At 35.1% G+C, this 64,960-nt stretch overlaps 2 protein-coding genes across 2 annotated transcripts; both read left to right on the top strand.

Moving 5' to 3' along the window:
* Window positions 1–26,057: 26,057 nt before the first annotated feature.
* On the top strand, window positions 26,058–29,230 carry LOC119247017 (natural killer cells antigen CD94-like). Its single transcript, XM_054696817.1, has 5 exons — window positions 26,058–26,136; window positions 26,276–26,338; window positions 26,967–27,118; window positions 27,959–28,062; window positions 29,110–29,230. Exons 1-5 carry the CDS (start codon window positions 26,091–26,093, stop codon window positions 29,228–29,230), a joined length of 486 nt encoding a protein of 161 aa, XP_054552792.1. The 5' UTR covers window positions 26,058–26,090.
* A 25,535-nt stretch (window positions 29,231–54,765) lies between these two features.
* Window positions 54,766–58,813, top strand: LOC119247016 (natural killer cells antigen CD94-like). The gene is made up of 5 exons (XM_037513242.2): window positions 54,766–54,811; window positions 54,947–55,009; window positions 56,581–56,732; window positions 57,520–57,623; window positions 58,693–58,813. Exons 1-5 carry the CDS (start codon window positions 54,781–54,783, stop codon window positions 58,811–58,813), a joined length of 471 nt encoding a protein of 156 aa, XP_037369139.2. The 5' UTR covers window positions 54,766–54,780.
* The last annotated feature ends 6,147 nt before the right edge of the window (window positions 58,814–64,960 follow it).

Raw genomic sequence — 64,960 nt, 5'->3', positions numbered from 1 at the left:
AAATGCCTTGTTCAAAACGGTTGCTTTTATATCATCTTTCAAAATATGTAAAGTAAATGCTTTTTGCCCGGGTGTGTCACATAATAGTTTTGAGAACATTTGATCATCCCCAGTCCAGAGAGTCCTGTCTTCTTCCCCACAGGACCTCCCAGAGTTATGAGCAGCCTGACAGCACTTCATCACATAAACACTGAGATTAGGAGAAGTGCACAGTCCCCAGAAATATGATTTACACAATGATAAAGATATTACATGACAGACTCCAGGAGACAAATTTATTTCATTTCTGAGTTGTTACTAGTATTGATGCCTTGAATAAATAACATTATGAATGAATTCTAGCTTTCTCAACTGCCTAATAAGATAATATCACTTGTGACTTTTGTTGAGAAAATAAAAGTAAATATTGGCTATGAGACCAAAACATAACTCTGTGTCTGGTCATTTCTACTCTATAATCTCTAAGTTTCTATGCGGACAAATAAATAATTGGTAAATCACATTAATGGCATGCGTTTGGCAAAAAGAAAGAGTGTGGATAATCTCACAAAAGAACAGATTTTTGTTTTCAGTATTCTATGGATTGTCTTCATATTTTTAGTGTTTCATTGGGAAGATGATGGGGTTTCCAAACCAAAACCTTTTTTTCAATTCGCTTGTGCTAGTGTCTGTGTTTGAAATCTTTGGCTCCTATGTCTTCCTTGAAGTCATTACCCTACTTCTCTTTCTTTACAGGTTTTTGCACCACTCCATGGAGGTGGATTTCTGGGATCTTAGCAGTATTGTGTCTTTTGTTGATGGCTATTTTGGGAATTGTGTTGAAAAACTGTAAGTTTTCCTGGTCAAGTTTATAAAAAGTTCAGGGCACTGATGAAATCTTTTAATAAAGCTTTCATTTACTAATGTGGAATATTTTATTGTTTCACAAACTTGTATCTAATACTTAATTTCTTATCATTTCTGATAGATTTTCATAAACCAGATATTCAACCAACACTGTCTCCAGGAACTACCCTCAAATCCCAGGACGGTAAGTTCCATACTTTGTTGGGTATTGATAGAGGATAAAATATGCAGTTTCCTGTTTTTCTCACACAGAATCATGATGGAATATTGTGATCTGGTTATGCAAGTTGATATACTAATTGAAGGATAGTCTCATTTCATTGTCTTCCATTGTAAGAATTATTAAATTACTTTGAATATGCATCATTTGTATATTTAAATAAGGAAATACTAATGTGAAATAACCTAGTTTTTTCTACATGAGTACTCATATTCAAGTAATAAATAATAAGTTCTATTATATATCCCAGCTAATTCTAATTACCTATGTTTGCTCATAACCCATGAATTTATATCTTTACCTGTGTTTTTGCATCTCCCATGACTCAGAATGTAGTACACAGATTTCAGCAGTTCAATGCACAATTTTTAATGTATTTTACCTAGTGAGTTTTCAAAGTTGCCTCAATATCTTCTGTGATTATTTCTCGCTATTTTATTCTTTTTTTCCTTCAATTTGTTTCTAGCTTTGGGATATAATTGACAAAGAATATTGTGTACATTGGAGACTCATTAGAAAAAACTTTTTAATTACCTCTTGACCATCCAAGTTTATATTCAGATAGATGTTCAAGGAATTTCTTCGTTTTTTTAGCAACAATTTATTTAGGTATTTCTAGGGGCAGAAGGGGGCAATGAGGGTCCCCCTTAAATAAGGTATTGCAATTATGTATTTGTAGAATCTGTAAAATATTTCTAATTGTGTCAGATCATGTGATTTTCATATATTTGTAGTGTTTAAAATTCATGAATTTGTGCACCTACACTTGACAGTTTAAAGCATCAAGATAAATATTATAGTGGATGTTCAACAATGAATTTAGTTTTTTTAGAAAATTTTAGGAAAAAAAACCCAATAACTTTTATAGAAGTAAAGGGTATTAAAAAATCAGAATCTCCAATATTGAGTCATGCTTTATTTTTTTTCTTAGACTCTGACTGCTGTCCTTGTCAGGAATGGTGGATCGGGTACAGCTGCAACTGTTACTTCATTTCCAGTAAAAAAAAAACTTGGAAAGAAAGTAGGGATTTCTGTGTTTCTCAGAACTCCACACTTCTTCAGAGGCACAAGAGAGATGAATTGGCATGTATTTAATTCTGGTTTCCTATGTATTTTTTGACCTAGTAATATGTATTATTTAAGTAAGCTGAATTAGATTCAGGTTTTTAATCAGATAATGAAGAATATTTTTTGAACTAATGACTTACTAATAGCCTTTAACTTAATCATTACAAAACCTGTAAAATTTCATCAAGGAATTTGATAAATTCAGATTTTGTTGGGAAAAAAAGCTCATGAGAAATGTCATATAAAGTAGAAGAGACGTTTTAGAGAGAATTCAAAGAGGATCTAATATATGAGTATTTTTCTAAAAAAACTAATAACTGAATCTTAGTGCTTTCATTAATTTTATAATTTATTTTGTAATTCTATATATTTTATCATCATTATAGGATATGCAATGAAAATGAAATGTGTGATCATAAAAATTACCCAGTTCTTAAGAAAAAGTGAAATATTTCTCTAGTCATATGCAGAATCTGTACTGAATATAGATTGAGAAGATTTTACCCACAAAATTTATGCCCTGAGACTCTGCTGTAGAGTCAAATTTGTATGTCAGACTCCTGAGAAGTAAAATTCTAACTCCCTTTATAATATGCTATATAATATATAGTAATATATATATGATAAAGTCTTCATTCTGTGAAGACCTGAGATTTTTATGTTATTTTTCCCCATAAGTAGATATGGTTGATATTTGAGGAAAAAATAGACTTGTGACCACCTCCTAAACCAAGCATTGAAAATGCTTTTAGGTGTGTATGATTGAAAGGCTGAATCTGAAGTTGGAGACTTTTTTTTTTAAGATTTATTTATTTTATGCATACAAAAACTAGGGCACAGGCCAGAGATACAGGGTCAGGTGTGCTGGGCGAGAGGATTCACCAGAGGCAGAGTGGGGAACAGAACAGGTAGATTGATTGAAATACACTGCTGAGGGGAGCATAGGGCTGAACGGGAGAGAGCCCATGAGACATTGGGCAGAAATTGGCTGGGGATCGAACTTATGCTACAGAAGCTGCAGACAGCTTCATGGTGTTGTGCTTAACACTTGTGCCACCAGGGAGAACCACTAACTTTTTAAAAGAATATTATTTCAGAGTAAATTTAAATTATGTTGATTTTTTCTTTCTCTAAGCAGGACTTTATGAAATTCAGTAAAAAATTTTACTGGCTTGGAGTCACCTACAGTGAAGAACAAGACTGGGTGTTGTCGAATGGCGCTGCTCTCTCTCAAGATCTGTAAGTTTCTACCAGTCCAGAGTTTTTCAGTTCTTTATGAACTTATTTCTATCTCTCCATAGACTGTAGCTAAAATAGTTTTCCTAAAGTATGAGGATACAAAAAAATTGCTTCACCATAATATTTTTTAAAGATTTATTTATTTATTTATCGCTCATTTATTTATTTATTTATACAAGCACTGGGTGCAATCAGAAGCGCGGGGAGGATGAGAGAATTCACCAGAGCCAGAGTGGAGAGCAGAACAGGCGGAAGGATCAAAGTACACCGCTGAGGATAGCAGCAGGCAGCAGGAGAGGTCTGCGTGCCATGTGATACCCTCCCTGGTGGCCGGGGATCGAACCGGCGCTGCAGAGGCTGCGGGCAGCTTCGCAACCCAGCGCTCAATTGCTGCGCCACCGGGGAGGCCCAACATAATATTTTTGGTGCATCTGGAACACCCAGTTAAATTAATATGAAATTTGTGTACTTGTGACCATGAAAGAACTTGTGAGATAAGTGAGCTAAGGCTTTCTCACACTGACGAGTGTGTTATGGATGCACAGATGTTACCTTCATAGGAACTATCCAGAGAAAACAGTGTCCATAATAGTTTTTATTTTGTCGGAGGCCAATAGTTTCAGCTTACACCCCCTTCTTTTAAAAATTTCTAGAGTAATTTTCTCTGTGTTCATAGTTTTTGAATCTCATTTTCATCAATAAACACAGGATTTTTCAGTATCATACAAATTGTAGCACTTACCTTGTTGACCTAGACCAGTTTAGTCAATACATATTGAAGCAAAATTGAAGCAGAATATATCATATATCAAATCCATTCAAACAAATGCAAAAAAAAAATCACTGAACTCTGTGCTGTTGTTAACTGAGGCAATAGCCTAGTTCTGTAATATTATTCTCTGTAAATGTCAAAACTGTGGCTATTAAATAAAAACATACTGGGTCAATGTGAGTCAGTAATCAGTCAATCAGTGCTTTGAAAAGATGTATTATTTAATAATAGCTTATCAATGAGCATTCTCATTTTCTTTTCCCATATGTTAATATTTAATATTTTATTTTTCATTACAGATTGTCATCCCATAAAACTGCAAGTTCAAAGAACTGCATAGCATACAGCCCAAAACTTGGTGTTCAGTATCAACCTTGCATGTCAGCAAACTTATATATTTGTAAGCAAGACATTATGTAGGTGTTTCTTGGGGCAGAAGTGGACAATGAAGGTCCATCTTAGAATGGTATCCCAATTATGTACTTCTAGAATCTATAAAATGTTTCTAATTGTGTCTGATTGTATGTATGATTTTGACATAATTGAAGTGTTTTAAAATTGATGAATTTGTGCTTCTACATTTGAAATTATAAAGCATCAAGATAAATATTGTAATGGATATTTCGATAAATGCATGTTCAACATTGAATTAAGTATACTTTATACATATAATTTTATACAATCTTTCTGTAGAAATTTAAATAAAACAAAGATTCACATCAAATGTGATGCCACTTCAGTCTTTCGTTGCATACTAAATTTGGAAGAGACATTTTGTTTCATATATCTTGAAATTAGTTCTTTCTGGATATCTGTATATTAATGCTTGATAATTGACAATTTTCTATTATGTATCTTGGTGTATGACTTTCTGCATTTAAATTGTTAGGTATTCTATTGCTTTAATGAAATTGTGTGTTAGTTCTTTCTCAGTTGTTATATGAATGGTAGGAGGCAACTGGCAGAGCATAAAACACATAAAACAAGGGCAAAATACACATGAAAACTTGGAAAAATATTTTCAACATACGTTATAGATAAGATGAAAGAATGATTAAAACCTGAGGAAAAAAAATCAGAATCCTTTTTGAAAATGGTCAAATCCCTGTGGAAAGTTAATTTGAAAAATAAAATTGCAAAGAAATTCCATTTCCCTTCTCTCAGTTAAGCAAACATGTATAAAGCTGATGAAGTTTGAGAGAAACACATTTTAATCCGTTGCAGGAGACAGGCACACAGTCATGGAAGGAATTTTCTTCCATTTCCTTCCTTTCCCTGCCCTCCGATGCCTACTGCTCCCCTGACTCTTATCATTTCTTCTCTTCTACTAGATTCCTTTTGCCTGTCCTCCCTGATGGTGCAAGGGTTAAGGACACAGTGCTATCAAGCTATGGCCAGCCACTGCAGCTGGTGTTCATTTGATCCAGGCCAGGTTGCTGGCCCACATGGTGCAGCAGACCTCTCCTGTCTTGCCTGCTGCTCCCCTCAGCAGTGTATTTCAGTAGATCTCCCTCTTCTGCTCCCCATTCTGTCTCTGGTGACTTCTCTCACTCTGCACCCCCCCAAACCTCTGGCCTTTACCCCAGTTCTTGTATGCATACAGCAATAAAGCTTTAAAAAAAAGATTCATCGTCTTGATTTATGCCAAGAGGCGACTCTTGAAAAAGGCGGAAAGTCTTGAAAAAGGACAGCTCCTGATATAATTGCAATTTACATCTGTATTTAAGGGAAATCCTTATGAATAATGGTGCTTACATTTTTGTCCATTTAAGGGAAATCCTTTATGAATAATAGTGCTGACATTTTTGTCCATTTAGATATCATTTCCTGTGCAATAGCTGTTAACTCTGTATGATTTTTTAAATATAGTGACAATACATATGTATACATACATATGCTCTCTCTCTCTCTCTCTATATATATATATATACACACATACATAGATGGACTGCATCCATATATATAATCAAAAGCTGGATCTTTGAACTGTCAAATAAAAAGAACTACTAAGGCATTCGATGAAGGCACTAAAATTTAGCCTATAGGGCTAAAGTTTTCATAAGTCAAAAATGTATCACTATTTTGGGTATATGTGGTGGTAAATAGGAAAAATTGAATGGTAAGAAGTCATTAGCTAGCAACATATCATCTATTTTAAAGAGATCATTAAAAAGGGTCCAGAGTAAGGAGTATGAATTGAAGCAAAAATATATTTAAATAAAATCAAATCATATCATTAGGAATTCAGAAAGTATCTTTAAATGAATATTTAGAATAAGCAAGCATTTAATTTACAATAACCAAATGCTAGAAGCAACCTAGTGCACTGACACACAACTAGATACAAAATATGTGATAGATACATAAAAACTGAAATCAAGACAATTGTATGACAAAAAGAATTTGTTATGTAGCTATAATAATCCCGATGCTATGAATGCAATAGCAATGTTCAAAATTCATGAAATAATATTTGATACAGTGAAAAAGGAACTAGACAGACACATGTATAATTGGTGATGGAGATATTAAAACACACTTTTCTTAGAAAAATTTTAAGTATTGAAATAAAATTGAAAATCTATTGTACCCTTTCCAACTACTTGTTGGAATTGACATTTATACATTTTACCAAACAACAAAAGTCTGTACACTAACTTTGATGAAATAGGCCACAGTCAGTTCCATAAAACAAACCTTAGTAACATAAAAAGTCAAATCTTAACATATTTTTCTTCAATCATGTTGAAATTAACTAGAAATAAGAAGCAATGAGTGTGTGTATGTATTTATGTGCATGTGTGTGCTTTTGTTGCAAAGAACATTGAAAATATGTAAGAAAAGCGATTATCTATCCATGAGAGCATATATGAGTTTTGAATGTGGGCAACTAATTTCTCATTATAATTTTTGTCACCACTGTTTTCACTAAATTAACAAGCAAAACTCTTCATAAATACTTTCATACTTTTGACTCATTGATCAGGTTTTTCATGACTTCATCATTTCATAATGAGATAATGATTCATTTAAAATTTTTTTCGCATTCTATGACGTGATATTTCTGATTTCTTTATTGAGTTACAAAATCTCCTTCAGTGAAAAACTTTGAATAAAGATTTACTTTTTCAGGCTTACATTTTATTTTAATTGATTTCCAATAATAGAATTCTGTAAAAGAGAATAACACTAGGTATAATTTTCAAATATAGATCTAATATACTTGATCTTAGCCAAAAGGCCGAGAAGCGATCACATATAGATCTAATAGCATTCAACAATTCAACAGCACAGGTTATTCCCATCCAAACAATTTCTGCAAATATGATTAACAGTATAATTACATCTTAGAGCTTACTTTCTTGGTTTTTTAATCAAGGTAACATTGATTACAGCACTATGTGGTTTACAGGAGTATTTTTCTGTTTCTTTTTTCTTAAAGAGATAGTGACTTTGCTATGAATTGTTTAAGTCTGCAAATTTTGGCTTTCTGTCTTCTGGTATATAACAGTGTTTATAATTGTTTATATTTATTAATTATATATATTTACTAGCAGTTTGTTTTTATTAATAATCTTGAAAATTTAGTAGCAGGTTAAATACTTGATGCTAAAATGCTTCTTCATTTGAAATTTATTTTACCATATTTATTTATAAAGTTCCCCCAATTTTTTAGATGTGATATGTTAGCATACTTACCTTTCTACCTAAACCTATTATGCAATTTTATAAGGGTTATGGCTACTTTAATTCACAGTACTATTGTGAATGCAGTTTCTATTTACTTAGTAGCTTCAAATATGTATATTTTCTAACAGATGATGAAGAAATGGCCCATATTTATTAGTTAAAAATCTTTGAAAATGTTAAATGAAAGGATACAACAAATACAAATTTAAAGTAACCTAAGCTAAAGCAGTGTAGAATTTCAAAACCTTTAAATATTTTCTATCATTCAAAGCATAACATTGTACAAATTGCATTTGATATGGATGTGAATAACTCAGTGATTAGTATTACTGGCTTACTCTGTGACATGACTAACAGAAATAATTCTTGGGAATTGGTGGGCAGTCCACTAACCAGAAATGTGGAGGGTTCAGACACAGGTCAGGTATGCACCATCTAGAGATAAAATACAGCACCTCCTCTAGAACTGAAATGATCAGCAAGAGACATCACAAAGTGCCTGAAGGATTTACAAGGATTCTGACTGAATTTAGAATATTATACTATACATAAAAATTAATAGGAATATATGAAATTGCTTTCTTAATGGTGAATGATATTCATGCAGATCTGTAATAATACAAAGACCATGTGAAAGGGTGTGCTTAATTATGCAAATATGTTGGGTATCTTCTGCAATGTAAGGGAAAATGAAGAAAGATCATATCTAGAGATGATACAGAGTTAAGCTGAGCATCAGTAGAAGAGTTTCTTGTGTGGTTGCATCCAGAGCTCTCTCATTCTTGAACTCTGCTCACCTATCAGATTCTCTCATAGGAGAGACAAAGGCATCATTAGCCTATGCTTTTCTTTCTTTTCTTATCTTTTGTTTTGGGCTCTAGACGTGTATCATGGACTCTCAAAAATTTTAAATTCCAACTTCTATAATAAGAGTTAACATCCAGGGCCTCCCTTGGTGGTGCAGCGGTTGAGCGCTGGGCTACGAAGCTGCCCTCAGCCTCTGCAGTGCCTGTTCAATCCCAGGCCACTGGCGAGGGTCCCACATGGCGCGCAGACCTCTCCTGCCATGCCCACTGCTCCCCTCAGCAGTGTACTTCAGTCCTTCTGCCTGTTCTGCTCCCCGCTCTGGCTCTGGTAAATTCTCTCACCCTCCCGCACTACTGACTGTACCCAGTGCTTGCATAAATAAATAAATAAATAAATAAATAAATAAATAAATCTTTAATTAAAAAAAAGGAAATAATTCAAAAAAAAAAAGCATTAACATCCGCCTCTTTCCAGGATATTATATACACACTCTTCAAAAGATCAGACATTTTCTTCTGAATTTCAGGAAATTATAATTTCCCAGATATTTATTCTATTTCTCAACAGTTTTTTTTTTTTTAGAATTTTGAAGGAAATTCAATGAAAGGAAACTAAGACATATACATTTGAAGACAGAAGATTTATTAAATGTGTGGTACATGTATTCATATATGTATAGATACAAATAATACATTTGTATATTGAATTTTCAAGATCTATACCTATAATTTATGTCTTTCCTTGTGTCACTTGGAAGAAAATAGAATTAATATATTCCTTACAGATAGGGAAAGAAGATATAGAGAAAATTACAAAGGAAAAGAATTTAAAACTGGAGATGATAGGAGGGAAATTAAGTGTGAATGAGCTTAATGAAGCTATTTTAGATATTTCTCAAAATTAATTTTATCACTATTTTACTGTTATTACTTGCTGTGATATTTTATGTCACTTTAGAATTGTTAGTTTATATGAAATACGGTCTAAGCAAAGCAAACAAGCCACAGAACATGACTTTTGATGGTAAGTACTTGGGTCTATAATGTTCCAGTGAAACAAAATTTTCTTCCAGTGAAAGAAAATTTCATGTAAACTAGGCTTTGTTTAGTATAGCTTCGAAGGTAAGGTTTAACTATTTTCCTAGTGCATGAAGAACTCAAACAAGCAATTATGGCAAAACAAAGAATAGTGAAATATAGTAATGATTTCATAATTAAATGGGGTGATTTTAGTGACATCAAGATAATAAATGATAATCCACAAAATGATTACAAATAAAGTATAATAAGAAAAATTGGAAGAAATGTTTTATTGAAGTATTTTTTTTAATTTAAGATCTGTGAGTTTTGTTAATGGTGGAATTTGATTCATACATAGCATATAAAGTAAAATAAATTAGTAAATAATAATGAGCAAAAATAAGAGGACAGCAAAATTGAGACAGATGAATTTGAAAAATGTATTCAGGATGGGGAAATATTGGTTATATTGGAATATTGGAGGAAGGTAGAATAAAGGGGAGACTGAAGAGGAGAAAGGAGCAGGTTAAGGCAAGGAGGCACTTGAACTCAAATGCCCAAAAATAGATGACTGGATCAGGAAGATATGGTGCATATACACATGGAATATTATTCAGCAATCAAAAAAGATAAACTCATGCTGTTCACAGCAATGTGGATGGAACTAGAAGGGATTATGCTCAGTGAAATAAGCCAGAAGGAAAAAGTAAAATATCGGATGGTTTCAGTTATAGTAGGAATATCTGGGAACCAAATAAGACATCAGTGTAAAACAATAATAACAGTACAAAACACAACAAAGCAAAAACAGAGAATTATAAATCAGAGATATCCTGCAGAGGAGAAGAAGGTAGAGGGATCAGAGGGAGTGAGGGAGGGAGGAGCACAGGGGACTGAGGTGATGGTGCCCGGGTGCATTGGTGAAGGACACTCTATGGGGGCTACACCTGAGGGGGTGGGGGGAAGCAAATATTGTTTAAGAGTGAACAGTGATGTAAAAAAAATTATATATAAAAAAAGAAAAAAAATAACATCCAAAAAAAAAAAGAAATGAATATATGAATCTTTGTGTCTCTGGGCTGCAGGGTTGGGATTTGTTTTATTTTATTGACTCTCTTTCAACCAGGGCTTTGTAAACTTCCTACCAACTTTTGACTGGGTCAGATCCACTCAGCACCTGGTGATGGAGGTGCTGTTTTCCTTTCTATAATGTGTTAAGTGTCTGAGAGTTTTTGTGGGTGGTTTTTCTTTGAGTTTAACCTTAGCTATGACGTCAGTCATTCACATTTCATGGTGAAGTCAAGCTCCGGATGTGAAATGTGAGAGAAGGAAAGAAAGAAAACAGAATAATAATTATTCTTCTCCATCTAGTTTACCCAAGTTGGCCCAAGGGATGAAAGTGTCTGTGTGTCCACACAGATTTCAGACTTGTATATATTTGTAAACAGATATGTGATGCATGCACGTACGTACACACACACACACACACACACATCCTTTTTTTTTACATTATCATCATCAGTCTCTACTGTGTAGGCAAAGGAGAAAGGTGTAAAGTGAAAGCCATTATATTTATAAGAAACATCCCACTTCACAATTTTCTTAGGGAGAATTTAAGTCTCTTCTGACAAAAAAGGATCCACTTACATTTTAACAACTCAGGATCATTTTCTCACCTCCCTAACACAGTGAATTTTATCGATTTGTATTTTGTCTTTTTTGTAATAGGTATATAAATTTTAAACCAAATATATTATTTTTTATATAATTCAAGTTTCTGCTTGAAGCATAAATGTAAAAAAATATAAAACACCTGATTTTAATGTATTTTATAAAATACTTTGAGCCTCTCACTTTGAAGTCATGGATCACAGTGATTGCTTCCAGATTTTGCCAGAAGAATACTTAAGATGTGGGGACTGCACCTGAGGGGAGAAAGCAAGTACCATACAAAAAGGAAGAATGATGTAATATATACTACTATTACTACTAAAATTATAAAAATGAAGTAATTTCATTTATGTTAATAGAAATAAAGCAAAAGTATCATGGGCCTCCCCAGTGGCGCAGCTGGTTGAGCACCGCGCTGTGAAGCTGTAAAGCTGTCTGCAGCCTCTGCAGTGTGGGCTGGATCCCGGCCGGTGAGAATCCCACATGGTGCAGGAGACCTCTCCTGTTGCAGTTGTTGCTCCCCTCAGCAGTGTATTTTAGTCAATCTGCCTGTTCTGTTCCCCATTCTGTCTCTGGTGAATCCTCACTCTCCGGTGCCTCTGGCCTGTATCCCAGCTCTTGTGTAAAAATAAAAATAAATCTTTTAAAAAAACTATATATATATATATATATATTTTAAAAAAGTATCATTAAAAATAAAATGATGTGGGGACTAGACTCAGCACATTTTTTGCTTAGATGTTCTTGCTCCTCACTACAGAAAGCTTGTGTTCTTTCTTCACTGAACAACCCAGAGAGAACACTTTTCCTAAACGTCATGTGTCATATATTATAAAGCTCTTATGATAATGTCACTAATATTTGTTAGTAAACTTGGGTGGGTAATATTATTGTGATACTAATTGTATGCTACTAGCACTAAGAATACAGATAAGCTGCAAATTAAAGTTTCACATTTTCACCAAACAACGTGCTCATGTGAAGTAAAGAAAACTTCATTTCAAACTAAAACAATTTATTTTGTAATAAGGTGAGAATTAGGAGTAATGATATTATGTATATGATGACAGATGCTGTAGTGCCATGAAGGGCACTGAGCAGGATATCTATGATCTGAGCAGACGGGTAAAGGAGAGTCCTGGAACCCTCGATGGGTTTCTCAGGCTTTTATTGAGCTTTTAAATGTTGTGAAGCAATCAGGAACACAGCAGACAGGGGTGCCAGGGGGCCAGGAGGCCGGCAGGCCTGCAGGCCTCTAGGCCCTGGCAAGTCTTCACTCTGACCTCCTCTGGCTTCTTTCTCCCCTTCTCTCTCCTGCCTCTTCTGCTTCTTCTGCTTCTGCTTCTCAATACTCCTCCCATGGCCCACAGAAGTAAACAAGACAGCTTACAACAATGTAACAACTGCAGGTGCCCATAAAGCAGGGTAATCCTAATGGTGGGAGGGCAGAAAAGCCTGAAAAACATTTACCCTACAGATGCATTTACAAAATACCATCATTCAAATTATTTAAGTGTGTTATATGAATTATTCTTTTGGGGGAATTTATGCTTTTTTGGTCAAAAGTCTATTTTATTTCCAAAGCTAAACTTGCATACTCATTAAAAATTCACAGTATTAAAGAGGTTGGCAGTAAAATCAATAGTTCTTCTGTTTGTTCTTTGCTACTTCTCTAAGGAGCTGCTGATACTATTTCTGCTTTCTATATATTTACTTTTTTTTCTGTAAATAGAGGTGTTATTATTTCTCCAGCCCAGGATGACTCTTGGAAGTCCTTTGTCTCAAGAATTCAAGGCTCAGAAATCTTTTCTACCTCATTATTAGGGTTCCATCAAATTATTTAATTAGTTTATAAATGTTATTATTGATCTGTTTGCCTGTATCGGCTATTGTCACTTTTAAAGCCCTGAAGGGAAGGGAACACTGGGGAGGCAAGTGTTGAAGGAAGGTTTGACGGTTAACATGAGTGTGACACTGAGTGTGGGCTCAAGCCACCTGAGACTGTGCTAGAGCACGTATATGTGTGTGTGTGTGTGTGGGAGTGTGTGTGTGCATGGAACAATAGCCGGAGGTCACTGTGCTTCTAAATTTTTTTATCCCTGATTTCCCTAGCTGAGTTACGGAGGCAGGGATCACAGTGCAGAATAAGACATGGAAATGCCAACCACTCTGTACTAAGAAAATGAAAATTCACAAAATACACAAATGTGGAGAAAAGGATTGATTTAAAATTAACTGCATGAGTTCATGGAAATACACTACCAAGTTTCAAATGTAAGTCTTGACAATTTTCTTAGTTTTTTCATGCCTTTGGTTTTTCACCAAATAAGAGTTTATTTATATATCTTTATTATTAAGTCACTTTCAGTAATAAATCTGCTAAGCTATGCTAAGCGCTTTAATCAATGTGTAGCAACATGTAAATAATGAATGTTGGGGCCTCCCTGGTGGCGCAGCGGTTGAGCGCTGGATTGCGAAGCTGCCCGCAGCCTCTGCAGCGCTGGTTCAATTCCCGGTTGCTCCCCAGCCACCAGAGGAGGGTCCCACATGGTGCGTAGACCTCTTCTGCTGCCTGCTGCTCCCCTCAGCGGTGTACTTCGGTCATTCTGCCTGTTCTGCTCCCCGCTCTGCCTCTGGTGAATTCTCTCACCCTCCTGTGCTTCTGACTGTACCCAGTGCTTGCATAAATAAATAAATAAATCTAAAAAGAAAAAAACTTTAAAAAAATAATGAATGTTTCTTACTAAAAAATGAAATTTTTATTATGTGGAAATTTATTGCACTAATTACATATTTAAATTTCCCATGTCCTCCTATTTCCCAAATACATTTTTTAAGATTTATTTATGCATACAAGAACAGGGGTACAGCACAGAGGTGCAGGGGGTGAGAGGATTCACCAGAGACAGAGTGGGAGCAGAAAGGAAAACTGACTGCAATATGCTGAAGAGGTGAGAAACAGCCGAGACAGGAGAGGTCTGCTGTGCCATGTTGGTAGCTCCTTGGCTGGCAGGGGAAGTAACTTGTGCAGCAGAGATACTGATAGCTTCACAGTGCATTTCGTAACCCCTTGTGCCACAAGGGAGACCACCAAATATTTTTTTAAAAATTATTTTGATCTTTAGTCATTAAAAAAAAACTGATGCTGACCTTTAACCATAAACAAAGGGAGGCGTTGCGTTGGCAGTTACAGTGACAACTTCCTGTATTGTGGTCCCAGAACATTCAGAAGCTCATGATTTTGCTGCTTCTGGTTCAGACTGTCCATCCATTCTCACCAGCACATAGTTATATAAGAGCCTTGTTTGAATGCACAATTTCTCTTTTTCTTTTACATTTTTCCTACCCGAACTCAAGATTGCTCAGCCTCTAGCTCAGTCCATGACGTGACTGGATCTTCTGAAAAAAGCACATGCGAGTCTTCCCTGCATGGACTGGGACATCTCTCCTCATGGCAGGTATGTACAATCCAAACCAAACAGTTAAAAAAATAAAAGCAACCAGACGGTGCATGTCATGGATTTGCTGACTTCAGGACAGGACTGGAAAAGTGAGATTTTTTGGTTTTTCATATATCAGTATTTTCCATTTAATTTTTTTTTCATGATTCTTCATTCTGCCATATAAATTATTTTGTGAAAGTTTTTTCAACAGTTAAAAGGTTGGCTTCTGGCAGGGATAGCACTAAATGCTTATGGGACTGATTTACCAGGTCAAAGTATGAGCAACACAGTTTGAGCATAAAAAATATATATAGGGGAGGCCAAATATTAATGACAATGCTTACAAATTTATATAAGTTGACCATTTATGTTTTGACATCCAAGGTCATTCTGATTAGTAGTCTGACACAGTAGACTGTTAATGACAACATTCTTAGAGATTGTGCTGAATCTTCTAATGGTCAATTGCTTGAGGGGAAATTTCTATAGGAAACTAACTCTTGGAATGAGAAAACGTCTTGTTCAAATCATCTTTCAAAATATGTAAAATAAATGCTGGCCACTGGAGTGTGTCACATAATTGTGACACATTGTCTTTTCTTCCCCACAGGACCTCCCAGAGTTAAGAGGAACCTGACAGCACTTCATCAGGGAATACTTTGAGATTAGGAGAAGTGCATAGTCCCCAGAAGTGTGATTTACACAGTGATAAATAAATTATATCAAAGACTCCGGGGGACAAATTAATTTCATTTCTGAGTTGTTACTAGTGTTGATAACTTGAATAAATAACATTATTAATGAATTCTAGTTTTCTCAACTGCTTAATAAGAATCACATCACTTGTGACTTTTGTTGAGAAAATAAAAGTAAATGTTGGCTGTGAAGACCAAAGCATAACTCTGTATCTGGTCACTTCTACTCTATAGTCTCTCATATACCATATAGTCTTTCTATTCCAACAAATAAATAATTTGTAAATCACATTAATGACAAACATTTGGTAAAAAGAAAAAGTGTGGATAATCTCACAGAAGAATAGAATTTTGTTTTCAGTTTTCATATTTCTAGTGTTTCATTAGGAAGATGATGGGGTTTCCAAACCAAAACCTTTTTTTTCGATTCTCTTGTGCTAGTTTCTGTCTTGAGATCTTTGGCTTCTATGTCTTTCTTTGAAGTCATTACCCTACCTCTCTTTCTTTATAGGTTTTTGCACCACTCCATGGAGGTGGATTTCTGGGATCTTAGCAGTATTGTGTCTTTTGTTGATGGCTATTTTGGGAATTGTGTTGAAAAACTGTAAGTTATTCTGGTCAAGTTTATATAAAGTTCAGAGCACTGATGCATTTAATAAAGCTTTCATTTACTAATGTGGAGTATTTTATTGTTTCACAAACTTGTATCTAATTGTTAATTTCTTATCATTTCTGATAGCATTTCCTAAACCAGATATTCAACCAACGCTGTCTCCAGGAAACTACCTCAAATCCCAGGAAGGTAGGTTCCATATCTTGTAAACCTTGGGTGTTGATATAGGATAAAATATGCAGTTTTCTATTTTTGTCACACAGAATCATGATGGAATATTGTGATCTAGTTATTAAAGTTGATATACTAATTGCAGGGTAGTCTCATATCATTGTCTTCCATTGTAAGAATTATTAAATTACTTTGAATATGCATCATTTGTATATATAAATAAGGAAAATATTAACCTGAAATAACCTAGTTTTTTTCTACATGGGCATTCATATTTAATTAATAAAAAATAAATTCTATTATATATCCCAGCTAATTCTAATTACCTAACTGTGTTTGCTCATAACCCATGAATTTATATCTTTGCCTTTGCTTCTGCGTCTCCTGTGACTCAGAATGTAGTACATAGATTTCAGCAGTTGAATGCACAATTTTTGATGTATTTTACCTAGTGAGCTTTCAAAGTTGTCTCAATATCTTCTGTGATTATTTCTCACTTTATTTTATTCTTTTGTCCTTCAGTTTGTTTCTAGCTTTGGGATATAATTGACACAGAACATTGTGTACATTTAAGACTCGACAGAAAAATCTTTTTGACTGCCTCTTGACCATCCAAGTTTATATTTAGATAGATGTTCAAAGAATTTGTTTTTTTAGCAACAGGGTATTTAATGGGGCAGAAGTTGGCAATGAAGGCCCACTTTAAGAATGGTATTGCAATTATGTATTCTAGAATCTGTAATAAGTTTTTAATTGTGTCAGATCATATGATTTTCATGTATTTGAAATGTTTAGCATTGATGAATTTGTTCACCTACACCTGACAGTATAAAACATCAAGATAATATGATAATGGATGTTCAACATTGAATTTAGTTTTTTAGAAGATTTTAGGAAAAAAACAAATAATTTTTATAGAAGTAAATAGTATTAAAAAATCAGAATATCCAGTATCAAGAGATATGCTTTATTTATTTTTTCTTAGACTCTGACAGCTCTTTTTGCCAGAAAAGGTGGATCCTGTACAGCTGCAACTGTTACTTCATTTCCAGTGAAAAAAAAACTTGGAACGAAAGTCACAATTTCTGTGTTTCTCAGAACTCCACACTTCTTCAGAGGCACATCAGAGATGAATTGGCATGTATTTAATTCTGGTTTCTATGTATTTTTTTTTAATAGAGGCATGTTTTATTTATTTGTTTGTTTGTTTGTTTGTTTATGCATGCACTGGGTACAGTCAGAAGCGCGGGAGGGTGAGAGAATTCACCAGAGCCAGAGCGGGGCGCAGAGCAGGCAGAAGGACCGAAGTACACTGCTGAGGGGTGCAGCGGGCGGCAGGAGAGGTCTGGCACCATGTGGGACCCTCCTCAGGTGGCCGGGGAGCAGCCGGGGATTGAACCGGTGCCGCAGAGGCCGCGGGCAGCTTCGCAACCCAGTGCTCAACCGCTGCGCCACCGGGGAGGCCCATCTATGTATTTTTTAACCTAGAAATATGTACTATTTAAGTAAGCCGAATTGGATTCAGGTCTTTAATCAGATAATGAAGAGTATTTTTCAACTAATGACTACTAATAGCCTTTAAGTTAATCATTATAAAAACCTATAAAATTTTATCAAGGAATTTGATAAATTCAGATTTTTATTGGGAAAAAATGTTCAAGAGATATGTCAGATAAAGTACAGGAGATATTTTAGAGAAAATTCAAAGAGTATTTTTCCAAAAAAACTAAATAACTGAATCTTAGTGCTTTTATTAATTTTATAATTTCTTTTGTAATTCTGTATATTTTGTCATCATTATTTGATATGCAATGAAAATGAAATGCGTGATCATAAAAATTACCCAGTTCTTAAGAAAAAGTGAAATGTTTCTCTAATTGTATGCAGAATCTGTACTGAATATAGGTTGAGAAGATTTTACCCACAAAATTTATTCCCTGACTCTTAAGTAGAGTCAAATTTGGATGTTGGACTCCTGTGAAGTAAAATTCTAACTCTCTTTATAATATAATATATAATACATAATAATATATATGATAAAGTCTTCATTCTGTGAAGACCTACAATTTTTATATTATTTGCCACTAAAGTAGATATGCTTGAAATTGAGAAAAAATAGCTTGTGACCACCTCCTAAATCAAGCATTAAAAATACTTTTATGTGTGTATGATTAAAAGGCTGAATCTGATGTTGGACACTAACTTTTTAAAAGAATATTATTCCAGAGTGGATTTAAATTATGTTAATTGTTTGTTTCTGTCTCTAAGCAGTACTTTATGAAATTTAGTAAAGAATTTTACTGGATTGGAGTCATCTACAGTGAAGCGCAACAAACCTGGGTGTGGCTGAATGGCTCTGCTCTCTCTCAAGATCTGTACGTTTCTACCAGTTCAGAGTGTTTCTGTTCTTTATGAACTTATTTCTATCTCTTTAAAGACTATAGCTAAGATAGTTTTCCTAAAGCATGAGAATACAGATAAAATTGATTCAACAGAACAATAACTTTGGTGCATCTGGAAAACCCAAGTCAATTAACATGAAATTTGTGTACTTGTGTCCATGAAAGAACTTGTGAGTTAAGGCTTTTTCACTTTGATGGGTGTGGGTGGAGGCACAGATGTTACATTCACAGGAACTATCCAGAGAAAACAGTGTCCATGATAGTTTTTATTTTGCTGGAGGCTAATAGCCTCAGCTTACTCCCCGTCTTGTCAAAATTTCTAGACTATTTTTCTGAGTGTTGTAGTTTTGAATCTCATTTTCATCAATAAACACAGGATTTTTCAGTATCAAACACATTGTATCACTTACATTGTTTACCTAGGTTAGTTTAGTTAATACTTATTTAAGCAAAATTGAAGCAGAGTATATCATATATCAAATCCATTAAAACAAATACAAAAAAAAAATGACTGAACTCTGCTATTGTTTACTGAGTCAATAGCCTAGATTTGTAATATCGTTCTCTGTAATTGTCAAAACTGTGGCTAGTGCATAAAAAACATAGTGGTTCAATATCGGTCAATAATGGGTCAATCAAATGCTTTGAAAAGTTTTATTATTTAATAAAAACCCATCAATGAACATTCTCATTTTCTTTTCCCATTTGTTAATATTTAATATTTTATTTTTCATTACAGATTGTCATCCTATAAAACTGCAAGAACAAAGGACTGCATAGTATACAGCCCAATACTTGGTGTTCAGGATCAACCTTGCATGTGGACAAACTTATATATCTGTAAGCAAGAACTTGTAGGTGTTTCTGGGGCAGAAATGGACAATGAAGTTCCATCTAAAGAATAGTATTTCAATTATGTACTTCTAAAATCTGTAAAATTTTTCTAATTGTGTCTGATTGTATATATGATTTTGACATATTTGAAATGTTTTAAAATTGATAAATTTGTGCTCCTATACTTGAAATTATAAAGCATCAAGATTAATATTGTAATGGATATTTTGATAAATGCATGTTCAACATTGTATTGCATATGCTTTATGCATATAATTTTATACAATCTCTCTGTGGAAATTTAAATAAAACAAAGATTCACATCAATTGACACCTGTCAACATCACTTCAGTTTTTTTAAATGGGATACTAAATTTGGAAGAGACATTTTGTTTCATTTTTCTTGAAATTAGTTCTTTCTGGATATCTGTATATTTATGTTTGATAATTGACAATTTTCTATTATGTGTGTTGGTGTATGACCTTTGCATTTAGATTGCTAAGTATTCTATTGTTTTCATGAAATTGTGTAGTTAGTTCTTTCTTAGTTGTTATGGGAATGGTAGGAGTAAACTGAGCCTGTGATTGCAATGCTAAATGTCAGAAACGCCGGAGGGTGAGAGAATTCACCAGAGCCAGAGCAGGGAGCAGAACAGGCAGAAGATGGAAGACAATGCTGAGGGGAGCAGGGGGTGCATAAGGAGAGGTCTGTGTGCCATGTGGGACCCTCGCTTGTGGCCAGGGATCGAACCAGCACTGCAGAGGCTCGGGCAGCTTCACAGCCTGGCATTCAACCGCTGCGCCAGCAGGGAGGCCCAGGATAATTTTCTTATTAAAAGAAAACAAACACTTTGGAGTGCAAGACTCAATGGTTACTTCTGATGGCAGGAATTTAATTTACTCAAAACATAAGGTGCCCTGAGTTGTAGGAACAAAAATGAATATATGAATCTTTGTGTCTCTGGGCTGCAGGGTTGGGGTTCATTTTATTTAATTGACTCTCTTTCAGCCAGAGCTTTACACACCTCCTACCATCTTTGACACTATCAGATTCACTCAGCACCTGGTGATGGAGGTGCTATTTTCCTTTCTACAATGTGTTAAGTGTCTGAGAGTTTTTGTGGGCATTTTTTCTTTGAGTTTAACCTTAGATATGACATCAGTCATTCCACACATTTCATAGTGAAGGTAAGCTCCGGATGTGAAATGTGAGAGAAGGAAAGAAAGAAAACAGAAAAATAATTATTCTTCTCCATCCAGTTTGCCCCAGTTGGCCCAAGGGATGAAAGTGTCTGTATGTCCATACAGATTTCAGACCTGTATGTATTTGTAGACAGGTATGTGATGCATGCACACACACACACACACACACACACATACACTCATTCTCCTTTTTTCACATTATCATCATCAGTCTCACAATGTAGGGAAAGGGGATCGTGTACAACGAAAGCCATTATATTTATAAGAAACATTCCACTTCACAGTTTTCTAGGGAGAATTCAAGACTACTCTGACAAAGAAGAAGTACTTACATTTTAACACCTCAGGATCTCTTTCCCACCTCCCTAACATAGTGAATTGTATCAATGTATATTTTGTCTTATTGCAATAAGTATTATATGAATTTTAAACCAAATATATTATTTTTTATATAATTCAAATCTCTGATTGAAGGATTAATTTAAAAAAAATTAAAACACCTGATTTTTTTTAATGTATTTTATAAAACAATTTGAGCCTCTCAATTTGAAGTCATGGATCACAGTGACTGCTTCCAGATTTTGCCAAAAGAAAACTTACTGAAGAAGTGGGGACTGAAAAACCCCAAGCCAAAATCCTTCTGAAAAAAAAAAGAAGGGAATGGAGGCATCACTCTCCCAGATTTCAGACTATACCACAAACCCGTAATAATCAAAACTGCATGGTATTAGAACCAGAACAGACACATGGACCAATGGAACCAAATAGAAAACCCATAAATAAACCCACAGATTTATGGTCAACTAATCTTTGACAAAGGAGCAAAGAATATGCACTAGAGCACAGAAAGTTTTTTCAATAAATGGTGCTGGGAAAACTGGGTCGCTACATGCAAAAGAATGAAACTTGACTACTACCTCACACCATGCACAAAACCAACTCAAAATGGATTAAAAAACTAGACATAAGACCTGAAACCATAAAATATATAGAAGGAAAAATAGGCGAAACACTACATGACATGCACCTCAAAGACATCTTTACAGACACATCACCCAAAGCAGTGATAAAGGACTGATTACAAAAATCTACAAAGAGCTGATGAGACTCAACATAAACAAAGAAAATAATTCAGTTAAAAAATGGGCAGAAGAGCTAAAAAGAAACTACTCCAAAGAGGAAAGAGGAAATACAAATGCGCAACAGGCATATGAAAAAATGTTCAACGTCACTTGCAATCAGGGAAATGCAAATCAAAACTACCATGAGATACCATTTCACCAGTGAGAATGGCACATATTAAAAAAACTAGCAACAGCAAATGCTGGCGAGGTTGTGGAGAAAAAGGAACTCTCCTGCACTGCTGGTGGGAGTGAAAATGGTCCAACCACTTTGGAAAGCTGTGTGGAGATTCCTCAACCTACTAAAGATAGAGCTTCCATATGATCCAGCAATTCCACTCCTAGGTATTTACCCAAAGGACACAGAAACATTAATTCCAAAAGCACCTGCATCCCTATGTTTATAGGAGCACTATTTACAATAGCTAAGCTTTGGAAACAACCCAAATGCCCAAAAATATACAACTAGATCAAGAAGATGTGGTACATATACACAATGGAATATTATTCAGCAATCAAAAAAGATAAACGCATGCAATTTGCAGCAACATGGATGGAGCTGGAAATGATCATGCTCAGCGAAATAAGCCAGAAAGAAAAAGAAAAATACCGGATGATCTCACTCATAGCAGGAATTTAGAAAACCTAAATAAGAGATCAGGAAAAAGAATAACTATATGAAAGAAAAAATCAAAATTAACAAACAACTATGAACCAGAGACACACTAAGCCGGGGGGGGGTGAGGGGGAAGGTGGGCTTGGGGTCAAAATAAGGGGGTTGCAATTGTATGGGGAATATAAAAATAAAATTAAAAAAAAAAGAAGTGGGGACTACACCTGAGAGGAGAAAGCAAGCACCCTACAAAAAGGAAGAATGATGTAATATACACTACTACTACTACTACCACTAATAATAATAATAATAATAATAAAATTATAAAAAAGAAGTAATTCCATCTACATTGATAGAAATAAAGCAAAAGTATCATTAAAAATAAAATGATGTGGGGACTAGACTTGGCACTATTTTTTTTCCTTTTCGATGTTCTTGCTCCTACTACAGAAAGCTTTTGCTCATTTTACCCTCATCAACTGAGAAAGAACACTTTTCCTAAATGCCATGTGTCATATATTATAAAGCTCTTATGATAATGTCACTAATATTTCTTTGTAAACTTGGGTTGGTAATGTTATTTTGATCCTAATTGTATGTTATAGGAACGAAGATAAGCTGCAAATTAAAGTTTCACGTTTTCACCAAACAATGTGCTCTCGTGTGGAGTAAAGAAAACTTCATTTCTTTCTTAAGGTATGAGGACAATATGCATCAAACTGAAATAATTTATTTTTCAATAAGATGAGAATTAGGAGTAATAATATTATGTATATGATGATAGATGCATTTACAAAATACCATCATTCAAAATATTTAAGTGTGTTATATGAATTATTCTTTTTGGGGATTTATGCTTTTTTGTTCAAAAGTCTATTTTGTTTCCAAAGCTAAAATTGTATATTCATTAACAATTCACAGTATAAAAGAGGTTAGCAGTAAAATCAATAATTCCTCTTCTGTTTATTCTTTGCTACTTCTCTAAGGAGCTGCTGATACTATTTCTACTTTCTATATGTTTATTGCTTTTTATGTAAAAAGAGGTGTTATTATTTTCCAGCCCAGGACGACTCTTGGAAGTCCTTTGTCTCAGGAATTCAATGTTCAGAAATCTTTTCCACCTCATCATAAGTTTTCTATCAAATAATTTAATTAGTTTATTAATGTTATTATTGTTCTGTCTTCCTATATCAGCTGTTGCCACTTTCAAAGCCCTGAAGGGAAGGGAACACTGGGGAGGCAAGTTTTGAAGGAAGGTTTGAAGGTTAACATGAGTGAGACACTGAATATGGCTCAAGACAGCTGAGGCTGTGCTAGAGCACATGCGTGTGTGTGTGTGTGTGTGTGTGCGTGGAACAATAGCAGGAGGTCATTGTGCTTCTAATTTTTTATCCTTGACTTCCCTAGCTGAGTTACAGAGGCAGGGATCACAGTGTAGAATAAGACATGGAAATGGCAACCACTCTGTGCTAAGAAAATGAAAATTCACAAAATATACAAATGTGGAGAAAAGACTTGATTTAAAATTAACTGCATGAGTTCATGGAGATACACTACCAAGTTTCAAATGTAAGTCTTCTTGACAATTTTCTTAGTTTTTTCATGCCTTTGGTTTTTCACCAAATAAGAGTTTATTTAAATATCTTTCTTATTAAGTCAGTTTCAGAAATAAATCTAAACTATGCTAAGTGCTTTAATCAGTGTGTAGTACCATGTAAGTAATGACTGTTTTTATTTATTTAATTTATATTTATTTATTTATTTATCTATTTATTTATTTATTTTTATTTATGCATACAAGAACTGGGGAAAGGCCAGAGGTATGGAGGGTGAGATGATTCACCAGAGACAGAGTGGGGAGCAGAAAGGCAGACTGACTGCAATATGCTGAAGAGGAGAGCAGCGGGCAAGACAGGAGAGGTCTACTGTGCCATGTTGGTAGCTCCCTGGCTGGCAGTGGATGTAACTTTTTCAGCAGAGGATGCAGATAGTTTCACAGTGCTGTTCCTAACCCCTTGTGCCACCAGGGAGGCCCCCAAATATTTTTTTAAAAATTATTTTGATCTTTAGTCATTAAAAACAAACAAAACTGATGCTGACCTTTTACCATAAACAAAGGGAGACGTTGGCAGTTACAGTGACAACTTCCTGTATTGTGGTGCCAGAACATTCAGAAGCTCATGATTTTGCTGCTTCTGTTTCAGACTGTCCATCAATTCTCACCAGTACATAGTCATATAAGTACATTGTTTGAATGCACAATTTCTCTTTTTCTTTTACATTTTTCCTTCACAAACTCAAGGTGCTCAGCCTCCAGCTCAGTCCATGACGTGACCGGATCTTCTGAAACAAGCACATTCGAGTCTTCCCTGCATGGACTGGGGCATCTCTCCTCATGGCAGGTATGTACAATCCAAACGGAACAGTTAAAAAAATAAAAACAACCAGAAGGTGTATGTCATGGATTTGCTAACCTCAGGTCTAGAAAAATAGGTTTTTTTTATGTTTTTCATATATCAGTATTTTCCATTTAATTTTATTTTCATGATTCCTCATTCTGCCATATAAATTGTTTTGTGAAAGTTTTTCCAACAGTTTAAAAGATTGTCTTCTGGCAGGGATAGCACTAAATGCTTATGGGACTGATTTACCAGGTCAAAATATGAACAACACAGTTTGAGATTAAAAAAAATATAGGGGAGACAAAATATCTGTGATGATGCTTACAAGTTTATATAAGTTGACCATTTGTGTTTGACATCCAAGGTCATCCTGATTAATGGTTTGACACAGTAGACTGTTATTAACACTGTTCTTAGATATCGTGCTGAATCTTCTAATGATCAATTGCTTGAGGGGAAATTCCTGTAGGAAAGTAACTCTGGGAATGAGAAAATGTCTTGTTCAAAATGGTTGCTTTTAAATCATCTTTCAAAATATGTGAAATAAATGCCGGTCGACTGAGTGTGTCACATAATTGTTTTGGGAACATCTGATCATTCCCGGTCCAGAGAGTCCTGTCTTTTCTTCCCCACAGGACCTCCCAGAGTTATGAGCAGCCTGACAGCACTTCATCAGGGAATGCATTGAGAATAGGAGAAGTGCACAGTCCCCAGATATATGACTTACACAATGATAGGTACATTACATGAAAAACTCAGGGAGACAAATTTATTTCATTTCTGAGTTGTTACTAGTGTTGATATCTTGAATGACATTATTAATGAATTCTAGTTTTCTCAACTGCCTAATAAGAATCATATAACTTGTGACTTTTGTTGAGAAAACAAAAGTAAATGTTGGCTGTGAAGATCAAAACATAACTCTGTATCTGATCACTTCTACTCTATAGTGTCTCATTTTCTATGCCAACAAATAAATAATTGGTAAATCATATGAATGACATCTATTTGGCAAAAAGAAAAAGTGTGTATAATCTCACAGAAGAACAGATTTTTGTTTTCAGTTTTCATATTTCTAGTGCTTCACTGGGAAGATGATGGGGTTTCCAAACCAAAAACCCTTTTTATCGATTCTCTTGTGCTAGTTCTGCCTTTGAGAACTTTGGCTCCTATGTCTTCCTTGAAGTCATTACCCTACCTGTCTTTCTTTATAGGTTTTTGCACCACTCCCTGGAGGTGGATTTCTGGGATCTTAGGAGTAATGTGCCTTTTGTTGATGGCTATTTTGGGAATTGTGTTGAAAAACTGTAAGTTTTTCTGGTCTGGTTTATATAAAGTTTAGAGCACTGATGATATCATTTAATAAAATTTCCATTTACTAATGTGGAGTATTTTATTGTTTCACAAACTTGTATCTAATTGTTAATTTCTTATCATTTCTGATAACATTTCATAAGCCAGATATTCAACCCACACTGTCTCCAGGAAACTACATCAAATCCCAGGAAGGTAGGTTCCATATTTTTTAAACACTGGGTGTTGATAGTGGATGAAATATGCAGTTTCCTTTTTTTCTCACACAGAATTATGATGGAATATTGCGATCTTGTTATGCAAGTTGATATACTAATTGCAGGATAGTCTCATTTCATTGTCTTTCATTGTAAGAATTATTAAATTACTTTGAATATACATCATATGTATATTTAAATAAGGAAAATATTAACTTGAAATAACCTAGTTTTTTCTACATGAGCATAGATAGATGTTCAAAGAATTTCTTTGTTTTTTTAGCAACAATTTATTTAGGTATTTCTAGGGGCAGAGGTGGGCAATGAGGGTCCACCTTAAATATGGTATTGCAATTATGTACTTTTAGAATCTGTAAAATATTTCTAATTGTGTCAGATCATATGATTTTCATATATTTGTAGTGTTTAAAATTCATGAATTTGTGCACCTACACTTGACATTATGAAGCATCAAGATAAATATTATAATGGATGTTCGACATTGAATTAAGTTTTTAGAAAATTTTAGGAAAAAAACAATACTTTTTATAGAAGTAAAGGGTATTAAAAAAATCAGAATCTCCAATATCAATAGTTATGCTTTATGCTTTATTTTTTTTTCTTAGACTCTGACTGCTGTTCTTGCCAGGAAAGATGGATCGGGTACAGCTGCAACTGTTACTTCATTTCCAGTGAAAAAAAAACTTGGCAAGAAAGTAGGGATTTCTGTATTTCTAAGAACTCCACACTTCTTCAGAGACACCACAGAGATGAATTGGCATGTATTTAATTCTGGTTTCCTACGTATTTTTTGACCTAGGAATATGTACTATTTAAGTAAGCTGAATTAGGTTCAGGTCTTTAATCAGATAATGAAGAATATTTTTTTAACTAATGACTTACTAATAGCCTTTAACTTAATCACTAAAAAAATCTATGAAATTTTATCAAGGAATTTCATAAATTTAGATTTTTATTGGGAAAAAAATCTCAAGAGAAATGTCATTTAAAGTACAGGAGACATTTTAGAGAGAATTCAAAGAGGATCTAATATATGAGTATTTTTCTAAAAAAATCTAAATAACTGAATCTTAATGCTTTCATTAATTTTATAATTTATTTTGTTATTCTCTATATTTTGTCATCATTTTGGGAAATACAATGAAAATGAAATGTATGATCATAAAAATTACCTAGTTCTTAAGAAAAAGTGAAATATTTCTCTAGCTGTATGAAGAATCTGTACTGAATATAGGTTGAGAAGATATTACTCACAAAATTTATTCCCTAAGACTCTTACGTTGAGTCAAACTTGGATCAGACTCCTGTGAACTAAAATTCTAACTCCCTTTATAATATAATATATAATACATAGTAATATATATGATAAAGTCTTCATTCTGTGAAGACCTGCGGTTTTTACATTATTTTCCCCCATAAGTAGATAGGCTTGATATTTGAGGAAAAATAGACTTGTGATCACCTCCTAACCCAAGCATTAAAAATGTTTTTAAGTGTGTATTATTGAAAGGCTGAATCTGGTGTTGGACACTAGCTTTTTAAAAGAATATTATTCCAGAGTAGATTTAAATTATGTTGTGTTTCTGTCTCTAAGCAGCATTTTATGACATTTGGTAAAAAATTTTACTGGATTGGAGTCACCTACAGTGAAGAACAACAAGCCTGGGTGTGGCTGAATGGCTCTGCTCTCTCTCAAGATCTGTACGTTTCTATCAGTCCAGAGTGTTTCTGTTCTTTATGAACTTATTCCTCTCTCTACAGACTGTAACTAAGATAGTTTTCCTAAAGCATGAGAATACGGACAAAATTGATTCAACAGAACAATAATTTTGGTGCATCTGGAAAACCCAAGTCAATTAATATGAAATTTGTGTACTTGTGACCATGAAAGAACTTGTGAGTTAAGGCTTTTTCGCCCTGATGTGTGTGGGGGGAGGCACAGACATTATATCCACAGGAACTATCCAGAGAAAACAGTGTCCATGATAGTTTTTTGCTGGAAGCCAGTAGCCTCAGTTTACACCTCCTTCTTTACACAATTTCTTTTTTTTTTTTTAAGATTTTTTAAAATATGCATACAAGAGTTGGGGCACAGGCCAGAGCATCAGGGCGGTGAGAGGATTCACCACAGACAGAGTGGGGAACAGAACAGGCAAACTGACTGAAATACACTGCTGAGGGGAGCAGTGGACATGTCAGGAGAGGTCTGCTGCACCATGTGTGTTGTTCGCTGGCTGGCCAGGAATCAAACTCATGCTGCAGTGGCTATGGATAGATTCATACGTTTCGTCTCAACCCTTGAGCAACCAGAGAGGCCCTTTTCAAAATTTCTAGACTAATTTTCTGTTTGTAGATTTTGAATCTTATTTTCATTGATAATCACAAGATTTTTCTGTATTATATAAATTGTATCAGCTACTTTATTTACCTAGACTAGTTTAGTCAAAACATATTTAAGCAAAATTGAAGCAGAGTATATCATATATCAAATCCATTAAAACAAATGAAAAAAAATTACTGAACTCTATGCTGTTGTTTACTGAGGCAATAGACTAATTTTGTAATATTGTTCTCTATAAATGTCAAAACTGTGGCTATTGCATAAAAAACATAGGGACTCTTTTATGAGTCAGTAATGAATCAATGAAATGCTTTGAAAAGTTCTATTATTTAATAAAAACCCATCAATGAACATTCTCATTTCCTTCTCCTATATGTTAATATTTAATATTTTATTTTTCATTACAGATTGTCATCCTATAAAACTGCAAGATCCACAAACTGCATAGTGTACAACCCAAACCTTGGTGTTCAGGATCAACCTTGCATGTGGACAAACTTATATATCTGTAAGCAAGAACTTATATAGGTGTTTCTTGGGGCAGAAGTGGACAATGAAGGACCATCTTAAGAATGGTATACCAATTGTGTACTTCTAGAATCTGTAAAATTTTTCTAATTGTGTCTGATATTATGTAGGATTTTGACATATTTGAAATGTATTAAAATTAATAAATATATGCTCCACTTGAAATTATAAAGCATCAAGATAAATATTGTAACAAATACTTTCATAAATGCATGTTCGGACCCGCCCCCCCCAACACCCTCCTCCCCACTCCGGTGGTGCAGAGGGTTGAGCACAGCGCTGTGAAGCTGTGAAGCTGTCTGCAGTCTCTACAGCGTGGGTTCGATTCCTGGCCAGCCAGGGAGATACCCACATGGCGCGGCAGACCTCTCCTGCCTTGCCCGCTATTCCCATCAGCAGTGCTTTCAGTCTTTCTGCCTGTTCTGCTCCCAGCTTTGTCTCTGATGAATTCTCTCACCCTCCCGTGCCTCTGCCCATACCGCAGCTCTTGTATAAATAAATAAATCTTTTAAAAAAATGCATGTTCAACACTGAATTGCATATACTTTAGGCATATAATTTTATACACTCTGTAGAAATTTAAATAAAACAAAGATTCACATCAAAAGATATTGTGGACATCACTTCAGTCTTTTGTATGGCATACTAAAGTTGGAAGAGATATTTTGTTTCATGTTTCTGTAGTTCTTTCTGGATATCTGTATATATATGTTTGAAACTGACAATTTTCTATTATGTGTCTTGGTGTACGACTTTCTGCATTTAGATTGCTAGGTATTCTATTGTCTTCATGAAATTGTGTAGTTAGTTCTTTCTTAGTTGTTAAGGGAACAGTAGGAGTAAACTGAGCCTGTGATTGCAATGCTAAATGCACTTCACCACTGACATCTTTACAGACTACACACCCATCTCCAGCCTCAGAGATCACAGACACTTAGGAATACAACTCCCAACATTCCTTGAGTCTGGCTTGCTGAACAGGGTCCCTAGGAACTATGGGGAGAGTTAAGCAGCCATATTTGCCTTAAAACCTAAACAAATGCATGCTGTCACTCTTTTGCTTTTCCAGATTTGACTTGCACCATAGTGGCTCACCTCAATTGATATTAGTGGTAGGAAATATCATCCAAGTGATCTCTCTCTCACCTTTTACCACTCCCCTTGTAAATAAAACATTTTAAAAACATTTTAAATTTTATCTGTGGTTTCTGCTTAGGGATCTTGTCCCATGTTCTAAAACATAAGGGTGAGGCCAAACCCCAGTCATCCCCATATCCCTTGGGGTTGTCCTCCTCTAACAACTTGGTGCCCAATAATAGGGACATCATACATCACACAGTAGGGCCGTTCCTAGTGTTGGTCACTGCAAGTTCATTGGGATTGTGTGACTTGCAGTGGAATTTTTCTGTCTTCAATTTGAAGATCTTGTTTGTACTTCAGTAAATTTCTCTCTGTTGATATAGATATGGATTCAATCATTAGTTTAAGCAATTCTTCATACTTTGCTTTGAATATTGATGTATGTAATCTTCTATGGTCAGACATTGCAGTGGGAGTTCATTTGATCCAGGCCAAGGAGCTGAACCACATGGTGCAGCAGACCTTTCCTGTCTTGCCTGCTGCTCCCCTCAGCAGTGTATTTTGGTAGATCTGCCTGCTCTGCTACCCGTCTGTCTCTGGTGAATCCTCTTACTCTGCGCCTCCCCCACCCCACCACCACCACTACCACCTCTGGCCATATGCCCGTTCTTGTCTGACATAAATCAATAAAGCTTAAAAAAAAAAAAAAAGATTCCTTTTCTTGCTTTATGCCAATGAGGCAACTCTTGAAAAAGGAAAGCTCCTGATATAATTGCAACTGACATCTGCATTTAAGGGAAATCTTTTAGGAATAATAGTGCTGACATTTTTGGCTTTTTAGATATCATTTTCTGTGCAATAGCTGTTAAGTGTTTAATGATTTTTAAAATAAATATAGTGACAATACATATATATATATAAATATATATATATACACACACAAACACATATTCACTTAATACATATATATATATATAACCAAAGGCTGAATCTTGTATCTGTCAAACAAAAAGAACTACTAAGGCATTTGATGAAGGCACTAAAATTTAGTACTATAGGGCTAAACATTATGTAAGTAAAAAATGTATCACTCTTTTGGCTATGTGCAGTGGTAAATAGGAAAAACTGAATGGTAAGACATCATTAGCAACATATAGTATATGATTACTGAAAACACAGGAAGAAAACATGAACACAATAACAACTTTTGAAATTGTTAGACAAAGAATTAGAGCTCTAATGGTAAAATAAAATGTTTATGTAATACTTCATATGAACTTTGTTTAAACTTTAAGAAAAATTTGCTGCTGCTATCTGATTAAAATATTTTAAAACCTCTAAAAAAGATGTGATGTCTCAAATTTATTTTGTGAAACACAAATAATTACCAACAATTGATAATTAGAGGGTCTCCAAGTTGTAAGTTGATCCATTTGTGAATGAAAATGCAAAAGAGACTATCAGAAAATCGTCTCAAAAGTTCTTTATGGCAAACATATATAAAATAGGAATATGGCAAACATATATAAAATAGGAAAAGAAATAATGAAATAGCAAATTAGGAATAGAAGAAAGTTTTAATTTTGAATTCTATTGCTTCAAATAACAATCAAACCTGCATAATGGTGAAACATTTCCATTAAGTCTTGAAAATTCGTATGGTTAGCCCACACCTATGCCAGTCAAAATTATTTTGAAATTATCTATTTTAAAGAGATAATTAAAATACTTCCATGGTAAGGAATATGAATTGAAGGAAAAATATGTTTAAAGAAAATGATATCTTTAGGAGTTCAGAAAGGTTTCTTTAAATGAATATTTAGAATAAGCAAGTATTTAATTTGCAATAACAAAACAGTAGTAGCAACCTAGTGCACTTTGACACAAATAGATACATAAAAGCTGAAATCAAGACTATTGCATAACAAGAAGAATTTATTATGTAGCTATAATAATCCTGATGCCATGAATGTAATAGCAATATTCAAAATTCATGAAACAGTATTTGACACAGTTGAAAAAAGGAATGAGATAGACATATGAATAATTCCTGATGGAGATATTAAAAATACTCTTTTCTTAGAAAATTATTAATTTAAGTATTGAAATAATATTGAAAATCTATTGTACCCTCAACCACAACTTGTTGGAATTGATATTTACACATTCTACCCAACAACAAAAGTTTATACACTAACTTTGATGAAATAGACCATAGTCTGTTCCATAAAACAAATCTTAGTATTATAAAAAAAAGTCAAATCTTACCATATTTTTCTTCAGTCATGTTGAAATTAACTAGAAATAAGAAACAATAACTGTGTGTATATATTTATGTGCATGTGTGTGCATTTACTGCAAAGAACATTGAAAATATGTATAAGAAAAGTGATTACCTGTCTATGAGAGTATGAGTTTTGAATGTGGGCAAATAATTTCTCATTATCATTTTTGTCACCACTGTTTTCACTAATTAACAAACAAAATTCTTCATAAATATTTTTACACTTTTGACTCATTAATCAAGTTTTTCATGACTTCATTATTTCATACTGAATTAATGAATCATTTTAAATTTTTTTCCCATTATATGACATGCAATATTTCTGATTTCCTTGTTGAGTCACAAAATCTCTTTCAGTGAACAACTTTGAATAAAGATTTACTTTTTCAGGTTTACATTTTATTTTAATTGATTTCCAGTAATAGAATTCTGTAAAAGAGAAGCACTAGATTTAATTTTCAAATATAGGTGTGATAACATTCAACACTTCAATAGTACAGGTTATTTCTATCCAATTTCTGCAAATATGATTAACTATATAATTGCATCTTAGACTTACTTTCTGTTTTTTTTTAATCAAGGTATCATTGGTTACAACACTGAGTGTGTTTCAGAGGAGTATTTTTCTGTTTCTTCTTTCTTCAAGGAATAGTGACTTTGTTATAAATAATTATAAGTCTGCAAATTTTGGGTTTCAGTCTTCTAGTATCTAACAGCATTTACAATTATTTACATTTATTAATTATAGATTTACAACCAGTTTGTTTTCATTAATAATATATAAAATTGAGTAGCAGGTTAAATAAATGATGTTAAAATGCTTCATTTGAAATTTATTTTACCACATTTATGTCAAGTTCCCCCAATTTCTTAGATGTGATATATTAATATAATTACCTTTCTACCTAAATTTATTATGCAATTTATAAGGGTTATGACCACACTAATTCACTTTCTTTTGTGAATATATTTTCTATTTACATAGTAACTTCAAATATTCATATTTTCCAGCAGATGCTGAAGAAATGACCCATATTAATTAGTTAAAATCTTTAAAAATGTTAAATGAAAGGATACAACAAATACAAATTTAAAGTAACCTAAGCTAAAACAGTATAGAGTTTCAAATCTTTTGAATGTTTTCTACCATTCAACGCATAACATTAGATACATTTGCATTTGATATGGATGTGATAACTCATTGATTGGTATTACTGGCTTGCTTCTGTGACGTTACTAATAGGCATGATTCTTGGGAATTGGTGGACAGTCCACTAACCAGAAAGATGGAGGGGTCAGACACAAACCAGGCACGTACTATCTAGGATGAACAGCAAATCGTCTAGAACTGAAAGGGTCAGCAAGAAACATCACAAAGTGCCTGAAGGATTTATCTGGGTTCTAATTGAATTTAGGATTTTATACTATACATAAAAATCAATAAGAATATATGAAACTGCTTTCTTAACAGCGAATGATATTCACCCAGGTCTGTGTTAATACAAAGATCATGTGAAAGGGAGTGCCTAATTATGCAAATATGGTGGGTATCTTATGCAATGTAAGGTAAGATGAAGAAAGATGCTATCTAGAGATGATACAAAGCTAAGCTGAACAGCAGAAGAGTTTCCTGTGTGGTTGCATCCAGAGCTCTCTTATTCTTGAACTCTGTGCTCACCTATCAGAGTCTCTCAAAGGAGAGACAAATGTGTTATTAGCCTGTGCATTTTTTTCTTTTCTTATCTTTTGTTCTGGGCTCTAGACGTGTATCATAGACTCTCAAAAATTTTGAATTCCAACTTCTTAAATAAGAGTTAACGCCCGGCCTCTTTCCAAGATATTATATACGCGCTCTTCAAAAGATCAGACATTTTCTTCTAAATTTCAGGTAATTATAATTTCCCGGATATTTGCTCTATGTCTCAAAATGTTTTTTTTTTTTTTTTTTAGTATTTTAAAGGATATGGGATTAAAGGAAACTAAAGGCATATACATTTGAAGACAGAAGACTTATTAAATGTTGGTACATGTCTATATATATATATATATATATATATAGCTACAAATTATACATTTGTATATTGAATTTTCAAGATCTATACCTATAATTTATGTCTCTCCTTGTGTCATTTGGAAGAAAAGAGAATAAAAATATGGCTTACAGATAGGGAAAGAGTACATAGAGAAGACGATAAAAGTATTTTAAAGGGGAGATGATGGAAAGAAAATTAAGTGTGCGTGAGCTTAAAGAAGCTATTTTAGATATTTTTAATATTAATTTTATTATTATTGTACTGTTGTAACTTGATGTGACATTTTATATCATTTTAGAATTGTTAGGTTATATGAAATACAGTCTAAGCAAAGGAAACATAGCACAGGACGTGACTTTTGATGATAAATACTTGAGTCTATACTCTTTAGTGAGAAAATAACAAATACTTCATGTTGATTCATTTCAAATTTTGTAAAATGTTGTAATGAAAAAAAGTTTTAAAAATTTATCTAAACTAGATATTATTTAATATAGCTAAATTTAACTATTTTCCTAGTGCATGAAGAAATCAAGCAAGCAATTATGGCAAAACAAATAATAGTGAGATATAGCAATGATTTCATAACTAAATGGGGGGACTTTAATGACATCAAGATAATAAATGATAGTCCACAGAATGATTACATTGAAAGAATAATGAGAAAAAATTGGAAGAAATGTTTAATTGAAGTATTTTTTATTTAAGGATCTGTGAGTTTTATTAAAGGCAGTGGAATTTGATTTATAAATAACATATAAAGTAAAATAAATTAGTAAATAATAATGAGCAAAAATAAGAGGAAAGCAAAATTGAGACAGATGAATTTGAAAAAAGTATTGAGGATGGAGAAATGCCTGTTACATTGGAATATTGGGGGAAGGAAGAATACAGGGAGACTGAAGAGGAGAAAGGAATAGGTGAGGGCTATGAGGGACTCCAGGCTGTGCATAGCTTCATTCCAAGGATGTCAGCACAGAAACATTCATCTGTGGCGTTTTGACTTATCAGTAATGACATTTTTTATCACTTATACAGTAGATGATTCATAATTTCACATGATTTATAAATGTGAGTAGACAACCTTAAAACATTTAGAATCCATATGCCACAACAAATATTGAAATATCTTGAAAAAAATAATATTTTTTTCCATTCTTAATTATTTTCATGTTTGGGATTAGATTCATATTTCTAGCCTTTGAATTTATTCCCATTAGTATTTTATTCAATACTAATTGTACTTACTAATTTCACAATTTTGCACTCATTGAAAGTCTATTTTCTGTCCATTTTGTCATCTTTTTACTTTTTAGTTATGAGTGAAGTGACTTATTCTAAAACACGACATCAATGCCCTGTTCCACCACAGAGAAGGCAAGAACTTCAAAGACTTCAAAAAAAGGATCTATCAAATTATCAGCATGAAGGTTTGTGTGCTTTCTACATTTTCTTATTAAAAATATACAAGGTTATTCATTATGGTGTTCACAAAACTGCACATTCAATTAAATGTTTGTCTTCTGAGGCAGAGAAAATAAACAACATTGAGGACAGATTAAGGCTTTTTCTTTGTGAACTAATTTTCACTGCATTGGAAACATTGAATCAAAGTTTTTTGAATTAATTAAAGATTTTTGATAAAATTATTTACCTTTTTCTGGAATTTTTAAATATCAATGTATATGATTATTATTTGGGAAGCATAAGGAGGGGAAATGTTCAGCTATGTTAATATTTATTTCTACTTGGACTTGAGGATTAATATTTTCTTGCTTTCTTGATATACCTATTGTCCAGCATAAAGAATTAAATTGTATCTTTTTCAAGTGTTCTATTTTTATGTTTACAATTGTGACTGCTGTCATTTTAGTGGAATATGAACATGTGAAATTTGACTTTCATCCTACCATTGGAAATTTGCTCTCCTTTGTGTTTTAAGTGCTTCTAGTTTGTATCTGTCAAATATTTTAAATCTATTATGTGAATGATTAGAATAATGTAGTAGTTCTCTTTGGACTTATATATAAAAGGGATATTTATGATTTTTGTCTAACATATGCTATTATTTTTTGCTGGCACCTCAGAGACTTTGTTAAAAATCTTCAGTGCTTCATGGCTGCCTTCTTTTCTCCTCTGAATTGAAAAAGTGAAGTAGAGTTTGTGTTTTGTCTCTTCATGGACACAGGGTGATGTCCTCTTTAGAATTCAGTTCAACATATGTTTTTGAATTGTGCTTTCTCACTCAAAAAGAATAATGACTTGGACCTCCCCAGTGGCTCAGCGAGGCGAACGTAGTGCTGTGAAGCTATCTGAAGCCTCTGCAGTGTGGGTTCAATTCCCTGTCAGCCAGGGAGATACCCACATGGCATGGCAGACCTCTCCTGTCTCGCCTGCTGCCCTCCTCAGCAGTGTGTTTCAGTCTGCCTGTTCTGTTCCCTGCTCTGTCTCTTTTGAATTTTCTCACCCTCTCACGTCTCTGGCCTGTACCCCAGTTCTAGTATAAATAAATAAGTCTTTTTTTAAAAAAAATATAATGACTTTGCAAACTACCTTGCTTTTCCTTCTCTTACGTGTGAGCTGTGTTTCATAGTTTTCTACACCTAAAAAAGAAGCTGAACTCAGGCAAATATTTAGAATTGATGTCACAGGCTTATTTACCTCTTTTCTAGGTCTTTCTACTTCATCTTCTTCATGGAAAGTCCTTGCAGTGATTCTGGGGATCATTTGCCTGGCACTGATTGCATCTGCTGGATTCTTAGCCACCAAGTGTAAGTCACTGTGTAAAATAGAAATACACTTCTTCTCTACTCATATTGAAAAATCTGTTGACGATAATGCATTTTTGATCCACTCTATTCTTTGACCAAGTAAAATAATCTCTATAGACTGAATATGATGTCTTACAAATATGTAGAATTGTTGTTCATTTTAAAGCATATCAAGAATTTTAGTTAATGCCTATCAGTTGGCATATTTGCTTTACAAGAAAAATTCCTTCTTTTTCTTTTGAAAAGTATTTTATTTCACCATGACAAGCTTGCTCACACTGTTACAAGAATAGAATTTCTGTCTTCTGCACAATTCCTGTATGGACTTGTCATATTATAGTTTCATTCTTATGTTTATGTCTGTATTATATTGATTTCTTCAATGCAAAACATTAATCACTTTTGGTTTTTCTATTTAAATATAGTGTGCAAGCAGGATTGTCTGATTAATTTTCTCTTTGAGGTTAAAAATGATCTTTCTCATTTCTTTTAGTGATTCAGAACTCACATAATGCAAAAAGACATCCAGGCAATATCTCCTGCAACAAGGAAGGAAATAAAAAAGGTAATCTTAGAAGTGTCTGAGTCATAACTTTATTTGTAGGAGAGAGTTGAGAATTCACTTGTTATCAGCTATTTTCTTGATATGTACACCTGTATCTGTGTAAGCAGATAGAGTGAAATCTACATGTGGAACCAAGTATTTCTCATACAGTCAAATGTATTATTAAAAACATAATTACTAAATATAAATTTCTAACTGGATTATTATACTATTCTTCAATTGGACTGCATCTTGAGTAGCATGTAGAAAGGATCTGCAGGGTTTACACATCATAGAGGGTCAATTTTAAAGACAGAAATAGGGTGGGACAAGACCATTGGCAAAAGTATAAAAAGGTGGTTTCAGGCAAAGACATTTTCCATTAGTGAACTTAGAGGGACCTCATCATGTCATGCCCTCAATACAAGTGATGTTTTATTAGTGATTATTTTATATTTCCTAAATAATTATTTTGTATTTCCTGGTACACAAGGCTGTCCAATTATTTTTCTCTTTGAGTTTAAATATGATCTTTCTGAATTCTCTCCAGTGAATCGGAACTCAATTGATGCAGACGGGCATCCAGGAAATATTTCGTGCAACTTGGAAGCATATAAAAAAGGTAATTTTGGAGGTCTCTGTTCCTAATTTCATTGGCAGGAGAGAGAGAAGAGAATTAACTTTGCAGAAACTACTTTGTTTGATATAGCCACTGTATACCTGTAAGCAGATATAAGTGAAATCTATGTTTAGCAGCAGTACTTGTCAGTAGTCATGCCTTGTTAAAATACAAAATTAACAAATACAAATATCTAATTGGTTTTATTATATGCTTCATGTATTGGGCAGTGTCCTGTCTAGCAAACAGAAATGATATACAAGGGCTTACGCAAATTGAAGAATTTTTTTTTAAAGACTTACTTAACTTTTATACAAGAGCTGGGGTACAGGCCAGAGGCACGGGAGGGTGAGAGGATTCACCAGAGACAGAGCAGGGAACAAAATAGGCAGACTGAAGAAATACACTGCTGAGGGGAGCAGCAGGCACAACTGGAGAGGTCTGCCACGCCTTGTGGGAATCTCCCCAGCCGGCCGGGAATCTAATGCGAGCTGCAGAGGCTGTGGACAGCTTCACAGCTCTGCACTCAACCCGCTTTGCCACCAGGGAGGCCCGCAAATTGAAGATTTTAAAGACAAACAAAGGGTAGGCCAATGTTATTGGCAAAAGGAAAGAAAATTTCAGCAAAGCCAACTTCCATTAGGGGATGTTATAGAATGATAAGATGGTCTTATGATGAGGTTGACTGGCTCAGAATTCCACTTTTGGGTGAGGATGGAACTATTATTGGTTAGTTATGATGTCTTGGTGTGATCTTGCATGAACGGCTCCAGGGCACTTGTTTCTTTTTCTTTTAAATGTTTTTAGAAACAATATGTATATATTTGGGGTATGTTTCCTGATATATTTCTGATTTTATTTCAAATATTGTCTCCCTTAATCATTATTATGAATCTTGAAGGCCATAGTTTTCAATGAGATGAATTATTAATGTAAGATAAATCTAGCATTCAATTAAAGTGCTTATAAATGTGGTATAAAACAACTGTGTTTTGTTTGTAAAGCATAGATTTGCTGTGAAAACTTTCTGTGTGACTTGCACTAAGGAAGGGATTCACGAATATTCTCCTTTTTTAATAGACTGGGAATATCCTGCTTGTTCAGCCAACTGGTACCAGCATGGCATAAACTGCTACTTTTTCTCAAGAATGACATTACTTTGGAATAAATGTCCCGAGTATTGCACTGGTTTGAAGTCAAGCTTTGTTAAAGTGGAAACTAAAGAAGAGATGGTAAAGATAAGATTTTGTTTCTTAAATTTTAGTGAGCTTTATTTGGAGAATTTAAAAATGACAGAAATCACACAAGATTCATATTCCTCTAAAACATCTTTTATATGACAGCCACAGTATTCTTGGCAAATTGACAGTAATTTAGAATGTGAGTTTTAAAAATACCTTATGGCTTTTGTCAGCAGTTAAGATAAAGTACAAATAATGTATTTAAATTAATTTTAGCTCTGATTCCTCCCTGTTGTCCTGGCCTCCTCTGCCACAAAGGACCCCCAGCACCTGCTATAGAGCACCCTGCCCTGGGCTCATGGTCATGAACTTGTTCACATTCATGAAGGACCCTGTGCTCCTTCATGTCTTTGTTCCTCAAATTGTTGTTTCATGTGCCTGTGACACATTTTGTCTCCTCCACCTCTCATCCCAAATTCTTTTCTTGAGTAACTATCCTTTTACAGAGTTAAACTTCTTAGACAATCCCATGAAAAACATTTTGGGCTCATCAAGACTAGATAAAACTCTGCTATTTCTCCTCCTTTGATTCCTTACTTCCAATCTTTTGACATGTGTTACTCTGTATTACTTAGGCTCATAAATGTTCAGTTTTTCCTGTGTCTGTTCTAAATGACTCTAACTATGAGATTTATTGCATATTTTTACAACCCAAAACCAAAGAAAATGACTAAAATATAATGTAGACCAAAAAATATACTCATGAATGAAAGAGTTATTAGCAGTTGACAATCAAAGAAATCAAGGGAAGTTGATAAATGAAATTAAGATATTTAAGTAATTATACTCTTCTTCCTCTGGGAAAGTTCTCTTTCTGATTTAGTTTCCTCTTTTTGCAGAATTTTTTAATGGAGTTTTCAAAGATGCAGTGTGAAATGCTTAAAGAAAAGTATTTACTCAGTTTGTCCTACAACAGCCAACGAAAAAAATGGGTTTGGCTTGATGGCACAGATCATACCCCGGACACGTGAGTCTCTTGTTGTTTTAAAATTCCAGACTGGGAACCTCTTATTTTCCTCTAAATCTAAATATTTACTGGGCACATGTGAACAGAAGTTAGAGTATAAAACAGATGTAGTCATAATATATCAACCAGTAAAAGAAAGGATAAATGGAAATAAGGAAGTGAAAGATGACAGTGCTAGGTTAAACATTTAACTTTCATGCCTCATTTTGATTGCTCATTAGTTTTATGATTGAAGTATTGCCATTCTGCTATGTATTATAAGGAAATTGAATAAAGAGGCACATATTTCAAGAGTATATACATCAGAACTGTCAATTTAGTATTAATGGAGTTTTCTTTACTTCAAGACATGGACTGCCAAAGAAATTTTCTTGAAACATCTTTCTCCCTCTCTTGTTCTCACCCAATGCTCTTTGTATTTGTTGCCAAGAACTGTATTTGTTTTTGTCTTAAGCCAAAACCTGCATGATTTAAAGCACGTAATTTATTTAGTTGAGAAAGCAAATGCCTAGAGAAAAGTTATTTGCCTTTTATAGGATATTAAAATATTACAGATTTTATTTATTTTTATTTTTCTTAAAGATTTATTTATTTTTAAAAAAGATTAATTTATTTATGCCTACAAGAACTGGGGTACAGGCCAGAGGCACGGGAGGGTTAGAGGATTCACCAGAGACAGAGTGGGGAGCAGAGCAGGCAGACTGACTGAAATACACTGCTGAGGGGAGCAGCGGGCAAGACAGCAGATGTCTGCCATGCCATGTGGGATTCTCGCCGGCTGGCTGGGATTGAACCCACACTGCAGAGGCTGTGGACAGCTTCACAGCGCAGTGCTCAACCGCCTGTGTCACCAGGGGAGGCCCAATATTATAGATTTTAAAAATACAAATATTATCTTAGCAAATTCAGCATTTAATGGAAATTATTTTTTCTTCTAGGTTTTATATTCCTACAATTAAAAATGTTAATAATAAATGCCTACACGTAAAAAATGGCTGGATAAATGCTGAAGATTGCAAAATTAGTGGTTATTGTATCTGCAAGAAGACAATGTATTCAGATCTGAAAACTACATGAAAATGAAAAGAGCGAATATCTAAGGTTTCCCATGGTGATGACTTTATGTAAATTATTGATTTATCTAAAAATTGCTGTTATTATACATTGCTGTCCATGTGTTATTTTTTATTGTTAACTAATATATCTAACAGTAAATGAGTGAATACAATTAAAACAATATCAGTAACATAGGAAATAATACAAAGGAAAATATTATTGGAACAGAAGTTTAGTGTATATATAACCCTCTATGCTTATACAGAGGTATTCAGTAATTTTAAGATGTTCTAGTACTTTCTTTTTAAGATTTATTTTATTCATTTATGCATACAAGAGCTGGGGTATAGGCTGGAGGTGTTGGGGGGTGAAAAAATTCACCAGAGACAGAGTGGGGAGCAGAACAAGTGGATCTACTGAAATACACTGCTGAGGGGAGTAGCAGGCAAGACAGGAGAGGTCTGCGAAGCCATATGGGTTAGTTCCCAGGCTGGGGATTGATCTCTTGCTGCAGTGGCTGCTGATAGCTTCATAGTGCTGAGACTTAACCCCTTGTACCACAAGGGAGGCCTTGTTCTAGTATTTTTAAAGTAAATCTTGTCTGTGTAGTCACACACATTTTAGGGAAGACAAGATAATGATTAAATATGGTTCCAGAGAGCCAGGAGATATTTAAATGTTGTTAGACACATGCAAAGAGTTTGAAGATGCATAGTCTCTACTGAAGTGGAAAATGGGCAAAATTTACTTCATTCACCAATAAGGGTTTTTCCTGCCATTTATCACTCTGAGTTCAAGTTCTGAGACCCCCATGTGAACAAGTTCTGTCTGCTGTCCTAGTGCTTACAAACTAATGGGAGAACTGATATTAATAATCACAATAATAAGGACACAACACAAATAAAATAGTCTCATGGAAATAGTCTGATGTAATCCTGGGGGAAAGCAAGACAAAACACAGAACTTGAAGACTGTAAGACAGACTCTGACATCTTTAGGTTACTCTCAATACATCAAGTCCCTAGGCTGACCCAGGACAGAAGGAAGCCTCCTGCTCCTCCCCCTTCACAGTCATACTTGGGGCTGCCAGATGCCAGGTGACCTGGGTCATAGACAATTGCTAAAGACACCAAAAAGCCTGGCTCCTCTAAAATAAATATGGCAAAGTGAAATTCTACTTTTAAAAAACTTAATAGCACACATTTAAAACGAAGTACTAAGAAAAAGTCAAGATTTTGCAGTTTGTTAAAGTCGCAGTTCTGATAGTAATGAAGGTGATAAGAAATAATGATCACACACGTGCACACACACACACACATAGTCCAAAATGTCTGCAAATCAGATTTAACGATATAGTAAGTAAAAGAAAATGTATCATGTATACTTTTTTTTTGTTTGCTTTAGTTTTGACATAATTTCAGATTTAAACATGCCTGGAAAAGTAGTGTAAAAGACTTATGTATATATTTTACCCAGTTTACTAAGTGTTAAAATTGTTAAGATATTTTCTTAGTGTGTATATATATATATATATATATATATCCTTCCCTGTATAGTTTCAGTTATCAATCAATCAATTAATCAATCATCAATATTCAACCTACCTACCTGGTGACAACATGTTGAGGAGGTGTAAATTGTCTGAATGTCACTGAATGATTTAGTTTAGTACAAAAGTAAGAGGGTGAGTTCTGTAGCCTGACAGATTCTTACTGAATTGAGTCATATCCTGTTTGGATTTCGATTACAATTCTTGAGGAGACTTTACTCCCCTGCTCTTTTCTTTCTGCCTAAATTTGATCAACAGACACTGACAATAGAGCTTCACAACACAGGGATTTGCCTGAAAAAAGAGAGAAAAAAAAAAAAAAGAGGCTCAGTGAAATTTCAGTGATGCATATTAAAAAACACTGAGGTTTACGCGTCAGGAAGTAACCAGTTTGCCCTCTTTGGTGTGTTAGTTGATATTGAGAACCCCAAAGCCCACCCAGCAGCTCACCACAGAGAGACTGTTTCCAGCTGCAAGGGGTGGAGAAGCCACAGTGCAGCAACCAGCTCTTTGCAGCTCCTACATGAGGCTCTCACTACAGCCCCACATGATGGGCTTGTCAGTGAGAACAGATGTGCTTAAGGAGAGAAATGAAGACAAGCTGACGCAAGTTATGAGTTTTCTGTGGTTTTATTTTTTTTTAAAGATTTATTTATTTATGCATACAAGAACTGGGGTATAGGCCAGATACTCAGAGGTGAGAGGATTCACCAGAAACAGAGTGGGGAGCAGAACAGGTGGCTTGACTGAAATGCACTACTAAGGGGAGCGACAGGCGCGTCAGGAGAGATCTGATGCATATTGTGGGTCAGCTCCCTGACCAGGGATCGAACTCATGCTGCAGTGGCCACTGATAGCTTCACAGTGCTGTGACTTAAACCCTTGTGCCACCAGGGAGGCCCTCTTGTGGCTTTATAAACTTTGTGCTACCATTCCCAACTGTGTTTTGCATTTTTTTTTTTTGAGGTCTTGAATGAACTATTCCTGAATTTGGAGCAGAAATGACTGTCATTTTGGTTTTAATATTTATCTGTTCTTTTCTCATATTGAAAAGTAGTTGTCTTGGTGCTTTTAATTTTGTACAAAAAAGGAAACTTTCTTGTGTCACATGTCTGTTCATTATCGCCAATTTAATATGTAACTGTCAGTTAAAATAAAACTATGACATGATAATATATGTCAAAAGAACAATGCAGTATTCTAAATCCATAGAATAATTTCAAAGATTTTGGGCAAAATGTCAGAGATTAAATTAAATATTAGTTTGAATAGTAACTGAAAATCAGCATGTCAAAAAATGATAAATATTCCCTCATTTGTTTGGAGCTACAAGGGGATTATATAAACTCCCTAGAAGGGCAGGCAAAACCTGTAAGAGCAATCCTGCTGAACACAAAAAGGTCTCAGTGGAAATGAATATCCAATAGAAGCTGGCTACTTGATTCATAAAAGTGTCAAGAGCTTGAACTCTACCATGAGGATATTCAGAGTTAGACAAAATATAAGTGATTTCCTAGAGCTCACGTAATTTTGTGATCTTCACACTAAAGAAAGCATTGCACATGACAATTTCTGGTGTATTGTAAATTTCCACATCAGTAAAATAATGGAAGCCAACATTCTTCACTGGGAAATGAGACATACACACATAGCAGAACATAGGCTGTTTGTGTGCTCAGTATATGCTAAAATTCTCTCCTTTTGAACAAATTCATTAAAATGAAACTGTAAGCAAAGGAAAGGATTAAATCATTAACCTGTCTTTTTTTACACTGTATACACACACACTGAAGCTTATGATGCATGCAAAAGTGATTGTAAACGGTGAAATGTGATTATAATAATGCTAATGTCCTCTTTTTGGCATGTGTTTTAATTATGTAAAATTTTAATTTTGGAGAAAATTGAGTAAATGGTGCAAGGCCGCTCCCCATACTGTATTACTACTTTCATTTCAAAAGAAAAAGTGAAAGCAAAAAGCAGAAGTTAACAGAAGACAGTGTGTTTATTCCTTGATGTTAGCACTAGCAGTCCTCATTTTCTTACTCCTTATGTCTTATCTACTCTGTGGGTTCCCTCACTAAAGTCACATTCTGTTATATTCATTAATAAAATTTTTTCCACATCAGTGATGATAAATTCAGAAATGATTGGTGTAATAAATATTTTCAAACAAACATCATCGAATTCATTGATCATCTTGATAAGTTTATTTCTTGCTGATATTAGACTCAAAGAATGTCATCCAGGGGCCTCCCTGGTGGCACAGGGTTAAGCACCGCACTATGAAGCTGTCCGCAGCCACTGCAGCATGAGTTCGATCCCTGGCCAGGGAGAAACCCACATGGCTCAGCAGACCTTTCCTGACTCACCCGCTGCTCCCCTCAGCATTGTATTTCAGTCAGTGTGCCCATTCTGTTCCCCACTCTGTCTCTGGTGAATCTTCTCACCCCCTGCACTCTGGCCTGTATCCCAGTTCTTGTATGCATAAACAAATAAATCTTTAAAAAAAAAAAAAAGAATGTCATCCACACACCCATATATGGTTTCTAATTGGTAGTATGTCCTAAGAAATTCACTCTTAATTGCAATATGATGCAAAGTGAACCAGTGATAGACTTGTTTATAAAAACCTATCTAAAGTAAAACAAAACAAACACAAACAAAAATTTAGAGAGCTGTCCATAGTTTTCCCACATTAATCCTCCTAGATTTTGGGTGTCTCAAAATTCCCGTGAAATAATCATGACTTTCCATTTTGCTTTTGGTAAAATGGATGTCACTCCAGTATCCAAACTAAAGCCCAACTGATTTCAGTTAATCTATGTATATAATCCACTCGCCACTAAAATTTATATCCAGCCTTGTCAGCTTCCATAAGGTGGAGATAAGTCTTAGAGGACTCTTAGAGAAATGAGGAAAATAAGCAGAACACATGAGAATTTATATTAATTTGTTTAAGCTATACCATGGGTCTGCTAATCCTAAGGGGACTGTTTGGCCACTATTTTTTGTTACCTGCAGTTCTGCATTCCTATACAAGGTCAGAACTGCCCGGCCAATCAGTCTTAGGAGACAAATCTTAAAATGTGCCTTTCAAATCAACCAAGAGCTTAAAGCTTGATCACTCTGGGAAGGCTATGCATCATGAGGTAAGACCAGGAAAACCAGGGGGACTAAGGACTGATGTATAACAAGGGACCCCAGTAGCTGATCAGTGGAACGCCTTGTTGATAAGATTAAAAGCAAGGCTGGGGAACTAGAGCTTTATCTCAATTACAATACCAAGTCATCAAGCAGATGAGAAGTGCCTGGAGGGCAGACTCACAACCCCTAGTACTGTAGATGACAGAGCACATTTCTAGTTTCACTCCTTCCTTTTCTTTTTGTCCGCTTTCCCCTCACAACTGATGCTGTATGATTATTCTTTCAGTAAGAAGGCCAGTATCTTGCCCTTCGGCAGCATTCTGCATTGTGCAGCCTGCACGACAACTCCTGTTTCTCTATCAGTGTGGTGTTGTTAGGGGCAAAGGATGTCCTGAGCTAATTCCATACAGGCTTTGTGGACTATCAGGGCTGCCCTGTAACAGTGTTGCTAATGCAACACTATATAGATTTCAAAAACAAGCAAAACTAATTTATTATATCAGAACCCAAAGAAAGAATTACCGGTATTATATGGAAGTTGAAGTGAGGACCCATGTTGGCATATTTGAGCATTCTTGCTCTTCACTAGGATGTAGTTCCATGAGTGCTACCCTGATAATGATTAAACTCTATGTTTCTATTACTTTTCAACATGTGGTATATATTTTATTTATAAGGGTGAGAGAAATGAAAATTTGCTGTAATTTTATTTTGTGAATTTAGAATTTCACATGAGCTTGTCTCTTATCTGTTCCTCACTTTACAGTAAACACACTTTCTTTTTTTAAAGATTTTATATATGCATATAAGAACTGGGGTACAGGCCAGAGGTGTAGGGGGTGAGAGGATTCATCAGAGACAGAGTGGGGAACAGACTTGGCAGATTGACTGAAATAAACTGCTGAGGGGAGCAGCAGACAAGTCAAGGAGGGGTCTTCTTCCCCATGTGGGTCAGCTCCGTGGCCGGGGATCAAACTTGTGCTGCAGAGCCTGCAGATAGCTTCATAGGGCTGAGACTTAACCCCATGCACCACCAGGGAGGGAGGCCCCTAAATACACTTTCAGATTTCCCAGCCCTACCTCAATTTCAAAAAGCAGAAGTGTCCATACAGAGCTAGGGTCTGTGCTTTAGAAATTTATTGTATTTCAGCTGTGGAGTAGAAGTGAATCAGTGTACATTAAAATTAGTATTACACGGTTTTCTTTGGGAGACATTGAATAAAACTTCAAATTAATCTGAATATTTAATTTGATTTTAAAATATTGAATGAATTTGTTACTAAATAATGTATTATTTCTTGTACTCTAAAATACTCACTATAAAACTATTAAGGCAAATTATAATATGATATAAATTTTGTAAAATTTGGGTATTTACAAAGCCAATAAAATGTTTGGAAAATTTGTAATAAAAAAGTAATAAAGATATAAACATCTGTGTTTCTGCAAAAAAAGCATCATGATTCTACTTGTGTGACTACAGTATGAGTCCATATCCTTACCTGTGATATTTTTTTTAACAAGCTTAACAGGTTCATATTTTGTGCTTTAGGTGGTCAGAGATAAACAAAAACATCATAATTCTAATGTGCTTTGATAAGTAGTAAAATGTTATCCATTATTCAACAACTACTTGAACGTGTTGAATCATAATTTTAAGTGAATTGTATTATGTTTTAAAATGATGTAGTCGGGTCTCCCTCGTGGCTCAGGTGGTTGAGCTCAGCGCTGTGATGTTGTCCACAGTCTCTGCAGTACGGATTCGATCCTGGCCTGCTGGCGAGGGTCCCACATGGCGCACAGACCTCTCCTGTATCGCCCACTACTCCCCCCAGCAGTGTGTTTCAGTCAGTCTGCGTGTTCTGTTCCCCCCTCTGTCTCTGGTGAATCCTCTCACACTCCCATTCATCTGACCTGTATCTCGGTTCTTATATATATGAATGAATAAATCTTTTTAAATAAATAAATAAATAAAATGATGTCGTTTTTTCACATTTCTGAAATGTCAAATGGAGCCATCTTAGAGGTCTGAATATAAAAATTAATCCTGTCCTTTCAAAGAAGGTCCTCCTCTGGCGTCATTCAATCTGCCCTGGCTCTCCAGCTACAGGACAAGCCAGAGCTTTCCCACAAAGTTTCACTGGATTCAGGTGTCAGGAGATGGGGTCTCTGATAACGTTGAAGGAGACATTGCTCTTCACATTTCTGCTTGAACTCTCCTTACCAGAGATAAGGTAAGTGGTCATTTACACTCCACAAGTAAATGGCCAAAGGAAAAAAAGAAAGAAAGAAACTAGAAAATGAATTGTGATTATTCTTTTATTAAATGAGAACAATCATTTTGGAGCATTAGGTTCAATGACTACATCTGGGGGCCCTTACTTTATTCAGAATATAAGATGGGCCTCCCTGATGGCTGGGGGTTAAGTTTCAGCATGCTACAAGCGCAAAGGCATCAGTCCTATCCCTGGCCAGGGATCTAACCAACCCACATATGGCACAGCAGACCTCTCCTGTCTCACCCGCTGCTCTCCTCAGCAGTGTATTTCAGTAGATTTGCCTGTTCTGCTCTCCGCTCTGTCTCTGGTGAATCCCCTCACCACCCCCACACCCCTGGCCTACAGTCCAGTTTTTCTATGCAACGTAAATTAATTAAATTAAATTATTAAAAAAAATATATATAAGATACCCAGAAATACATAAGCCAAAATGGATACTTGTATCTTTGTGTCTCTGGGCCGCAGGGTTGGGATTCATTTTATATGATTGACTCTATTTCCAGCAGGGCTTTAGGAACCCCGTTCCAACTAGTGACTGGGCCAGACACTCTCTCAGCGCCTGGTTGTGGAGGTGCTGAGCTGCTTCTTCTGTAATTTGTTATGTGTTGGAGAGTTCTTGTGGGTGCTTTTTGCTTTTTTATTTTAGAGTTTTACATTAGATCTGGCTTTGATCATTCACATTTCATAGAATTGCACAAGGTCAAACTCAGGATGTGAAGTGCGAGACAAAAAAAAAAAAAAAAGAATAATAATTACTCCTTTCATCCTGTTTACCGGATTCAGTTCAAAGCATTTAAGTGCTTTGTGTCCATTTTTCACACACACAATTTCTTTTTCTCTTTCATTATCATCACTTTCATCATCATCACAGTGTAGGGAAAGGAGAAATTTAGAATAACAAAGTTATTATGTTTGTAAGAAACATCCCCTTAATTGTTTTCTTAGGGAGAATTCAAGTCTGTTTGACAAAAATGGAACCTCTTACATTTTAATAACTCACACTCATTTCTCTAAATTTGCAAGATAGTGAATTGTATCAGTATTTATTTTATCTCATTATAATGAGTATTATATAAATTTTAAATCAAATAGATTATTGTTGATAAAATTTATGCCTCTGCTTGAAATATAATTATCAAGATTTTTTTTTAAACATCCTGATTAATAAAACACCCTGATTTTATCAAATTTAATTTGAATCTCTTTGAATTCATGGAACACACAGCGACTGATTCCAGATTTTCCCTGCATGAGATGACTGATGCCAGGGTGACTAAGCTTAGCAGTTTTTCTTTTCCTGTTAGATGATCTTGCTGTTCACCAAAGGAAGCTCCTATTCTTATTTTTTGGATCAATCCAGAAAACATTTTCCTAAATGTCACTGTGATGTTATAAGCTCAGTTTTATGGTGATGTTAGTGATGTATTTTAGAAAACTTGGAATGGCATTATCATTTTGATCCTAATTGTATATAACAAGCACTAAAATTATGATGAGCTGCATGTGATTTGATGTCTCCATTTCAGCACACATGAGCCAATGTGGAGAAAAGAAAACTTCATTTCTTTTTTAAGGTAAGCTGTTGGGAACATATGTATCAAACCAATGCAATTCATTCTTTAATAAGGTGAGAATTAAGAGCAATAAATTTATATGAAGATAGGTACAGTTTACAAAATACCATCTTTCAAAATATTTAAGTGTATTATATGAGTTATTCTTCTTGGAGATTTATGGTTTTTGGCTAAAAGTCTATTTTTGGCCAAAGCAAACTTGCATATTCAATAAAAATTTATAGTGCAGAAGAGCTTGGTAGTAAAATCAGTAATTCTTTTTCTTTTTGCTCTCACTTTGGTCCTTCAGCAAGTGGTACTGTAATAGGGTGGTCCCCAGGAAAGGGGGAGGTTCCCAGTTTCCTGACCCACCCAAGGGAGGGAGGAGCTGAGCAGAGAGAAGAAGCTGCAGAGGAGACTGAAGAAGGAAGAAAACAGGATGAAGAGCCAGAAGGAGACCTGAAGGAGGCACATGGAGTGGAGAGATAGGTGAAGAAACTGTGCTTGCCTTTTGGTCGTGGACTGGTTGAAACAGATTTGGGTGAGAGACCCGTGGGGAGGTGACAATGACGGTTTTTGTCTTGATGTTGATTTTGTTCTTTCCCCCCCAGACTTGTCTGCTTGTTTCTGATCCTTTTCTGTGGGTCCCCACTGGAAGATCTTTAGATTTGTGGCAGGCTTTGGGTCCTTGCTCTGGCCAATCCCATTTGGATGGACTTTTACCCACGAGGGGACGGGTAATTTTGGGTGCTTGATTTAGAAACTATATTCTTTGTCTTTTGTGTATTGTTTCCTAATTGTATTAAAGTTCCTTCCCATTAAAGTGTCATATGTTTTGTGTTGATGTGGAGGATGGCAGAACCCGTTTAGAGCAGGCAGGTTTGCGGGGTCTGGAGTGCCCCTCTCCCTACACTGTAACAGTACTGATTCTACCTGCTTTTTCTACTTTTATCTTTTCTTGCTATAAAAATATAGAGAGATGTTTCATCATTTTCTAGTCCAGGATGTGTCTTGGACTTCCTTGTCTCAGTAATCCAAGGTTCAGGAATATTCTTTCCCACCTCATCATATTATGTTTATTAATCAATTTATTACTATTACTCATAAGCTTACCTTCTGGATTATAAGGATTATTGATGGGACAAAAAAAATGGGTATCTTATCTGTTTGGTGGGATAGATGCTATCACTTTAAAGGGAAATTATCTCCAATGATGAACAGAAGAATAACTTGAACATCCCTTGGGAACAGGGAGTGCCTGGCACTGCCCACAGGGTGCAGGGTGAGCTCCTGTTAGGTGTTCCTCAGCCCCACATGACTCAGGTGCTGATGAGGGGATGTGACAGGTGAGTGTCACCAAGGCGGCCCCTCTGGTCCCAATACCTTCCTCTCAGTAGCCCCCAGGCCTGCCTCTCTTGCTCTCATGCCTATCTTCACCATCTTTTTCTCTACCCTGTGAGCTTAAGCTCCATTTTCTCATCATGGGAGTTTTTTCTTAGACTTCACACATTTCTTTTTTCAAACATGCTCCTCCAAACTCTACCTGCATAGAGAAAAGAAAGGGATCTGGGATACTAATATATCAAGTGCTGAGGTTTATTGGTGTGAGGGAAGCAAAGTTTTCAGTAGATCTTGCGGGGGGAGGGGAAGAAGTCACAACAGATATCTCTTTCTTTGGGTACAATAGTAGTTCAGGGTGGGGCACGGGTAAATGAAAATCTTGGGAGAATATTTAACTTGAAGGAATCTGGAAAGCAAATCACTATCCCAGATTATGTTGTCTTATTTATTTTTGTAGAAAAAGCCCATTTTAATGTAGTGTTTCATCTATGGTAATATTAAAATTACCATAATATTTTGATCATACTTTAATATTCAAAATTACAATGTACACAGCAAAATCTTATTTGGAAGTCAACTTCTAAATGGGGATAATGGAAGATTGTGTTTCCCGATAGCTAATCATGATCCAGGTATTTGCTCTGGTCTCTTATTCCAGACCTGCCCCACATGCAAATTCCCATTACTAGATACTTTTCTGAGGACAAAACTGTATAAATGGAGTTATGAGCATATTGCCTTAATGATATAACACAGTAAAAGTAATAGTAAAAATTCTAATACAAATAAGAACAAGGGAGCTGCTGTGGTCTAGTTCAAAGTTCTGAAGAGAAGGCCTTTGAACAACCAGTATTGAGGGAAAGATTGAAGGTTAATATGAAGGACACACTGAGTGTGGGCTCAGGCTAGCCGAGGCTGTGCCAGAGTACGTGTGTGTGAGAGTGTGTACTTGCAACAGTAATGGGATGTTTGCTTCTACCTTTTTGATCCCTGCCTACCCGAGCTGAGTTAAGGAGATGCGAAACACAAACAGACTGAGACAGGGAAATACCCACCACTCTGTGTAAAGAAAATGAAAATCCACACAATACAAAAATACAGAGAGATGCTTAATTTAAAATATATTGCATGTGTCTGTGGAGAAATACTGTCTGCTTTCAAATACAAGCCTTTTGAAGCCGCTTAGCTCTATCATGCCTGAAGTTTCTCACTGGCAAATGATTTTAATTTTGTATCTTCAACATTACTGCAGTTTCAGAAATAAATGATCTAAATTACACTAAGTGCTTTAATCAGTGTTTCATGCAATGCAAATAAAAAATATTTAATATTAATGTAGGGATATTTTATGTGTGGAATTTTATTACCCTGAGTCCCCACACTTAGGTTTGCCCTGTTCCAACTGTGTCCCAAATAATTTTTAAAATTTTGATAATTTGCTGTTCAATTGTTTAAAAAAAACAAAACAAAACAAAACAACCCAACTTGCTCTGATCTTTTACCAAAGACAAAGGGAGGCGCTGCGCAGGTACAGTGAGCACTTCCTGTATTGTGGTCCCGGAACAAATTAGAAACTTGTGATTTTGCCGCTTCTGGTTCACACTGTCCATCCAATCTCACCAGTAAAATGGTGACCACGAACAATGTTTAAAAACAGATTTTTCTCTTTTTCTTTTAGATATTTTCTTAACACAAACTCAACATTGCTAAGCCTCCAGCTCACTCTATGACCCCACCAGGATCTTCTGGAACAAGCACTCTGGGAGACTTCCTTGCATCTACCTGGAACATCTGTCCTCATGGCAGGTATGTGCAGCCAGAGCCATACAATTAAACAATAAAAACAACTAGAAGGCGTATGTCATGGGTATTGCTAATTTCAGGGCAGGATTGGGAAAATAGTGAGATTTTTAGATATATCACATGTCAGTATTTTCCACTTAATTTTATTTTCATGATTCTTCATTCTGTCATATAGAAATTATTTTGTGAAGCTTTTCCAACAATTTTTAAGGATGGATTTGACAGGGATAGAATGCAATATTTATGTGACTGATTCACCAGGTTAAATGAACAGCACAATCTGAGCATAAAAATAAGTAGGGAATATCGAATATTAATGGAAATGTTTACAAGTTTATAAAATTTACCATTTCTGTTGTGACATCCAAATGCTACCCTGTTCACATTTGACACACTAGACTTTTAATGCCAACACTTTTAGGTGTGTGTGTGCTGATGTTAATGCAGAATCTTCTAAATTTTTTTGAGGGGAAATGTGTGATAGAAAGTAAATTTTGGGAAGAAAGAAATGCAGTGCCCAATACATAGTTGCTGTTTTTATATAATTGTTTAAAATATGCAAAATAAATGCTGGTCCCAGGGTGTCTCAAGTAATTTTTTGGGGACGATATTATCATCTCAAGTCCAGGGTGTCCTCTGTCTTTTCTCCCCATACGACCTCCACAGAGTTATGAGCAGCTGACATCACTCCAGGCAGGGAATGCCCTGAGATTAGAAAGGCACAGTCCTAGGTACTTTTTTATAAAGATAGTATATGTTACCTGAATGAAAGACTCTGAAACAAGGTAAACACATTTCTTTTCTGAGTTAGATGCTACTAGCTTTGATACTTTGAGTCATAACATTATTAATGGATCCAGTTTTCCCATCTGCCTAATGGGAATTATATCTCTTGTGATTTTTATTTATAAAATAAAAATAAATCTGGTATAAAGAACAAACCAGAAATTTGCACCTCATCACTTCTACTCCAGATATCTAAATTTCCAAAAAATAAATATTAAATCCATGTCAATGACATGCATTTGGGAAAGAAGAAAAAGTATGGATAATGTCACAAAAGGATAGATTTTGCCATTATTTGGAGTTTTCCATGGATTGTCTTCATTTTTCCAAACCGAAAACATTTTTTTGGATTCTCCTGTGCTAGTTTCTGCCTTTAAGAACTTGTGTTCCCGTGTCTTTCCTTGAAGTCATTACCCTACCTCTCTTTTTCTACAGCTTTTCAGACCACTTCATGGAGGTGGATTTCTGGGATCTTAGGAGTAACATGCCTTTCGCTGATGGCTACTTTGGGAATTGTGTTGAAAAACTGTAAGTTTTTCTAGTCAAGTTTGTATAAAGTTCAGAGCATCGATGAAATAATTTACTGAAGCTTTCATTTACTAATATGGAATATTTTATTGTTTCACAAACTTGTATCTAATAATTTCTAATCATTTCTGATGGCATTTCATAAACTAGATATTGAAACAACACTCTCTCCAGGAGCCACCCTCAAATCCCAGGAAGGTAGGTTCCATACTTTGTAAACCTTCGGGTGAGTAGAGGATGAAATATGCAGGTTCCTGTTTTTCTCACAAGGAATAATGATGGAATATTGTGATCTAGTTATGCAAGTTGATATACTAATTGCAGGATAGTCTCATTTCATTGTCTTCCATTGTAAGAATTATTAAATTATTTGAATATGCATTATTTATATATTTAAATAAGGAAAATATTAACCTGAAATAACTTAGCTTTTCCTACATGAGCATTCACATTTAAGTAATAAAAAATTAGTTCCCAACTAATTCTAATTTCCTAACTGTGTTTGCTCATAACCCATGAATTTATGTCTTTACCTTTGCTTTTTGCATCTTCCATGACTGAGAATGTAGTACACAGATTTCAGTAGTTCTAAGCCCTACTTATCAGTGAAAGTCAGCTCAAAGCCCACTATTTTTTATTAATATATTTTATTTTATATAATTCTTACATCATTATTCATTTTTGCACAATATATGCATTTTCATTTTGGTTATATTCCCCATACAATTCCCACCCCCCCCTTATATTCTCTCCTCTCTTCCCCCCTCCCCCATAGTGTGTCTCTGGTTTATAGTTGCTTGTTGATTTTGATTTTTTCTTTATTATTATAATTAGTCTTTTTCCCGGTCCCTTATTTAGGTTTTCTGAATTCCTGCTATGAGTGAGACCATCCGGTATTTTTCTTTTTGCTCAGTAAAATAAGTCAAAGCCCAATTTTTAATGTATTTCATCTAAATGTTTTCTAAGTTGTCTTAGTATCTTTTGTGATCATTTTTCACTTCATTTTATTCCTTAGATATTTTTCTAGTTCTGTTGGATTAGAAATGACACATATCATTGTGCACAGTTAAGGCATGTAATGTGTTGATTTGATAAAGCTACACAGTGCAATATGGTGGCACCATAGTATTAGCTAACACCTCCATGGCAAGAAAAATTAGATCTATTTTTTTTGTTGTTTTTGCAAAAGTGAGTATATAATAGAGTACTGCTAACTACAACTACAATGCTGTGCATTAGATCCTCAGAGTTTAAGTTTATAACCTTTCTTCATCATCTCCTCATTCCCCCCACCCCACATCCCAGTTAACCACATTCTATTCTACACCTGCAACATCATTCATTTGGCAAAGATTTGCTTGCTTACCAGGTGTCATGACTTTTGTTACTGAGGATAGTGATTTCTCAAAGTGCTATTTTAAGCTATTTTTTTCAAATGTTCCTTTAGAAAATGAATTATGTACCCTATATATCAGAATTCTCCCAATGTACCATCTATTGATACTATATGATTCAGGGAATGTGATTAAATATATCTCTCATTTAAAGTTCTCTTGGATCTCACTTATTCCTAGATCCAGTTATTCCTAGATTTAGAAAGGAAAATAGATTAAACAGAACACTGTAACTGCCTCTAGACCATCCAGTTTTATGCCCAGATAGAGTTTCAAATAATTTGTAGAAATAAAATGAAAAATAATTTTTGAATGAGTAAAGAGCACTGAAAAACAATATCCAATGTCAACAGTTATGGTTTACTTTTCTCTTAGATTCTAGATATAGTTCTTGCCAAGAAAGATGGGTCGGCTATCAATGCAACTGTTACTTCATTTCCAGTGAATTAAAAACTTGGAAAGAAAGTAGGGATTTTTGTGCTTCAAGGAATTCCACTCTACTTCAGATGCACAATAAAGATGAATTGGCATGTATTTAATTCTTATTTCCTATACATTTTTTGATCTAGGAAAATGTACTACCTAAGTAAACTGAATGATTCCAGTCTTTAATCAGATAGTAAATGGAGAGAGAATTTTTGAACTAATGACTTACTAATATCCTTTCACTTTAAACAATCATAAAACTTACAAAAATTGTCAAAGATGTGAGTTATTGAATTACATTCAAGACAAATGTCATATAAAATACAAAAAACATTTTAGAAAGAATTCGAAGGCGATATAAGTGTGTTTTATTAAGATATCAAGTAAAACCAGTAACTTTTATCCCTTTGATTTTATAGTTGATTCTGTAATTCTGTATATTTTGTCATCATTTTAGTATGAAATGTATTATCATAACAATTATCCAATTCCTAAGAAGTTAAATATAGGTTGAGAAGTTTATATCCACAAAATTCTTCCTCTTAGACACTGATACAGAATCAGTTTGAATGTTGGCCTACTGTGAAGGAAGTGTTCCACGAAAATTCTAACTTCCTTCAAAATATAATAGATAATATATTACCATGTGTATAATAATTTTTTCATTCTGTCTAGACATGAGCTTTTGGGTTTTTTCCATAAGTAGATGGGCCTCAGATGAGGATGGAGGCGACCTGTCACCACCTCCTAAACCAAATGTTAAAAGTAATTTCAGTTTGTGTGATTGAGAGGGTGAATCTGATGCTGAACATTAACTTTAAAAATATGTATTGATATATTATCCCACAGTACATTTAATTAGGTCAATTTGTTTCTGTTTCTAAGCAGCACTTTATGAAGCTCAGTAAATACTTCTACTGGATTGGAGTCACCTACAGTGCAGAACACAGTGCCTGGGTGTGGGAGGATGGCTCTGTGGTCTCTCAGGATCTGTAAGTTTCTTTTTTTTTTAAAGATTTATTCATTCATTCATTCATTCATTCATTCATTCATTTATTTATACAAGCACTGGGTACAGGCAGAAGCGCGGAGGGTGAGAGAATTCACCAGAGCCAGAGCAGGGAACGAAACAGGCTAAATACACTGACTAAATACACTGCTGAGGGGAGCAGTGGGCGAGTCAAGAGAGGTCTGTGCACCATGTGGGACCCTTGCCAGTGGCCAGGGATCGAACTGGGGCTTTAGAAGCTGCAGGCAGCTTTGCAATCCAGTGCTCAACCGCTGCGCCACCGGGGAGGCCCAGGTTCTACAAGTTTCTGCCAATCTTGGGTTTTTCTGTTCTGTATGAGTATATGTTTATCTCACCACTGAATGTGGCCAAGACAGTCTTCCTAGGCCATGAGAATATAGAAAAAATAGATTTAAGAGAATAAAAATTTTAGCTGCAAATAGAAAATATGTTATGCTCAAGTGATATGAAGTTTGTGTGCTTGTGGCCATAATAGAGCTTGTGATGCATGGATTTTTTCCCCTATGCTCTGTGTGTGTTTACACAGAAATTACATTCACAGGAGTCATGCAGAGAAAACACAGTCATTTTCTTTATTTTTCTGGAATCCAGTATTCCCAGCTCCAACCCCCAATTTTGATTACAATTTCTAGACTAATTTTCTGTGTATTTATAATTTTTTAATCTCATCTTTATTCATAAACATGGGACTTTCAACATGTATTCCCTGATTTGTTTTCTAGGCTAGCTTAGTCAAAACATCTTTAAGCAAAGTTGAAGTAGAGTGTATATCAGATCCATTAAAGCAATATCAAAATAAAAAACAAACCAACCCTGATCTCTGTGTTATTGCTTATTGAGACAATAGCCCTGTTTCATAATGTTGCATTCTATAATCATCAAAACTGTGGTTATTGACTAGAAAATATACTGACTCAATCTGTAATGAATCATTCGAATACTTTGAAAAAGTCTATCATATACTAAAGGTTTCATCCCTGAATATTCTTATTTCTTTTTCCCATATGTTAACATTTTATTTTTCATTACAGACTGCCAAACTCTCAAACTGCCAACCCAATGACCTGCGTAGTATACGGAAGAGCCAATGGTATTTGGGATGAACCTTGCACATCAAAAAACATGTATATCTGTCAGCAACAACTTATTTAGGTGTTTCTTCGGGCAGAAGTGGGCTATGATGGTTCATCTTAAGAATGGTAATTTTACTACTTGAACTGTTACAGTTATGTATTTCTAGAATCTGTAAAATGTTTCTAGCTGTGTTTGAACATATAATTTTCATATATTTGAAAATATTAATAACTGATGAATATGTGTACTTATACTTGAAATTATAAAGCATCAAGATAAAATTGTAATGGATATTTTAATAAACACATGTTCAACCTTGAGTTAAATATTTCTTATGAATATCATTTTGTATATTTTCTCTGCAGAAATTTAAATAAAAAAATATTTGCGTCAAATGATATATGTCAACATCCCTTCAGTCTTTTGTATCACACACTAAGTTTGCAAAAAGTCATCTTTATATCTTTATATCTTGCTTCTGGAAATTAGTTCTTTCTGGATATCTGTATAGATATATTCTTATATATAAATGCTTAAACATTCACAATTTTCTATTATATGTCTCAGTGTATGACTTTTTGCATTTTGATAGCTAGTTGTTCCATTGATTTCATGAATTGTGTAGTAAATTAATTCCTCCAAGTGTTAGAGGAACAGTAGAAGTAACTCTGAGACTGTGATTGAAATGCTGAATGAGCTCTACCCCTGCCATTTTTACAGAATCAAAACCCATCTTCAAGCCAATAAGATCTCAGACACCTAGGCCTATGACTCCCAGCATTCTCTGAATTTGATTTGAACAGAAGCCTCTAGCAACTCTGGGGAGAGTTAAGCATTTATGCTTGGCTTAAAACCTGAGAGCATGCTCTCAACTCTTTGATTTCCAGGTTGTCTTGCACCTTGGTGACTCATACCTCAGATGATATTACTGGTGGGAAGTATCATCCAATCTCTCTTTCTCTCTCTTTTCTCTTTCCACTCCCTTTATAAATAAAACTTAAAAAAAAAAAATCACTCTCGGGCCTCCCTGGTAGCGCAGCGGTTGAGTGCTGGGTTGAGAAGCTGCCTGCAGCCTCTGCAGCGCCAGTTCGATCCCTGGCCGAGGGCCAAGGGTCCCACATGGCGCGCAGACTTCTGCCGCTCCCGCTGCTCCCCTCAGCAGTGTATTTCGTCAATCTGCCTGCTCTGCTCTCCACTCTGACTCTGGTGAATTCTCTCACCCTCCTGCGCTTCTGACTGTACTCAGTGCTTGTATAAATAAATAAAATTAAAAAAAAAAAATTCACTCTCTGTTTCTTCTTTTGGCACTCTCCATTCAAATTCTAAAACACAAGGGCAGTCACACACCCAGATTATTCCATATCTTTTGCAGTTGTCCTGTAACAACTTGGTGTCCAACAGCAGGGTCATCACACTTGTGGGTGACCAGCCCAAAGGACCCTTCCTTATGTTGGTCATTGTAATTTCATTATGAGTTTGTGACTGCAGCAGGATATTTCTGTCTCTAATTTAGAAGAGCTGGGTTTTACTTTAGTAAATTTCTGTGACGACCTAGAATTTGGTTCAATCATTAGTTTAGGAATATCTTCATATTTTTTCTTTAAATCATGACTTGACAGTTTTGTAAAGTCTAGTGTATAGAAGGTTATTTTGGTTTTATGGAAGGTCCTGTGAACATATTTATGGTACTTAGTTGCAGCATGTTAATATGATCTAAAATTGACAATAAAGACAGTTATTTAACATGTGGACTGAAACAGTTCTTTGCTTATTTCCAGAGATGCTTCATTGTCAGTTTTTTGTTGTTTTTTTTTTTATAGAGGCATGTTTTTATTTATTTATTTGTTTGTTTGTTTTGTTTATACATGCACTGGGTACAGTCAGAAGTGCGGGAGGGTGAGAGAATTCACCAGAGCCAGAGCAGGAAAGAGAACAGGCAGACCGAGGAAATACACTGCTGAGGGGAGCAGTGGGCGCAGCAGGAGAGGTCTGCCTTGTCATGTGGGACCCTCACCGGTGGCCGGGGATTGAACAGGCACTGCAGAGGCTGCGGGCAGCTTCGCAACCCAGCACTCAACCGCTGCGCTACCGGGGAGGCCCTCATTGTCAGTTTTTGACTCTTGGGAAAAATAAAGACAGTAAGCTAACTGATAAGCTATGGCAAGTTGATTCATTTTCCAAATTTCAAGTGGAACTTAGGGACAATTAGTTTAATATTTGAATCTCAAATTATAATTGAGATAATCATTTAAATGCCTGTTTCTATTTGATGGGGCTCTGCATGAAACTTCTCCTGTAACTTCTGAAACCACTTTTCAAGATACAAATATCAGCAGCTTCGCCAGAGTTGATATTTGTCTCCATGCAAATAGGAATATGGTGGAACTTATTCTTGAAGGTTTCATGGTTCTCACTGCTTAAATGAATTCTTTCTCCTGTTTGCTTGTATTATTTGCCCTTTACAAGGGTTACTTGAAATGCTCTTTTGCAACCTTACAATTTCCATATCTTAAAACTTGGAGATTCTTTTAATATTTAAACACCTTTTCTAATTTCCATAATTTTATACCTTTTGAAATCTTTTTATATATCCTAGTGCAGTTTGTTGAACATCTCTCTCTATAGGACTAGATAGCAAGCATTTTCAACTTTGTGGGTCAATCTCTGTTGGAGACTCAGTTCTGCCATTGTAATGAAAAAGGAGACTTGGATAATAGATAATGGTTTATGTGTGCTACAAAATAATTTATTCACAAAAACAGATGTGGGACAAATTTGGGAATTTTCTGGTTTTTCTTCTGCTGTGGTTTCTACTTTTATGCCATTGTCATTAAAATAAAATGTTTGGGGCCTCCCTGGTGGTGCAGCAGCTGAGCATTGGGCTGCAAAGCTGCCAGCAGCCTCTGCAGCGCCGGTTCGATCCCCGGCCACTGGCAAGGGTCCCACATGGTGCGACAGACCTCTCCTGCTGTGCCCGCTGCTCCCCTCAGCAGTGTATTTGGTCACTCTGCCTGTTCTGTTCCCTGCTCTGGCTCTGGTGAATTCTCTCACCCTCCCGCGCTTCTGACTGTACCCAATGCTTGTATAAATAAATAAATAAATAAATAAATAAATAGATAAATAAATAAATAAATAGATAAATCTTTAAAAAAAATGTTTGATTTCAGACTTCATAAATGTGTTTAGATTTATCACACATCTCTCCCCCAATCTAAAAATCAAATTAAACCATATAAGATTCATGCCCTTTTGTTATAGGACAGGGAGAGGGGCAGCCCAAACCCCGCAAACCTGCCTATTCTAAGTGGGTTCTGCCATCCGCCGCATCAACACAAAACATATGAGACTTTAATGGGAAGGAACTTTAATAAAACTAGGAAACAACACAGGTAAGGCAGAGTCTAGTTTCTAAATGAAGCACCCAAAGTTACCCGTCCCCTCGTGGGTAAAAGTCCATCCATATGGGATCAGACCAGAACAAGGCCCCTAAGCCTGCCACAAGTCTAAAGCATCTTCCAGTGGGGACCCACAGAAAAGGGTCACAAACAACCAGACAAGCCCGGAAGGAAAAGAGCAAAATCAACATCAAGATAAAAGCTGCCATTGTCACCTCCCCACGGGTCTCACCCACATCTGTGTCACCCAGTCCACGACCAAAAGACAAGCGCAGTTTCTTCATGTGTCTCTAGGCTCCATGCGCCTCCTCCAGGTCTCCTTCTGGCTCCATCCTGCTTCCTTCCTCAGTCTCTTCTGCAGCTTCTCCTCTTCCTGCTCAGCTCCACCCTCCCTTGGGTGGGGCAGGGAACCTCCCCCTTTCCTGGGGACCACCCTGTTACACTTTCAACATCTTCAGAGATACAGATGCCACAATCTTCAAATTATATATAATATATAATACATGAAAAAAACTTATTTGCAATAGTGAAAAACTGATGAAATATTTGGAACTATACTTAGCAAAGACTGTTCATAATATATATGAAAAGTATGTCAAAGATTTCAGAAAGACAAAAAGTAGACTTTAGAAAGGCAAAGACATCTGTTTTGGGTAAAAACCCTTGCTTAAGTTAATTTATATGTTTGAAATGATCCCTATAAACATCTAATAACTGATGGTCTGAACAAGTTGACATTGAAGTTCATGTGAAAGACAGATAATAGACTATGCAGACTATGAAAGGTGAACTCTGAAGAATTACTTTGTCTACCAATATTGAAATGAACTTCAAAATCCCCCATTTATAACAGTTTGGTGGCCAGCAACACAGAAATAGACAGACCAATGGAATAGAATGAAAAGGCCAAAAGTTGTCTCAACTACATATAGAAATTCAAATATGATATAGACAGTATTGTCAAACATGGGCTTCTTTTTTTTTTTTTATAAATTTATTTATATATTTATATAAGCACTGGGTACAGTCAGAAGGGCGGGAGGGTGAGGGAATTCACCAGAGCCAGAGCGGAGAGCAGATCTGGCAAACTGACGAAATACACTGCTGAGGGGAACAGTGGGAGGCAGGAGAGATCTGTGCCCATGTGGGACCCTCGCCTGGGGGCCGGGGATCGAACTGGCGCTGCAGAGGCTGCGGGCAGCTTCGCAACCCAGTGCTCAACCACTGTGCCACCAGAGAGGCCCAAACATGGGCTTCTTAATAGATATTCTGTCCGACATCTGGAGAGTCATTTGTAAAAGGTTAAAATTGGATATATTCCTCAAGCTATATATATAGGAAGAAAAAAAAAAAACTTGAAAGGGATCATAGGTATATTAAAGGAATCTAAATACATACTGGAATAGATGTGGAAACACTTTTCTATGATCTGGAGAAAAGCTTTCTGATTATCCTCAACAATTAGAGGCAAAAATCTGGCCTAGCATAAAACACCAAAAACAAAGTCAAATACAAAATACAATTAGAAAAATATTTCCAACATATATTACAGGTAAAAGACTAAATTTCTTCATATCCAAAGAATGATTAAATACTGAGGGAAAAAGACCAAAATTCTATTTAAAAATGGTCAAAACCTGTGAAAAGTTAATTTATTCAAATATACCCAATGAAAGTTAAACTGTAAAATCAAGTGTAATCATCACAAGAGTATTGCTAAGTAAAATTGCAATGAGATTCTTTTTCACATCTTTCAGTAAGACAAACGTTTACAAACTTGATGAAGCTTGAGGAGAAATACACATTTTAATACATTGCAGGGGGAATGTTAAATGGTATATAGCCTTGGAGGAACTTTCTCCCTTTTTATCCCCTCCATTGCCCTTCCCCCATCTCTTTTTCTCATTTTTTGTTGATTTCCTTTGCCTTGTGATATGCTAATGTGACAACTCTTCCAGGAAGAGGACTACTGATATAATTGCAACTTAAATCTGCATTTCGCTTATGATCAATGGTGCTGATATATTTTGTCCATTTTGATATATTTTCCTATATAATATGTTATGTCTTTATTGATTTAAAATAGATATACTGACAATATATATCTACACACATGCATACATAATACACACATACACAGACGTATATTGACTTCAGCCAGATACATAACTGAAAACTGCATCCTGGAAATATACAAAATCAACTACTAACACATTTGAGAAAGGAACAAAGAATTAGTAGTCACAAGCTAAAAGTTTACTAAGCTAAAATTTGTTCTCTAGTACAAATTGAAAGCCAAAATTGTATCATTCTTTTAGCTACACAATGGTGGGAAACAGGAAAAATTAAAAGGTAATAGTTTACTTACTATCAACATATAGTATCTGATCACTATGAATAAAGGAGGAAAACTTGAGCACAATAATAACCATTGAAATCATTATAAATGTAAATACACTTCAGAAAGGAAATTCTATGGGGACTCAATCTGATGTGGTGGGGGGAAGAAATATTGTTAAAAATAAATAAATTTGAAACAGTAAAAATCTAAAAAAAAGAAAATACAGTTCTAGCAAAAAAAAATAAGGCTCATGAAGATCTTCATAATTTTATTTAAAATTTAAGAGAAATTTGCTACCTACTTAAAATATTTTACAGCCTTTAAAAAGATATAAACTTCAAATTTACTTTTTGCGGCTCCAAATCTTTACCAACACTTGATAACCAGACCTTTTTCTTAAAAGATCTCCCAATTATATACAATGATATAATTGTGGATGACTATGCGTAAGATACTCTCTTAAGCTAATAAATTATTTCATAAAATTTG

The sequence above is a fragment of the Talpa occidentalis genome, unplaced genomic scaffold (genome assembly GCF_014898055.3).
Source record: "Talpa occidentalis isolate TD23 unplaced genomic scaffold, MPIMG_talOcc4v2.1 talOcc4.16, whole genome shotgun sequence".
Taxonomy (NCBI): domain Eukaryota; kingdom Metazoa; phylum Chordata; class Mammalia; order Eulipotyphla; family Talpidae; genus Talpa; species Talpa occidentalis.
This window is presented reverse-complemented; position numbering and strand designations above follow the sequence as displayed.

Coding starts and splice junctions, on each gene's coding strand:
- LOC119247016 (XM_037513242.2), top strand. CDS start 54,781: ATGGCTACTTTGGGAATTGTGTTGAAAAACT. Junction 54,812..54,946: donor GGGAATTGTGTTGAAAAACT/GTAAGTTTTTCT, acceptor CATTTCTGATGG/CATTTCATAAACTAGATATT. Junction 57,624..58,692: donor TCTGTGGTCTCTCAGGATCT/GTAAGTTTCTTT, acceptor TTTTCATTACAG/ACTGCCAAACTCTCAAACTG.
- LOC119247017 (XM_054696817.1), top strand. CDS start 26,091: ATGTGCCTTTTGTTGATGGCTATTTTGGGAATTGTGTTGAAAAACT. Junction 26,137..26,275: donor GGGAATTGTGTTGAAAAACT/GTAAGTTTTTCT, acceptor CATTTCTGATAA/CATTTCATAAGCCAGATATT. Junction 26,339..26,966: donor CTACATCAAATCCCAGGAAG/GTAGGTTCCATA, acceptor TTTTTTTCTTAG/ACTCTGACTGCTGTTCTTGC.